This window comes from Psittacula echo (assembly GCF_963264785.1).
Source record: "Psittacula echo genome assembly, chromosome: 8".
Classification (NCBI taxonomy): domain Eukaryota; kingdom Metazoa; phylum Chordata; class Aves; order Psittaciformes; family Psittacidae; genus Psittacula; species Psittacula echo.
The window spans coordinates 9,666,171-9,727,118 of record NC_137744.1 but is presented as its reverse complement, the minus strand read 5'-3'; the positions used below and the strand labels follow the sequence as shown (position 1 = coordinate 9,727,118).

Below are 60,948 nucleotides of genomic sequence, written 5' to 3'. Positions count from 1 at the left end.
TTTTTTCACATGGTCACTGCATACATTGCACACCCTTTGTCTGGTCTAAAAGTCTCCCCTTGAACATACCCCAGACACACAGGGATGTGGGCCATACACTGAGTCGTTGCCCCTCATCCTGCCTTCTCCCTTGGTCCCTTCAGGGGCCTCACTGGCAGTGGGGGACTCATATGCCAGAGGGAACTAGGAACTAGGGCTTTACAGAGCATCTGCAGACTCAAATCCCTGGGATTTCCAGGCAGCTCCAGCTATTTCTGCTGCAGCGAATGGACAAGCCTGGAGCTGGGACTATATACTGTACTGAGCTCCATTCCTCAGGGTGGAAAGGGAGTCAGATAAATGGGATTACAGATACAATGGCCCCATCAGCTCCTGTCCCGTACCAGCAGCTGTGTGGGAATGGAATTATTCTCAGCCTTTTCAAATCCTGCCTCCTTAGATGTTGTATGCTCTCCCTTTCCTTTGCCCTCTCATCCTCCCAGCTTGAGAATCACTGCAAAAGGTTACCCTGGTGCCCAAAGCAAGGCAAGGGTGTTTGTAAAGATTGATTGTGTTTGTGAGAAAAGATGCTTTTTACCTCAAAACACAATCAGACACTAAAATGATCCAAGAGCACCAGCAAAGGCATCTCACTGTGAAACTGCAGACATTAATGTCTGAGCAGAAGAAAACTGTAAGAGCAGGTGAAAGAAGCTTACCTGCTGCTCAAAGAATAACTCATAACCAGACTGCTTAATTTAAATACAGGACAATCCAGGACTACTCTGTGGCGAAGGTACTTCTCCTACGGTAACAACTTGATTTTCTGCCTCCATTTGCCTGTGTGAATTAAACTGGATTTCTTTCAGCCCTCTGACATAAGTACACATTTTAGTATGGAACATCTTTATTGTTGTTTTTTTGGAGTGTGCTCATTTGTTTGCTTGTTTTTTAAATGACATGGTGGCAAGCTGGATGGAATAAGACTTCTGTCTTCTGGCAAAGCTACGTGACGGGCAGTTCAAGTTACCCAGCACTAGTCCCAGAACACTACATGCTGATGAAATGGCCCCTTGCTTAAGTGCTCACGCTACGTAATTCTGGTATTTCAGACCAAATAATGTACGTTCTTTTTCTGTTGAAAAGAAGGTACTACAAAAGGTTTGATGTAAACGAAACCAAGACAATAAATCCCCAGTGAAACACCAGACCTCCTCCCAGGAGAATGTTTAATGTCATCCTGGTCTAATCTAATTCTGAAGTACTTCAATATTATTGGGGCTCTGAGCAGTCTGGAAACAACAGCATTTTTGAGGCCCTGGCTAATGTTACTCATCTCTACAGCCTCCTGCAGGGAGGATCTTTAGTCAGCTGACACTTTTACCCCTTGGAATCTCACCCTGCAGTCGGGGAGGAGAGATAACCCCTGCCTGTGGCTCTCAAGGAATCCACTGATGTGGTTGTTCTCACACATGGCCAGGCAGGGAGGGCTCAGCAAGCCAGCAGCCTGATACCACCATCCCTCCTCAGCAGCTGGCACAGGAGAGGTCTGTGGGGGAGGCGAGATCCTGGTGCAGCACCTCCACAGCAGGAATTCCTCATGACGCTGGAGCACCACACAGTTCAGATGTTTGGGATGTCTTGTCCTCCCCCTCCACAGGGAAGGGAAAGAAGAAAGGAAGAAGCATGGGATGAAGTAAAGCGTAGAGATTTACATGCCTGTCACAGGGAACCCTTGTCTTTCAAAGTGGCATGAACGGTACTTTGTTTGGTTGTTCCTACGAGTAATACAGAAGAAGGATGAGAGAAGTGGCTGTGGTGAGAAAGTGTCTGTCGTGCTGTAGAATTCGCTTTGCTTTGTCTTGTCCCCTCAGACTGTTTGGAGACTGCTTGACATACGGTTTATCACTTTCTGTGCATGCGGCCAATGCCTGGCACACTGTGAGTGGGAACGCCATTGCTTAGGATCTGACTGTTTCACTGACATGAAACATCACTGCTCCGGTCGTTAGCACTGTGAAGAAAACGTTAGGTCCCTGGATGCTAAGCTATGGCTCCTCGAATCTGGCAAGGCAAGAGATAGACTCTTATCTTCTGAGGTTTTATCATCTTCATGAAAAAGAATGATTAAACCCTCCAAACAGTTACCTCAGCCACTCAACAGAAGGAATGTTGCAGTAGAAGTCCCAACAGAAGCAGAATTGGGATCTCCCCATTATATCTGTTTGCATGGTAATGAAGAAATCCCCAGAGCGCCACTTGAATTCAGTGACAAAGCTCCCACCCAACATTCCTAAAATTGTGAGCAAGTGCCTTTATTATTCTGGATCTCTTTGATAATATCAATTTTTGCAGGAAACAAGCGGAACCCTTTCATGGAGCACTCTTGTTTGACCTAGTCGGAGGAAGTCTCCATGTAAAAACAAGTCAGAAAAGGAAGAAAACTTTGTAAACAGGCTCTGAGGGAGCCTGTGACTTTTTGTGTAGAAAAGTTACACCAATTTACGTCAGGTCAATTACACTGACTTTAATTTCTACGTAGACACAGCACAGAGATTCTAGTTTAGGTGAAGCCTGCATATTCAGGTGGAGCAAACAAAGCTTATGGGCCCCATTTCCATCTCCTGCCAGGTGGGCACAGGAATAGTTCTATTACTTTCTGTAGTATTCTAGTTTACCCTGGGGTGAGGCAAGGCCTCGTCTCTTACAACCTTCTGTTTTCTTTTTTATAGGGTGAGAACTAACCTGGATTTTCTCTTTCTCACATGGTGCTGCCTAGTGAGGAAACATCACATTGAAAAGCAAATCAACACATTTTATAAGGCTCTGGTTTTAAAATTATTTATGTTGTATTACATATCCATTTACAACAATATTATTCCTTGGGGAATAAAGAAGGAAATCTTCCTTTCTGCAGACCCTGAGTATTTAATGACGGGTATTTACCAGGCACTTTGAGATCTTCAGAATGAACTGCAGTTTTTAAAGACGTACAAAGTGTTGTTACGAATCTGATGTCAATTCCCAACATACTTCACTTTAATATTAATGCCAGCAGAATGGTGTCATCAAATGAAGGAAAATCGTTCACTCGGCAGGAGCCTGTGCTGAGCTGCTTAGTAGGGCTTGGCATGCTCTCTGCCTATTTTATATCTGAATTTATGTGTTCCCATATTAACACACTTTTCATTTATCCAACATGCTGGGCGAAAAAAGTAGTCTGCTTGGGCTTTCCATCAACCAAGATGGCCTAAAGATTGAAAAAGCTTTAGCAGATTTGACAAGAAGACGCAAATTGAAGAAAAAGAGGAAGATAGGTTTCCACTTGCCTTCAGAAATTAGATGAGATGGCTTCTTTAAATCCCCATGAAAAGGCTGGATCTCGATTCTCTCCATCAGTGGTTCCAAAACACCGGTGATGCAGGAAGCTTTGGTGAACAGTCTGCAGCTGGTCCTCAAACTGGTTTCATCCATGAATTTGACTGCTCCTTTATACTGTGTGATTATGATGGCGGCCTCTGAGAAGTCTCGAAGACTAGAGGTGGTTTGTCTGCCAGGCTTCAGGGAGCCACAGCCCCTTGTGCTTTTGAAGCATCTGCAGCTGGATTTGTGCTTTTTAGTTAAAGACACTCATGCAAACCTTGTAGGTGAGAGCACTGAGGAGATTATTGACTGAAGTGCACCCAAGCAGGTATGACTGAGGCTGAATGAGATACAGGAGGATCCATCATCTCACCACTATAGTCTTATTTTGAACAGTCCAATTGCCCATAAAATAGCTTCTTTTTTAAATAAATAATGCTTTTTGCAAGAACCACAAGTACCACCTGATAAGCAAATAAACTTCAGCCTTCAGGGCACATAGCTCTGGGGCGCTGAGCCCCTCGGCTTCTGCCCGGCGGGGCTTGCTCCTTTCACAGACCCCTCTCAGGGCATCGCTCCGACGGCGGCATCCACGAACGCTTCGAAGCCTCCCGGAATCCCGGCGGCAACGCCCAGCGGAGCCCGGCCTCCCTGTGCCGCATGGCCGAGGAGACCAGGGCGGGAACGCGGCAGCTCCATCCCCGGCCGAAGGCGTGCGGGTGCAGGGCCAAAGGAGGCGGGGCCGGGCGGGGCTTGCGCCGGGGCGGACAGGCGCGGCGCTGAGTCCCGTTAGAAGTAGCGCGGATCCCGCGGAGAGCCCCACCGGCGCAGGAGGAGTGGCGTGCCGTGCTCAGTCCGCCGGGAAGATGCCGAAAACGGTGGGTGCCGCCGGCGCAGAGCCGGGGTGCGGGGAGGGGGCCCTACCGCTGCGGCAGCCTCCGAGCGGGGCTGGGCGGGTGTGGCGGCGCCCGGGCCTCCCGCCCGTGGGGACTCTTCCCGCCCGTGGGGACTCTTCCCGCCCGTGGGGACTCTTCCCGCCCGTGGGGACTCTTCCCGCCCGTGGGGACTCTTCCCGCCCGGCAGCAGTGGCGGGGCCTGGGAGGGAGAGAGGGGACGGGGAAGGCGGGAGTCCCGGGGAGCGCGGGTCGGGCGGGCAGGGTTAGGGTGGGGAGCGGAGCCGCCCGTCCCTCCATCTTGTGCTGCGTGCCCCGCCGCGCACCCCCGCCTCGCTTGTCCGGGGCGGTGGCTGGGCTGGGGCCCCTCCTGGGCCGCGGCCGCTGGTCGGGGCGGGTGGGTAACGGCGCTGCGGGGCAGCGCCCGCGGAGCCGCAGCAGCGGCGGCGCCGGCGTGTGCGCCCCGGGACTCGGGCGCGCCGGGCCTGGGAAGGCGAGCGGGGTGAAACTGACGAGAGCCTGCTGGGGAGTTAATTAATTCTATGGCCGCCTCTGCTGTGCTCTGTGCAGAGGAGAAGTTGGGGTTTTCACAACTTGTAATTAGTCAGCTTGAGTTGCTAGGGAGCCTTGTCCCAGCTTGACTCGAAGTATTTCTTGGCTGGAGAGATCTTAGTACTTCAGAAAGCCTGGTCAAGTCTGTACTTGACTCTCCTCCTCGCAGCAGGAGTTTGGTGACTAACGAGGAGCATGGGTTTTTTCCATTTAATTTCTCCCGGTTGGAGTAAAAGAATTGGTCCTGGCCCTTCATTGATAAAACAGGAAGGAGCAGGCTGGAACGCTCTGGATGTTTCCTCACTGGGAGTGATCTGAAACGGCCTAAGAACATCAAATGTTTAAGCGAAGAGTTTATGGTTTACGTAAAGAAGAGGAAAAAAAGCCCTAAACAAAACCCCATCCCTGTGCAAGTGGAAGTTGGAATGGAATCCACCCTTACTGTTTTTTTAACACAGTTTAATTTTATTACTTTAGAATAGGTCCTGGATGCCTGTTTGACTGATTTCTGCTTTTCCTGCTGTCTTAAATGCCAGCTTCCTGAGACAATAGCTGGCTTATTTGGTTTTTAAACATCAACATCTTAAAGGATATCAAACTCACTTAAAGTTTGTGATAGCATCTTCTGAAGCTTTAGAAAGGCCTTGAAACATCAGCAATGATTAGTGAAGAGTTACTTCCTAAAAAAACCACCCTCAGAAAACTTACAGGCATCAAGTTCAGTAAGATTAACAGAAGTAGCTGGGGTTAGGGGACTTCAGTGGAAAATGTAGTTGAGACCTTTCAGCCAGAGAGTTTACAGCTGTGATGAGTGACTTCTAGTGTGCCTCAGCCAAGAAATCCCCAATATGTTGCGGGGGCACTTAGGAGGCAGGATTCCCTCTAACAGGCTGAATCCAAGTGTTACGACACTGCGCTGGCTGCAAGGTGCTCATTGCAGCCTCTGTGCCTGCAGACACACCCGGGGCTGGATTCACGCTCTCAGTCTGCTGCTTTCTGGTTCTGACAGAGCAGTTCTGCTTTCGGAGCTTCAGCAGATACAGAAATGAGAGTGCTTTGCTGTGACACCGTGGATTGCATGCCGCAGAAAGCGGCTCAGATGGTTGTGCCTGTTGAGGTGCAGAGCTGCAGGCCTCCTGCTCTATCAGCCCTCGGTTTCCTGCCCCATCTGCCCTAGCTGCAGACTCAACTGAAATAGTATTTTAAACATTATTGCTTGAGCTGTGGTTTGCCGGAACAGGATGTGCTGGCATAACTGTGTAATCAGTTCTTCATGTGAAAGAAACGTGACTGCTGGTGTGCTAGCTTAAGATTTGCTAATAGTTACTCAATTAACAAAATAGTAAAATGCAAGTGACTTTCTCCAATGAAGGTCAAACGTGGGTGAAACTTGAGCAGTTAGATGAAGCTCACATATAGCTACATCTCAAAAATAAATCCATTGTGAAGAAGACGGATGGAGGAAATGTTCCAGGGAACAGTTCTGGCTGGGCAGGAAAAGCATTTGTGTCTGAAGTGTTTGGTAGCTCTTATCATTCATCTCACCAAGCTTACAGAACATGCTGCTGTGTGGTTTGAGCAGCAAAACCTGTTGAGTTCTGAGTACCCACTCCTTGTTAAGCTAGGCTAAATGTTAACACATCTAGCGAGAGATTGCCATTTTCTTACATGAGATTTGCTACAAGTGGCACTATGCTTTTGGTGCACTATTAATAGGAATCCAAGATTAACTCCAGTAACCTTTGAACTAGTGGCACATGATTTGCTGTTGTGAAGTGTAATGTGTGCACAACTGGAGGGTTTGGTTGTTGGAGGCCTTGTAGACTATGTAAGAAAGTCCATCGTGGATCAGCCCGCTGATCCTGCCATGCTCTCAACAGAAAAGCTTTACTGCTTTATCTAGAGTGATCTTATAGATAAGCAACTAACTCCCAATTTAAGATTTGCAGACTTTTCAGAACAAAAAAAAAAAAAAAGAGTTGAACAGTTCAAGAGCACACCAAAAAGGGCACGTAATTCCCTCCACGCTTTGTATTGTAGAGGGATGGATGCAGTTGAGTGATAAAATGCCTCTTGGAAGCCGTTGTTGAGCTCTGAAGTCTCTTCCCTAGTTGAGAAGTCTCGTTACTGGCCATGAGTGGGCTCTGATCTCATGCTTACTGACTAGTGATCTAGTCTCTCCCTGAGTCATTCCAGACTGGCAGAGCTGGAAGTCAGCTTCTAAATCCCGATAGAAGTGAATGAGGTGTCACGTTGACAGTTAGTCCAAGCCCTGTAGTTAATCACTTGACCTTTAGTATTACAAAAACCATCTTAGTTGGAGGAGTGGGAGGGAAAGTGGCCTTTTTTGTACCAGTCATACCCATTTAATGGGCTGATACTTTACTGTGGTTTTAGCTATTAGAAAAAGCAATGCTGTACCAGGCTTCATTAACTATTTTGCTTATGAATGAGCTTACTTTTTGACTATATGAATGGATAGGCCACTGAACTTGAATTGTGAGCATCTGTCATGTGTAATGTGTGCATTCAACTATCCTGTCACTAGGGCTTGAGCTCTTCTGGTTTAGGTAACATAGCCTTTACTGGTAGAGAAATGGGTTTAATCAGAGCTAATCTCATGAATGCAGGGATCTTCAAGCTAAGGTGTAATAAAGTTTGGGCTCCTCTTATTGTATTAGCAGAATAAAGTGTTTCTCTTGATGTTCATAAGTCTCCAGGTTTCTAGGTCAAAGTGTTTCTTCATAGAAAATCCATTTGAACAAGCATGAAGTCTTCAGCACAAGAGAGTAATAGGATTCATAGATCTCAGCTCAATGATGCTATTTAAGATCTTTTTAACTCTTTCCTGCTGTTGCCTTTTCCTTTCATATTTTCTAATGCTCAGTGTAGCAACAGCCATAACGGCCTTCAGGGACCCTGTCTGTACCTTAAATTGGTGGTTGTATTGGACTCCAGAGGTCCTTGAAGCATATCCCCCTTTGTTCTTTGGTGCTGCATGAATCTGGTTAGAAGAAAGGTAACTGAGAGACTGGGGTAGGTATCAGGAGAATCCTCTGGGTAATTAGTTTCTTGATGTGTAGCTACTTGCTACCATTTGCTGCAACAGAGTAACAAAGCAGAGTGCTACACTTGTTTGTTTGGGTGATTGATTTATTTACTTTTGTGTGTGTAAGTTGCTAGAGGTCTTAAACTGAGGGCAAAAGGTGGACAGATGGAAGACTTGGAGACTTCTTTTGATGTCCTGGATTTGGATTCTGTTGCATTATGAAGGAACACTTGGAAGCGTTTGAGATGCCTTCTCTCTTTTCCAAGGACAAACCCTTTGATGTTTCATCTCTTCCTCTTCCTCCCTTGCTTGTTATAACTTGGGAAGCTTTGCAGCACTGATCAAAGTTAGGCAGGCTTTGGTGGGACATGGGTGCTAGCTTCTTAGGCAGACTCAGTCCATTGTATCTTCTAATAGTTTTGGATGCATGGAGGTGTTGCAAAGTGATGTATTTGAGAGCTCCCTGTACAGTGTTGCTTCTGTTGGTGAATTTCAGATGTCTTTGTACTTCAGCAGCAACAGTAGTTAGAAAGTGCTGAATATACAGTGGAACCAGGTAAACTACCCGACTGGTATTCAGTCTTATCTGTTGCTTTATACCTGCCATGGGACTTTACAAACCAGGAAAGACCTTTACACCCCAGCTTGTATTGTATTCATCAGTAGATGAAGCAGTTAAGCCTGATAATGAGCAAAAGCTTGGTTTGGTACTTATGGGCCTTCTGTGTTTAAACGGGGAATTTAAAGAATACCATTGATAAACTAGTGTTTGCTTTGTTTTTACATACTGGTGTAATCTTGCTTCCCCTTCTTAACGCAAGCTTTTCACCTAATGTTGTGCAGAAAACATCACTTACAGTGGCTTCGGACTGTGGTGATCAAGAACTACTGTGAGTGCCTGATTTTTGAAACTTTAGTGTGACAGCGTTAGGCTTAGAATGCTTATCATATCAGAGGTTCTAGAAGATGAAATGTGTTAGTTGAGTCCTTTTGGTTTTGACCTCAATTTGCTGCTTGGGACAGATGAGCAAGAAGGAGGTTGGTGAGGTGCACACAATAGAAGGAGCCCAAAGAAAGCTTTAGATCTGCTGCTTCTGCTATAAGAATCCTATGGGGAAAAAGTGCCTAATATCAGGGATTGGTCATCCCTCAATCCTTGCAAGTATCCTGTCCCCTTAACACTTACTGGCAGTACCTTTTCTGGGCCCCCAAGGGGTTGCAGTGCTTTACTTGGGGTAACTCTCCCTTGTGTGATTAATCACCCCTGAAGGTTAATTACAATTCTTGCTTTTCTCGTGAGGATTGCTCATAAGATGTCTTAATATGGACTCCTTTTTTGACAGGAAATGGCATCACTGCCTCTAGAGGAAACTTGTTTCAGTTGTTTTATGTATAATATCTGGTCTGAAGTGAAATCCTCCTGCGCAGAGCTCGCTCAAGTCCCTGGGTGGCTGCACGACAGGCGGTCGATGAACTGAAACCGAGCGGTTTAAAGAGTTTCGGTCTCTGCTTCTAGCGAAGTTGGGCGTGCAGGGGAACAGGCCCCTTCCCCGGTTGCTGGGCTCCGCCTGTCCCTGTGGATCAGTGGCCACTGCTTCCAGAGAAGCTCCCCTGGAAGAGGTGGCTCTGGCCCCCCTCCAGGTTAGGGAGGAGACTGACTAAAAGCTTCCTCTGCTGTGCCTGCGTCATCTCCTGGCCCCTTTCCTGGCTTGGGGCAGCTCAGACAACCTTATTTGGCTGACTTCTTTCTTTCTTTTTTTTTTTTTTCCCTTTTTTTTTTTCCCTTTCCTTTTCCCTTCTGAGCCCGAGAGAGGCCTCCCTGAATTTGCACAATAAAGCTGTTATCTGTGCTTAATCGCTGCTCTGAGCGCTGCAGTGGGGTCTGCTGGGAAAAAGAAAAAGAGCTCCAAAATCTCAACACTGACTCCTCGGGTCCCATCCCACATCTCCCTCCCGGGGTCTTGTTTGTCTGTCTGTCTCCTAAAGGATTATCCTAGAGAGCAGTTCACCCTGTGAGGAGTGTCTTTGCTGTTGCAGGCACACTATTGGAAAAGAGGAAATCCCTCTTTGCCCAGGAATAATCCAGGGCAATTAACTGATGTAAATTAAGAGCACTAGTAAGCATCCAGTTAATTGCTTGCTTTTCCCTAGGGGTGTTTGGGAACAGCAGGAATTTGCATCGTGCAGCCAGTAGTACTGCATCCAAGGAGTTTGTTTTTATCCAATCTGAAACTTCTAAAGCAGCTGAAGTCTCTAGATTCGTGGAAGGCCACTCTTCCGGGCAAGCCTCTTAGCAACAACCACGGAAGTGTTACAACGTGGAGCATTCCAGAATTTTGGAATTTGTGGGCATAAACCCCACCCTTCTGACTCCAGTAGCTAATGCTGGCCCTTACTGGGATGTTTAAAAGATTGTGCAGTAAAAACTTGTCAGGGATGTAGGAAGAGAGAGCTGCTGGCAGGCGTGGTCACTACAAATGATGCAACAGTTTGGAGGCTTAAAACCCGAAATTGCGGAGGTTTGGGCCTTATATTGTGACAAGAGACAATTATAGCTGCAGCAACTGGGGGTACATGGGTAGGTGATCTACTGCTGCTTCCTTCCTGTGCAGTATGAAAGGATATCTTCATTTGTACTAATGTGTGATCCTCCAGTGGAGCACTGGGGCAGCTGGAAATTCCTGGCCTTTTGAACTCTTACTAAATGGGGAGGGATCACTCTTTAAGCGGTTTTTAATGGCATGACCCCTGCAAAATGCTCTTCTAGTTGTTCCAACATCTCTGAAGCTGCAGTTGTCCTGAGGAACCTATTCAAAGATAGAAACTTTGGATGAAGGAATGATGTTTAGTTCTCATCCCATTCCCAGGCTAAGAAATAGGAACATTTGGCCATGCTGGGTGTCTCTCCCTTTGGCCATTGCTGGCTGACAAATGGTTACAGAGAAAGGCACAGGGGTGCTCCTAAAAGAGGAAAGAATGGAAGAGCTCTGAATCTGATCCCCTCTGTAGAGAAACATGTAATTAGGAAGAAAGAGAGGACTGGCAGAGAGAGGGAAGAGACGGGCTCCTCTCTCTGCCAGCAGTGATTTTAGGTAGAGAAAAATGAAATCTCAGAAGAGATCAGGAAGAGGGTAACTGAAGTGGTGAATAAGGATGGCATGGTATGGGTGGTCTAGACTGATCTAGGCTACCTTGCAAGTTTCTAGCTCTACTGGTCAACTTGTTTGTTTCATAGAGGAAGGCTACTCAGTAGAGTACTTTACTACTTTACTGTAGTGAAGTGTGAATGCTGTAAAACCTGTGTATTTTTTCGTTTGTTTTGGGAGGGTAGGGGGTTATATTGATGTGAAAGAATCTTGTATCCACCATATTAGAGAATCAATATTCTACAATTGTGTGCCTTCCTATAATCTCCAGGTATTTTTGAAACAAAAATGATGGCTTCTGCAGCCATCAGCCATTCCTGTCTGTCTGTATGTCACTGATTTATCCTTTTCTCCATAGAAAGCTCTTATGACTCACAACCTTTTATTCTCTGGACTGGGAGACCTGGTTATGGTGGGGAAGTGACTAAGTACAGGAAAAATCTGCCATCGTAGTCTGATCAATCACTTAGTCACACCATTTAATAAATGTATTTGGTTTTAAGTAACACAGGCTAATAAAGCATGGAATTCTGGGCTAAATCTTTCCTTGCCATAGCATTTAAACTGTACTGATCTTGACTCTCCAGTATTAGTTCTGTGCTCGGTTACAGTGCAAAAAATGAGCTGCCAGATGAATTATTAGGGTGAAGAGTCAGGGCTCTCAACCTCCCTCACCCCTTGGAGTCTGGCTTTTTGTTCATGATGTCTCTATGTATAATAAGGTAAAACTTTTTCACCCTCTGAACATGCTTCTCTGGAAAAGTGAATTAAAAAAAAGGTAATCTATTTCCTCAATACATTAAATGTCTTTTCAGGCCAGCTGCTGGATGGACAAGACTGTTCTGGTTGCATTTTTTTCCTCTATTAAAATCCAGAACTTCATATCTTCCTAAAATGATTGTAATCCACAGGGCTTCAGAATGGCAGCAAGTAGTTCTGAAGGCACTCTGTAAGAAGTAAGGCAGTTCTACTCCTGACAAATTCAAGCAATATCAAGTTACCCGGTCAAAAAGTGATGATACGAAACTCGCACAATACTTGTGGTCTCATACATCCTCTTATACATAAACAGTCCTATTAGTCCTATTAATGTAACAATTCACTGTCAACCTTGGAGTTCCAGTTGGAAATTATCGAGAAGGAGGGATTTTACATATGTATTACTGATCCATTAACAAGACACTAATGAATGGTTGACTTGTTCATATGCAAGTTAGCAAGAGGCATATGGCATACAAGTCTTTGCATAGACTTTAGAAATGCTTCCTTCCTGTGTGCAGAAGCTGACCAATGGTGTGACAAGGGGTAATGGGTACAGATTACTCCTGGGGATATTCTGTCTGGACACAAGAGGAAGACTTTTCACAGTGAGAATGATTATTGTGAAATTGCAATAATCTTCCCAAGGAAGTGATGGATTCCCCAGTATTGGACAGGGGCCTGAGCTGTCTTGTCTAGACTGTGTTTTGTGCCAAGAAAGGTTGGACCAAGTGACCCTTGAGGTCCCTTCCAACCTGGTATTCTATGAATATCTATGAATATTCTATTAATTATCTCGTTGCTCTCCATCCACTCTCCCAACTCGTGTCCAAGTCTGAAGTTACTCTTTCCCAGGTGCGGAATCCTGCATTTGTTCTTCTAAATTTCATGCTGTTAATGATTGCCCAGTGGTCCAATCTATCTAGATCCCTCTGCAAGGCCTCATGCTCCTCAAGAGAATCAACAGCATGTCCCAGTTTGGCATAAGCACCAAACCTGATGATGACACATTCCACCTGTGCATCCAGATCACTGATAAAAGTACTGAACAGAACTTATGCTAGGATTGAGCCCTGAGGGAACCCCCCCCAGGTGACCAGTTGCAAGCCAGATGTAGCCTCATTTGCTGCAACCCTTTGGGCCCTGCTGTCCAGCCAGTTCTTCACCCAGTGCACTGTGACCCTGCTTATCTCACAGTTGGACAACTGGTCCAGAAGGATGCTGTGAGGGACACTATCAGAAGCCTTATTAAAATCCAGGAAAGATATATCCACTGCATTCCCTTCATCCATTAGGTGGGTGACCTTGTTGTAAAAGAATACCCAATTAGTTAAGATGTTCTGTTTGTGAACCTATGCTGCCTGTGCCTGATGATTGTATTGTCCTTTAAACACCTTTCAGTTGAGCCCAATTACTTGGTTAATCTAGTTAATATCTGACTACTAAAACAGATCTAGTAACTATATCCTAAGGAACCAAAATTGCCTGGAAAGCTGGAGGGGTTGAAAGAAACTTGCTTGTATTGCAGCTTATAGTGGAGACAATAGAATACTTGGTGTCTAAGCAATAACAATGTGCAAAATCTGGACAGTTTGGTGTGGTGTATGAGTGGCTTTTGGTGTAGGTGGTTTTTTATATTGTTCTTTAGTAATGATACTAAATTACGTTACTCTTCACATTCATATGTTCCATTAAGTTTTGACAGCATTCATTAATGGAGGCACTGCACAGCCTGCATTGGAAAGGTGTTGCTTTTCTAGTATACTATTTGTAACTACTGCATGTTGTGTACCAAGTGTTAAGATAACTCAGTGCTTTGTGAGACAAGATCAAAACCTTAAGCATTGATAACTATTTTTCCAAGATCCCTTTATTTCCTTTGCCCCTACATATATATTTATGTATTAAAGAAACTTGAAATCGCCTTTGAAGAAGCAGACTAATTCGCTTTGTTTGTTTTATTGAGTAGATAACCAGAACTTTAGGTGAGATGTATTGAATCCAGTTGAATTCAGTGCTATGTGGCTGCAGTTATCCTCAGTGAAAAATCAGGGTCTGAGCTTACCTCAAGTGAGAAACCTTTCTTGTGTTTCTGAAACCATCCTGTGTAAGCGGCTGAATTTCTGTTGCAGTGTCTATGTTTTTCACCAAGGAGCAATCAACATGTGAATTTGCTTGCATTAGTGGAATACAGGAAGCAGAAAGCAGTAAAATGATTGTGTTCTAGGTAATATCCACAATCTACAGAACCAGAAGCTGTTATGTGAAGGAACTGTTACACATGGCTGCTCATTTTGTGAGCTCCTTCAGAAACTGTAAGGTTACTATGGTTTGAATAATGGGGTCAAAAAGGCTACTATTACTTATAATACCTGAAAGCTCCAAGCCCATGGTTGGAAAGGTGGTGGGATCTGAAAGCATTCTTATCCAGCAGCTCAAAACATTTTATCACTAAACCAAGACAATACTTGAATAAGCCATGTGTCTTATCCTCCAGCCTGCAGCTCTGTTGTGCTGCCTTTATATGAGCTGAGCTGTAACTTATTCTTTCCCAGAATACTGAGATGATGTGATTTCTTACTGCTGTAGCGTTAGTCCTTTGCTCCAAAAAAAACCAAAGAAGGACCCTCTGTTACCTGAACATGGTGTTCAAAAAAGCCAAAAGTGAAAAATGATATATCTTTTTCTTGCTTAAAACACTGAACTGCACCTGACACTGATGCCGTTCTGACCATCAGTAAACTGGGAAGCTGGAAAAGTTCTAGCTGAAGACTCAGAATTTTCTTACTCTTCTTCTAATAACTTGCTGCTGCAAGTGTTTTAGGCTATGTGAAATCTATAGACACCAATGTCTTCTGCACTGGTGGGCACAATGTTACCTAGGATGTTGTGGTAACAGCCGTGCATGCGGAAGTGAGTTAAAGTTAAAAATACCCCCAAGTTGTGTGTTTTGTTTTCTTTATCTTGCTCTGTGGTTTGTTACTAACATCTTAAATTGAAGGTTGACTGCAAGCTGCAGTGCGATGTGTTATGCTCAATTTGAATGCCCTTTTGCACACCCAAGAGAACAGAGCAGAGATCGTTTTCGAATGAGGATATATGTCAGCACCTTCACTGGACATATTACTGTCTCTTGAATAGCAAAAGATGGAGCAAATGGGACTAAATCCACACTAAACCAGTGAGCTTCCAGATCACTGAAAGATCAGAGCAATCAACTGAAGATGAGATGTCCTGAACAGTACTTGCTTCCGCATCATACACAGGAAATAACTACGCTGTCTTAGCATTTGTGAGAACGAACACTAAGTAATCAGAATCTGTTTAAAAATCTGACAGAAGGCTGTCCTGCTCCTCTGCTGCTTCAGTTCTAATTTAATATAAAGGCTTTGTTGCTTGCTCTGTACTTGGTTCACCTCTGTGCAGTCTTTTCTGCCACTAAGCACCAACTTAGCTGTGGGAGAAGTGGTTGGTCACCTCCTCTAAGCTTTGAAAGTGTCTTTCATTCATATTGCAGGGTAGCTGGTTGGTGTTTCTTCTTTTTACATAGAACCCCTCAAATGCATCTACTGATAGGAAATTTAAGATTCCAAATTTAAGATTCACTGCATAGTAGCTTGCATCTCAGTGAGCTGGTTCCCTCACTTTGGTGGAAGGATGCATGTTCTGAGACTCTTTCCTTGGTATCTTGAGACTGTGTGCTGCATTGCCCTGTCCTTTCAAATGTTTCCTTATCTCTTTGCAAGTGACTATGTGCAAATGTTTTGGTCTCAGAACTGGCATAGAGGACTTCCCAGTGAAATGCTTTTACAGTATTGTAATGACAGCTTTGATTTGGCAGTGTTTAGAAGGATTTGAAAATAATTTGTATCTGAGGGGATTCGGACAGTCTTGTAAATCAAATAATATTGATCTGCCGTTCCCTTAGAGAAGGATGGGTTATTAGATGCATTAATGTGGACCTATCAGTTTTCACAAGCCTGTGCAAGAGTAGCTTGCTGCTCTTCCTGGTCCTAGTGTTCTGGAGATGTGCAGTTGGAGGTGAGTTATCTACAGGCAGGAACATTGAAGGAACCCCAGGCTTTCATCAAAGTTGAAATAATGCCTGCAAATCCTATGCTGCTGTTCCTTAACGTATGGGAAAGAACCTGAAAACATAGCAAAAATCAACCCTACACAGCAGGCCTGAATGAGAGTGAAGCTCTCAAGTTGACTTGTGAATGCCCTTTGCAGAAGGCTGCCTTGGAGGCTCCCTGCCTCTCCTTAGTCTAGTAAGTTTTACTGTTTGCTTTTGTAAGTTACATTTGTATGTATGTTGACTTACATAGGAGATACACTGAGCATCTGGCTATTTCTCTTCTTACTACTCAGTTGTGTTTTTCAGTTTTGACCTCCAGCTTCAGGAAGACCCTTAACAGTTTGGCTTATCTGTATGTTTGGCTGCATAAAGATAGTCCATAGTATCTCTGTTTGTAGAGGAGGTTTAAAGGATCTGAATATTGAAACTGCAAATCAAGGAAGGAAATTTTTCCTGCCCTCTTGATACAAGAAGGCAGTTTCTGCCATGAGCATTATAAATGTTTGAGCTAATGCAGGGCAGCTCCCCAGCAGCCTCTGCAGTCTGGTAGAATTACTGAGCAAGTTAAACTGAGAGAATCCCAGAGGCTCTCTGGTCCAACCATGCTGAGAACAAGGCCAATTTCAAAGTTGGATCATTTTCTAAGAGACTGGATCATTCAGGGTCTTGCTTTTGGTACAGGGAGACAACAGTATTTGACAAAAGTAACTTGGAAAGTAATGGAGCTTAATATCATGTAGATGCTTGGAAGTTTGTAAACTCATCTTCTGGAGTGCAGAGATATGGAGAAAGTAAGAGCTGGTCAGATATAATGATGGAAAAAAAATCCTAATGATAGAAAGCAAACCTTTTCTTAACACTTAATACAACGCCCAGTTACTTTTCAGCTATCTTACCTGTTGTGTTTGCTGGTACAGTTGATCTGTGCAGGGTATCTCTGGGTATGTTCTGAAAACACTTTCCCACATGAAGCTAGTGTAGGCCAGAAAACAATGTCAACTTGGTTGCATGTTGAGAGCTTTGATGGCTTGCTGCAACTGTACAGTTTTGCTCTCATCAATGTGTTTGTCTTGCGCTGCCCTGAATAGTTCAACTTATAGTACATCAGCTCTGTTCTGCGGAATTGTGATAATGGCACATGTGGCTTGACGAAGGGTAAATTGCACCAAGGGGCTCTGTATCAGAGCTACTGCAAAGGATAAAGCAGGAGTGGCTTGGGAGCAAAGGTTGCTCAGTAGCTTGGCCCATCCTGTCCTATTGTACCCCAAAAGCCACCTTACCCTTCTCTCTTCCTGTAATCTGTGCCAGCAGTAATGCCCCCATGTAAATGTAGTGAATGGGACTGATGAAATGGTTCTGTTGGAAAAACGGCAGATGAGTTATTCTCAGCCTGATTCATTCTTTGGTCCTGCTTGTGGTGTAGTCATGGAGCACTAATACAAGGCCAAAAAAGGCAGTGGGAGGATGCAGGGTGTTTGGGATGGGTTGTCCTGGCGATGGGACCGCACCCTGCGGGTGCTGGCTCTGCTCCAGGCAGCTCCGGAGCAGCCCTGTGCCCACTGAGAGCCTTGTGGGATGCTGGGTCCTGTGTCTCCTGGTGGTGTAGGCACTCTCTATTAGGAAAGCTCAAGTGCTTGAACTAGATGGAGCTTAAAATAACAAAAGGTACTTCAGCAGTCACAAGCAGGTCTTTTATAAGCCTTGTGCAGTCCCAAGAGAGCTATTTAGAACCTAAAATAGGTTGGTGGTGAGGAAAGCAAATGTGGGTGGGGAAACTGAATATCAAAAAGAAGTGCTGAAAGGAGCCATTTCGGGGAAATCCTGTGTTTTGGGGAACCATGACCTAAATAGATAGGAGAAGGCAGCCAGCCTAAATGAGACCCTGTTCTGAAAGGAAGTTGCAGGATTTGTCTAGTACACTGGAAATGATAAACCCGAGAATCACAGGATGATGAAACAGCTTTACCTCACCCTTGACTGTGCCTGTAGTTAAATTTGGAGGGATGGCTCATAGTCTGGGCAGTCAGATCCCACAGTAAGGCTGTGTTGGAGCTCCTAGAAGTCTGGCTATTGTTCAGATATTCAGTGAGCGCTGTGAGCTGGCCAAGAACTTGATGTGCCACACCCAGGCAGTGCTGTGGATGTCTGAAACAGGCAGCCCTGTGTTCAGCTGCCCCTCGCTGCAGTGAGCTGAGATGCTGGCTGTCTCCTGGTTGCAGAACAGAGAAGCATGTGAAACAGATAAGCATGCTTCTGACGTGTTCATCCAAACATGAGAACCCTTTGGAAGGAAGAGCTCAGTCACAGCAGTTATCTCCATGCTGTCTTTCCTGTGGAAAGTCTCTTGAATGAGAAGCAGAGCATCTGAGCATAGCTTTTTATTCATTTGCCCTCAACTCCAAGTTACCTTTAAGACAATTCTTAACTGCAGGTGACTTTAGAGACCTTTACATAGGGAATGAGTATTTAGTCTATTAGCTCATGAATGTCAAGTATTTACTGTACATGTGGTGCCTCTATGCAGCTCACATTTGTCTTGTTAGCATCCTGTCTTGATCTTGTTTTGAGCCCCTTCCAGCAAAATAGCTGCTTATAATTTTGGCAGACATCCACTGGATGCTAGGTTTGGGAAGTGTATTGGCTGTCTGGAAATGTGCCTTGGCTACCTATCTTGTCTGCTTAACCCCTTGAACTGGGTCTTTGCAGCCGTTGAACGGTACTGGGAAATCCCTGCTTTTGGAATGGAGCTTGGGAGGGAAAAACTAGACTAAGGCAAGTTTAGGGGTGGGAAGAAGAGTTGCCTTATAAGAGTCTTCTCAGATGCTTCCAGTGGTGGTGGTGAGTGCTGCAACTGTCTTGCTGGTTAAGTTACTGCAGTAGCGGCCAGGATAATAGCATTAGTGTAAGGTGTGCAGCTGGGGGGGGGATGGACACAAAATACTTGTTTGTAACCTGTGAATAGGATTGCTTAGGAAGGGCACACAATAGCTGTGAGGAATGTCACCCATACCACTGCTAGCATTTCAAACATGCCATGCCTCCTGCCCTGCTGACTGCCTTTAATTTGAAGAGCTTTAGCTAGGGATGTGGTTAAGCTCAGACATGTGAAGTACAGCTCCCAACCCTACTATTAGTGTGCAGAGGCCGTAATAGGCATATACTGTTTCACAAGAGAATAGCATCTTCTAACAGGCACATAAAAAAGGGTGTTTGCAAAGTAACACACCCCCCCCCCCCCCCAAACAAAAGCCAAAGCTACTCAGGGTATAGAAGTTGAATGATGGCAACTGCATATGGCTAGATTTTGCTTCAAGTTTTACCACCTGATCCAGATGGTGTGGGAAAGAGGTCAGGGTTTTCCTCCATGATTCTTTTTAATCTCCTTCTGAGTTTTGGCTAGTAAAGGATGTTCTTTAAGTAGCTCAAACAACAGGGACAAAAATAGTTATTCTAAGGGCCTCTTCAAACTAGCAATGTTAATGGCTTGGAACAGCTACAGGAAAGCAAAGGGAGGTGCATGAGGAATCTATTTATGAGAAAGGAAATGGTAAAAATAGAGGAATTGATCCGTTGCACAAGGTTGTGACTAAGTTGTGTAATAAATGGCATACAAGTATCTGGACTTTGCTGTAAAAGTGGGGATCCACCCATGGTTTCTTTTACTGGGTTGGTACTCTCATCTTGCAAATCCTTTTGTCAAACTGAAACTTGTTTGCACTCTGGACAGGGTGGCAAGCTGCTAGCAGCCCTAGTGTTGAAACACTACCAGTAGGATGTGACTACTTGCTATCTGCTTGGTTGAAAAGGAAGGAATTGTATTTAAGTAGCTTAAACTTGGAAACATGTCACTAATGGCTTCGGAAGCCATGCTGTTTAGGGGGTAGGGGAATTCCCTGTCCCTTGTTGGTTTTTTTTTCCTTCTACTTGTTTTGAATTAATAATTTCAGCAATCTTCTCATGAAGTGTGACTTCTATTCCTGAAAACGTTGCCTGCCCAAATCAGATGACTAAATTGGGTAAACAATGCCTCCAGAGATCTAAAATGCCAAGTTCTCCAGCCTATTACAAAGTGCTGGCATGGCTCTGGCTTTCTGTGGCTCTGTGTTCTTGCATTACTAGTGTGTGCTCCCTAGTGCTAACTGAAGAAGGCAGCAGAAGACAATGGCAGCAAGTGTCTTCAAAGAAATAGATTTTATGTATTTATTGGTGGTAACTTTCCTGTTTACCACTGGCTGCATGGAATAATTTTATTTTCCTTATCACTGGCAGATGAGTAGTGCAAATTCATCTCAAAATAACTTCCTGTGTTAACAGCCAAACAAATATGTATTTGGGGCTCTGATACTACAGTATGGCAGGGCTTATATTAGGATAAATCACTTTTTTTCCTCTTTGAAGCTGAATGCTGTAGCATTATTAGTTTGCCGATAACACCAAGCTGTGTGGTTCAGTTGATACGCCGGAGGGAAGGGATGCCATCCAGAGGGACCTCGACACGCTTGTGAGGTGGGCTGATGCCAACCTGATGAAGTTTAACCATGGCAAGTGCAAGGTCCTACACCTGGGTCGGAGCAATCCCAGGCACAGCTACAGGTTGGGCAGAGAAGAGATTCAGAGCAGCCCTGCAGAGAAGGACTTGGGGGTGTTGGTCAATGAGAAAATGAACATGAGCCGGCTGCAGTGTGCGCTCGCAGCCCAGAAAGCAACCGTATCCTGGGCTGCATCAAGAGGAGCGTGACCAGCAGGTCGAAGGAGGTGATCCTGCCCCTCTACTCTGCTCTCGTGAGACCTCACTTGGAGCATTGTGTGCAGTTCTGGTGTCCTCAACATAAAAAGGACATGGAACTGTTGGAACAAGTCTAGAGGAGGCCACAAGGATGATCAGGGACTGGAGCACCTCCTGTATGGAGACAGGCTGAGAAAGTTGGGGCTGTTCAGCCTGGAGAAGAGAAGGCTGCGTGGAGACCTCATAGCAGCCTTCCAGTATCTGAAGGGGGCCTACAAGGATGCTGGGGATGGACTCTTCATTAGGGACTGTAGTGACAGTACAAGGGGTAATGGGTTCAAACTGAAACAGGGGAAGTTTAGATTGGATATAAGGAAGAAATTCTTTACTGTAAGGGTGGTGAGGCACTGGAATGGGTTGCCCAGGGAAGTTGTGAATGCTTCATCCCTGGCAGTGTTCAAGGCCAGGTTGGATGAGGCCTTGGGTGGCATGGTTTAGTGTGAGGTGTCCCTGCCCATGGCAGGGGGTTGGAACTGGATGATCTTAAGGTCCTTTCCAGCCCTAACTATTCTATGATTCTATTTTGTAGCAGATACTTAAAGCTGCCTCAGTCAATCTCTTCTCCTTACCCTTTTCAAGAATTGGGATTGGCTCTTTCAACTACTGGATACAAAGTCTGCTTTAAATCCTGTCAGAAAATATGTATAGCTGTTGGAGTGGACATAGAATCAGCTTATTTTGAACCCCTTTGTTAGATAAAGCAGAAATTCTCTGCTCTTCTAAGCTCCACATGGGGCAGAGGTACTTCTAAAAGCTTCCACATTGGTCACCAAGTGCTAGAAGAGTTGGTAACCTGAAGAGTAGCTTTTTAATGGCCAGCATCTGTAACCAGCTTTCCCCCTGCCCTGTGCCACTAAATCAGTGCTATAAAGGTGAATTTTGCTGGAAGCCATGGGCAGAGAGCTTTCTGTGTTGGCAGCATCCCCTCGATGTCTCTGCTGAAGTGAGATAAGTGTCAGATGCACACTTGTGTCATAGGGCATGTCTTGCTTCCTGCAGTGCCGGCGCTCCCTTCTCCACCCTTTCTCAGTTCACTTTCTGCAGACAGACTCTTCAAAGCTGTGAGCTTTCTCAGGCTTGCCTGCTGTTGCTGTAGCTTGCTTCCTGTGACAGCTTTTCCTCTTGCTGTCCTCAACAGCTTGGCTCCTGAAGCTGTCTGTGTGAAAGCTGCAGCTTGCTGCCCACCTGTCTCCAGTAAAGCAAGGTGGCAACTGGTGGAAGTGGAGGGAGGGAACACAGCTCTGATATGGCTTTAAGATGTGGCCCCACAGCGGTTTCTGAATCAAGCTGTTTGCTTTTCTATTGGTTTTAGTTCAAATACTGACCTAAGTATGAGATTTTATTGATGAGGTGCTGCTTAGCTTTGTCTGGTGCTTGATTTTAAATTAAGGGAATTGGTAAATTTGTTGGGTTGATGTTTTCTCTAAGTGAATTTATTAATCTGTGTGGCATATTTGGGGTTAAGCAGTGTTGCATATGTGGCTGCAGGGCTCTGCACATAAATCCAGTGGTTATGGCCTCTCCCTGAGGACTTGGATCACGTTTGTGGGCTGTATGTCAGGCAGCAATGTGCACTTTACAGGAGAATCTGGAGGATGCTGCCAGTTCCTTGTGTTTTGGAAACTCGCATCACTGGTCTAGACTGTTGCACACGAGATGTGTGATCTCCTCTCTTCTTCTGCAAGGGGGATGGACGGTGGTGGGGATAAGGGAACAGGCCAGAAAAAATTGTTGCTGAAGCTAATGAGAGGAGCTTCTTTCTGGGCTTCCAGACTGCAGTTCTTTATCCCTGCTGAACTCAAACAGTGGTTGAGCCCATTAACTGAGATTGGAGTATGCAGTCTCTTGTTCCTTTTGTCACTGGCTGCTTACAGACAAGCTGGCCTCCCTCTGCAGTTGGCTTTTAATTGAGTTCTATTATAGGTACAGACTGAAGTTTCCTTTGGATGACACTGGGCTGTGGAATTCAGCCTACTAGTGGATGAAACTTTACTGTCAGCTTCATGTAAACCTGCCATTTCTTGCTGAGTCTGACTGTTAATGTTGGCATTTTTTTGTGCTTTAATGAACAGCTGTGTCTTGTTCATGGAAAGTAGCCTGAAGCTTGTAATACTGAGCTAGTTTTAAATGGTGGTTGGGTGCATAAGATAGAATCATAGAATAGTTAGGGCTGGAAAGGACCTTAAGATCATCCAGTTCCAACCGCCCTGCCATGGGCAGGGACACCTCCCACTAAACCATGCCACCCAAGTCTCTGATAGAATAATAGTGCATAAGAAAGGCAGTAAACTTGGGCACCTTCAGAAATTTGATTCACAATCTGTAACTTTCTGTCCTGGTTTATGTCTTAACATACAGCAGGTACAGTTAGGATGTGTTAGTAACCAGTGTGTTGCTGAAAGGTATAGTCAACTCTGGTTGGTTTGTTTGTTTGTTTGAACAACTGGCTTTGTCAGAAATGATATTAAAACCAGCCCCAACTGAATAACAACTACTGCAAAATGAACTTAGGTGCTGTGTTGTCAACTGTGCAAAGAGAACAGGGGGTGGATGGGAAGAGTGCAATTTTTGTTTTCCTTTCACAACAGTCACAGGGGTGTTTTATCTGGTAACATGTCTTCAGATAATCTTTGCTGCGTGCACTTTTAGTCTTGGTATAAGACGACATGTGCAAAGAAGCTCATATTTTCTGTGGCATCAGCTTTTTCTCTTCAGGATCTGCACTAAAATCACTAGGGATTCTTTAAAGGGTGAGTTCCTACTTCGGGCTGTACCAAAACACAGTAAGTGCACATAAGTTGTACTTCTGGCTTACTGGTACTGAGTGCATCAAAGGTGGGCAAGTTTCCAGCTCTGCTATATTGTGGTGACTTTATTCAAATTGTCATGGTGGGGTGGAATGGGATGCCTTCCTTGGCTGTATTGCCCCCATCTGTGGCTTCAGATGGAGGAGTGCTGTGGTCTCAAGTGAGTGAGGGAGGGTAGTAGAGATGGCTGGGAAGCTCCAGGAACCTTTTGGGAGGGTTAAAGCTCTCTTTGGGACTGCAGTGTGGCAGGGCCAGGGCTGGTGCCTGGGGTGTACCTGCTGCTGTTCTGTTCCCTGATGAGCTTAGGGGTATGAAAAGGCGCTTTAAGATTGCTGGAAGGGGCTTGGTTTAATTAAGTGTAATCCCTTTAAAAATTGCAAGCGCTTTCACATGACCTGATTCCAGTCTTACACTGGCACAGAGGAACCAGGGCTGTTTTGGTGGAGTGCTGGCACTCGGGAAGGAGCCAGATGTCTGTGAGTATTGCTGGTGCTGCAGGTGGGGGCTCTTCTGAGGGTGTGCAAAGCATGATGCCCTGGTATGCTCCATGGGTCAGCATGTGACTCCTGTCCTTGCAGCAGGTCCTGTGTTGGCTGGCCAGCTTGGTGGGATGTGAAGTACAACCCTGGGGAGCCAGTGTCCTCCAGAAGACACTTGTGTTCTGAGGGACAGAGGAACAATTCTCATTATATTTACTATATTGTTGATAATCTTGTTGAAAACCGAAACTGGGAAGGTTTTTAGATTATTAGGGTGCCTTATGTGATCTAGAGTTCAGAGTTTATTCAGCTTCTCTGGGATTTGATGTGATTCTCTGGTCAGAACTGTTGGAACCGACACATGGTGTTAGTTTAGTATCTTTATCTGCAGACACTGCTGAGTGAACTGGTGCTCTGTAGCATAGAGGGTCTATAAAGGATGGCCTGGAATTACTTATTAACTGAACACCTGTAATAGCCAAATGAGCAGTTAAATATGGCTTTTCCCTATGCTATTTTCTCCAGAAATAATCCACTTGGTGGCTTGAACTTGAGAAATATGAATATCTGAAGCTTGAAGCCTGCGAACCAGCAGGGTATAACAGCTTCCTCACCCTCAGGAAATTGAGGGAGGAAAGAAGCTTTAGCTTAGGGTCAGGGTTTTGCAGAGGTTGATACCCTGTTGTGCTGACTCTACCTATTATTCTGACATGAATTTCCTAGTACTCTCTTCCTGTCTCAACTTCTGACAAACAGAACTGTCTGTTTTACCTCTTGCGCTGCTCAACACGCTGGGGCATTAGCACAAGTAGTACATCCGTTACTCAGTGTGACGGTATCCGTCTTTCCTGTTTGTCCTGCCATATGCAGCTACAAATTTTCATCTTAGGAAGTAGTTATAGCAAGTTATTAGCAGGGCTTACTGAGAAACGTGGAAGATCACTGATAATCACTGCTGCTAGTAAGACTTGGGGATCTCAGTGGGGCAGACAGTGAGACTTGAAAGGATAGTGGCAATATTAAAACATCTGGAAAGATGCTGCAGATGGGTGCCTGGTACCCGTCTCTAAGCCTGTCTCCTGTAGTCTGCTAAACACTATGGGAGGAGGGTGGTTGTGTCCTGTAGCTTTTGAAAGCTTTTGCTTATCAAAAGGAGCTTTCTTTGGCTGCAGCTGCTCCGAGGGCTGGAACAGTATCTCTTCCATGCAAGAGGTTTTGTCTGTGTAGGAGGTCTTGCCCTCACCACAACACTGTCCTTGGCAGCAGGAAGCTCTTTAATGCGCTCTGGTAGTGGCAATCTTTAGCTGTGCTTAGACTGGTAGAACAATGGTAATTCCTCAAATAGAGAAGAGGAAGAGTTGCTAGGTTTCTAGCTCTTTCCTGTAGCTGTTATGAAATGAATCAGTCAAATATGGGTTTTTTGAGTGTTTTTTAGCTTGGTGAGTGTAAATTTTATTCGCTGGCTGAAATGTGGTACTTGAATTTTCTTGTAACGTGCAAGATGGCCTTCTCTGGAAGCTTTTCATACAGTGTTGGCTGTTTGTATGCAAAATATATGAAACAATGCTGATAAGATAAAAGAAAGCTATTTAGAGGCCACCTACTAAGGTAAAACTTCTGCTAGATGAAGATCTAACCAGAATTTAGAAGGCTGCAGACACAAACAAGGCTTAACAAAGCTGATGTTTATAGCACCCTAACTTCTCAGCCAAGTATTAGGTTAGTGTGAAACTAGAGATTAAAACGGCACTGGTACATCCCAGGACATACTTTCCCCAGCTCAGTCCGCTGATGGTTAACGGCAGTTTGCTGTTGAATGTGTTAAAGCTGTGTTCCGATCAGGGAAGCTAGCATTACCAGGGTGTGGTTCTCGAAAGCAGCAAGCCTGTTTCCTGTGGTGTCTTAGCTCACGCTGTCTTATAGAACAGACTGAAGTTGCCAGGGCAGACCCCATTCAAGACTTTGCTGCTCCTAAACCTTAGGTTGCTACGCATCTTGAGCATAGGGGATTTCTGCTGAGTGGGGGGAAAAGTGTATCTCTTCCTACTGAATGTACTGATTGAAGAATGATAACTGGTCAAACAGCTTAAGTGCTGGGTTCCAGCATGGGACCTTATTTTACTGTGCTGACAAAGATGTAAGTCTTGATTCATGCAGAATACTTACTTATGAGGATACTTACTGAAGCAGCTTTGTTTTAAATTTGAAGCTCTGATTTGCTCTAAATAGCTATTTGGGCTGCTAAAAGCTGCCACAAACGTTTCAGTTCTGTTTTCTGGTGCTTCCTCTGTGCTCAGATACTTAAGAGTTCAGTCGCCTCTGTGCATGGTAAGAGTAGCTACTGTGTTTTATCCTTATACAGTGGAGCACAAAGACTGTTTTTCTGTCACTGTGGCTGGCATGTTTGTGTTATAGGTGAACATGAAAGACTTCAAAACCCTCAGTAAGCTCATTTAATGTACCCCCTCTTATACTTAGATGTGCCCAGTCTTTGCTCTGACTGGCGGGTGTGCTGAGCAAGTCAGGCTTACAAGCCGGCACTCTTTCTGGTAGAAGAGACTGCTTCCAGGTATAAGTAGCAAAGCTGTTTTGGGGAGTGTTCAGCCCTGCTAGCAGCAGCTGGATTCCTGGATGACCAAAGCATTGTGACATGAGCCAATTGTCACCACGTTGGATCTGAGGAGAATAGTTTTTGGACAGTATAGCAAAACTTCAGGCAACTGCATGCTGTTGAAAGCTGCTAATTTTAAATAAAGCTTGATTGTGTGTGAGTTCAGGTCATTTGCTCTGGCCCTGCTGCTTCAGTACACTGTTTAACTTTGTTATATCAGAAGTTTCAGAGGATTTCAAAACCGACTTATGGCAAAGCAGATGAGGAGTGATATCTTTGCTCCAGTAATGTCTATGTAGCATATTTCTTATGCATGCAACAGTTAGAACTGCAACTCTTCTTGACTTCAGTTGTGCTTGTTAAGCCTGCATTTAACCTCTTGTAGAACATGCTGAAATGTTCAGCTAAAAACTTAAAGCCTTTAGGTTCATGATGAGGGAGTATTAAGTACAAGATAGTGCTGTGCCTAGGCTCAGGTAGGCTTTTGGTAAACTTCACAATCTGTTTGGATACAACGGTCTCTTTCAGCACTTGACTTAGTGAGCAGAATACTTCTTGTTTGTGGGGGAAAAATGGTTGTAGCTTTCTTGCAGTGTCCTGCTGCTTAGTGAACAAGATGTGAAATCTGTCCATGTACTTGATAGAAATACAGATCTGGCTGCTATCATGTCAGTCTTGGGTGGTTCTTTGAATATTTCTCTGTTTACTCTAGCATTTTGGTATTGTGTTGGCTTATAGTCCAAGTGTGAATGCGAGTTATTCTTACTAAAGTTCCCTTCACCCTTCCCCCCTTGAAGGTGGGTTGGGTATACTAAGAGGATTGACTGCACTGAAGAGCAAGCAAATTAGGATCTGCTGATGGGGGCATAAATGCCTGTTGCAAAGAAGAGAATTGTGAATACGAGGCCTATAAGCTGGGGCTTGGTGCACTGTGAATCTCTTCACTGTGTACAGCTTCAAGTTTTGAACCTTTGTCTTGATTGAAAAACATTAAAACAGTTTGAGCTAAAGCATCTGCAGTTTGTGTTCCTGAACAGGGACATGTCTTCGTCTTTTTCTGTTGATAGATATGCAAATGGAAATGAATTCTCAGACAGCTTGGTGTACTTACAGGTCTTACTTTGCCTGGTCAAAAGTTACGGCATCTGTGTTTAGGCAGGAGTATTCTTATCTATGCCTAAGAATCTGCACAATGCTTTCCAGCAGTGTTCAGCTGTTGTGAATGCAATTGGCATGTTTTACACTAATCTTTGAGGTGAAGTGCCTCTGCAGTTGTTAATGCTTCCAGGGGTGTCCTTGACACCCATCCTTCAGATGGAAGGGTTGGATGTCCGGCTGTTTGTACCAGGGTTTGGAACATCTCTGCTTTTATGAAAGACATCAGAATGTTCTGCACTAGAAATTCAACTCCATAAACTGTAAATGGTTCTCATCTATGTCAATGTATGGACAGGAATGTTAGTAGGAATGGAGCGGATAAACTCTTACAATGTGAAACAGGAAAGTTATATTCTATAGGGAAACTGGGAACACCATGCTGGCAGGGCAGATGACTTTGTAACTGCTGGCAGTGAAATTCCTGGAAGCTTTGGAGCTGGTCCCTGGCTATAGGCAGATGTTGGTTTTCATGCTTTATGTGACAACACACAATAATGTGTTGTAATGATGCATTTTCTGTCTTCCAGATCAGTGTGCGTGTTACTACTATGGATGCTGAGCTGGAGTTTGCCATCCAGCCCAACACTACAGGGAAGCAACTCTTTGATCAGGTAAGTGATAGAGCTGCAGAAGATTTAAAGTTGATACAGATATTGTGATTCTATTAAGATGACAGCAAACAATTTCTAAAGGACTTCAAAGATTAAGTGACAGTACACAGTAGCTTCAAGAGAATTTAGCATAGTAAGACATTTTCTTCTTTTTTTCCCCCAAAACTACTGCTTTTTTTAATCTCCAGGAATGTGTTATGAGCTGTTCTTACCTCTAATGAATGGAATTGGTGTTATAGCTCATAAGAACTGGAAAGCAGCAGATGTCTACAGTCGTAATTCATAAGTCTTTGAGGTTGGCTCATCTTTGGTTGGCTCACTTGCAAGCATTGTGTAATTGATTTCAAAGAGTAGTTGCTCTCTAAAGAGGCTTAGCTGGGTTGCAGATGTTGCTGCAATCCTTCAGCACAGGTGAAGCGACATTCTATACTCCCATCAGGCCCTAAGGGAAATCTCAATGAAAGTTATGTACTGTATTGTATTGAGCTGTCTTCATTTAGGTTCCTCAGTCATCTTCTACTTTCACTTGGCTAGGCAAATTTCCTCCTACTTTGGTCCAAACAGAAGCAGGGAGGCATGTGCAGCCCAAAGCTGGAGCAGCTGAAGGCAGACGTTATCCATTACAGCAGTTGAAACTTTAACAGGCTCCACTGTGTTTTCTCTGCTGTAATCTTGAAGGCCATGGGTTTACTACTTGGAGGAAAATCTGAACAGTAAGTTCATAGCTTAAAGTAAAATGAATCTTGGATTAATGACAAGATGAAGGAAGTGCCAGACCAGATATGTCAGATATGGGTGTGGTTCAATAGTGCTCAGCATTGTGAAGCCAGCTCTACGTAGTACCTATCTTAACAAAGAATAAGACTTAAGGGGTGACCCACCCATAGAAGTCAGTTTCTTCATTTGGGGCCAGAAAACCTCATCTGAATCTTTTTGTCAGATGTTTAACCACAAACTACTACTTTCTGCCATACTCAGCTGAATGATTCAACTCTAGATGTTATATTGCTCTTTGTAGCCCAGCCCTGAAATGGAGGGAATAGAGTGAGATCCTAGGCTTTACAGAAAGAACATCCTTTCATAATGGGAAAAGGAGAAGGACTTTGAGGAGAGTTCTGAATTGCAGTGTCATTCTCAGCTGTCTATGTGATAACACATAGTAGCTCCTACATATTTTAATCCTGTGGGGTCTCAATTGCAACGGTTTTTGATTGATAGAAGTGAGAGCTGGATTCTGTCCAGAATCCATGTGTGTAGCGTGGAACTCCAGCACAGTTAGTTCACGGGAGCATATGCCAATGGAGCTGAGGTGAAATACCCCAAGTTGATCAAAAGGTGAACTACTTTTTTTGGAAAATAAGTGGAAGCTTCCTATGATTATTTTTTCAAAACCTGGTTTCTGACTTTAATCCAAGCAGAGCACCAGGTGCTAACAAAGTGATGCTACTGAAGTCTCTGGACATGATTTTTTCAGTCGGCTCTAGACCATCTGCGTCTTTTGCTGCAAACTGACATTGTGGTGGCAGACTTAAGCTTCAGCACTTTGTCTCCAGAAGCATCCAATTGTGTTTCCAGTATGGGAACTCTTAATGTCTTAGTAATTGATTTCACTCCTTTGTGTCATGTTCTCCAACAGCTGCATGTTCTCCTCCCTGCAGTGTGCTTCACGCAGCACCTGTCTAAACACAAGTTTTGATTTGCTTTTGCCATCGTAAACGATTTGCAAAGGGAAAAAACTAATGATGCTGCTGCAGAGCTAAGTTTCTATATTGCTAATGTAAATGAGGCAGTGTTTAATTTGGCTGAATTGGATTGTAGGTGAAATTGGAAGAGGAAATAAAGTGTATATGGGGGGGAAGGTGTCTGAACCTAGCTGGTATATGTTTGCTTTATCTAAAAGGTCTGGTGGGCATACCTTTATACTGTCCATATACTTGCTGGAATAAGAGTTAAACTGTTTTCCAGTGCTTAGCACACAAGATTTCCTTGTGGAGTTAGTGATGTTGGTTCCTGATAGGGCTGACAACTGAAGTGAATGTCCTAGAGCCTTAGCAGTGGCTGATGTCCAGGTTTTAACTAAATGATTAGTCAGAGACCTAGCATGATAGTGCTAGGTGGTGTTAGTGTAGTTACTACCAAGGTGATGGTCGTAGAAAGACTAACCCTTTGCTAGGGCTTGAGAACATCGTGAGCAGTAAGGTAGGGAGTTGGCAGTAGATGTGATGGTGTCAGATCTGTCTTCCACCTCTAGCATGAATAAGGAATTCTGAAGGCTACTGCTATATAAGTGTTTGAGGAGCCTAATCCCAGCTTCTTTTGCTGACCTGCACGCTAATTATTGGCCCTTTACAATTAAGGAAACTTGGTTGCAAAGGGAGTAGCTTTCAGCTTCTGACACAATGGGAAACATATCATCTTTGAAGATGTACAACAGACTGTCCATCTTTTTTTGAATGGAAAATTCAAGGCTCTTTCCTGTTGCAGAAAGATTTTACAGTCACGCTGGCACATAAAGGAAACCAAGTACTACTTGTATATGGACATGCTCAAACAGATTATTGATCTTTGCATAAAGAACTAGCTGAATGCCAAACCAAAACATGAGAGCCTCTAGTGAGCTTGCAGTAAATACTGAACTTGCTCCCTCTAGTATGGGGATGGGGCTTTGAATATGTTGGTAGCTGGCATATAGCCAGTATGTTTCAAATGGCTGAGCTGTGTGTGTGGTTTAGATTCTGTAGAGATAGTCCAGAGCTGTTCTGCCTGTTGACACTGCTAACAGGGGCTAAGCAGTCACTGCTGTCTGACTGATATCTGTCCCCCCTGTATCAGTTTCTATCCTGACATGGTCTTGGGTCCCATGATGGGGTGTGGAAGAACAAAGTTATGGCTGTTCATTTCCTAGCTCCCTTAAACAATGTTGTCCTCCTGGAACTGGAAATCGAGTATTTTCTGCATGATGCTGGTTCTGAGAAAGAATCTGCTTTCATCAATGCTTTTTTGAGGAAAGGAAGTGTTCCTCTATGAAGCAGACTTATGGTTTTGCTGTTGCAGCACATTAACCTTCTGGTGTAAAAGCTGACTTTTGACTCTTTCACAGAAAAAAAAGTAAGTTATCCTGCTTATTTTTGCCCCACGGTGCCCTCTCACTTAGAGCTGTTAGTTCAGAGTTAAGCGAAAGGGAAACTTGTAAGCATTACCAAAGTTTCTGGCTGCACAGCTTCCTTGGTGCATGCTGCTGGCTTTGCTCAGTGATATTTAGGCAGATAGTGTTTCCATCTGTTGTGTATAAAGGCAGATGAATACATTTGTTATGCCACACAATTCTGACCTGCTCTGAATAAGATTCAGAAGACTTTTACAAAGCTTATATCTGGGTAATAGCTTCATGAGGAGGAATAGTTTGAGTCTGAAGTCCTGTAGGAATAATAGATGAATGGGTTTGAGGTAGAACTGTTCGTGTCTCCCTCTTTCCTGCTTGGTTAAATTCCAAAGTAATATTTTGTCGCGATAGAACAATGCAGATGCTTCACTGCTTTGTTGGGAATAGTCTTCTATCCCAAAGTAGCTGGCTGTAGAAGTATCATTGAGCTGATATATGCTGCAGTAACATCATGATTTATACTAGAGATCTTTTTATAGCACCTGATCCTCATGGCTTATATCTGCACAGCTTTAGTTTAAATATCTTAAACTTGTATGCATAGACAAAACCTGGATTAATTGATACAGGAGAACTGTACTGTCTGTCTTCTGAAGGTTTGCTTATATACCTCTTGCTATTGTACCTTAACATCAGCCCCTGAACTCAGTGCTTATTGACTCACTAACAAACAGTAACTCCGCTCCCATTCCTCAGCTGCTAGCAATGGATTCAAAGAAGAGCCTGAGGATGGGTTATGCCTGTCAGGGGTGCTGCTTATCCCACAGGCCTGATCACTTCATGGGTACCTTGAAATACTGCTTTCCTGGGATGCAGGGCACAGGCATCAGTGAGAGCAGCTTGTTTTGCTGCTTTGACCCTTTTCCGTATCAGGCTGAAGTGCAGTTGGACTAGGGACTAGTATGTAAAACAAACACAAAGCAAAGCAATGCCATCTCCAACACATGAAAGATTAACTGATTCCCTGGTAAAACTGCTTAGCTACTTATTGTTGTGGGTAGCTTTGAAGTTGTGTCCCTTCAATCTTATCTTTCTTTTCCTTTTAGTCTTCTTTTCTTTCGGTTAAAGTGGTTCTAGCTTGAATCAGTGAGATTTTGGCCTGTTGGGGGAATGAGGGGACAAGCCCATGGCTTGGACAGGGAGAGAGGTAAGTAACTTGCTTGCCTAAGTGCTCCATGGCTGGCTGGCAAGCTTTCATGGAAATGCCCTGGTTTAATGGGCACTGCATCTTACTGGCTCCTCAGGCAGCCTGTGTACAGGCTAGTCACAGAAGCCTCAAGTGCTTTGACTTCTGCACTATGAAAACATACTCCTGTCTTCCATGTCTCCCACACATGCTATATGAAGCAGCTTCTAAAATGCTTTGTTTCTTATCACTTTTGACCTTGGATCCTCCTAGCACCTTGTTCCTTCATTCCCCTTCAGAGCCCCTTATTCCTTCTAGTTTCTGGTAGAGAACTCTGCTGTCTGCTATACTGGGTCTGTTGAGTGGAGATGTCTACCCATTTGATAGGCCTAGTAGTGTTTAAATACATAGGAAATGGGTCTGAAGCACTTGATTCAGTGCAGAAAAACACTGAACCAGAAACTTACTATGGCAGTTTCATGGTAGCAAGCAGCAAGTCCTGGGATAGTGGCTGGCTCCTCCAGCAAACCCAGGAACTCATTTGTGTAATGAAGGCTCGTGGTTGAATGGTATGGAAGTGTGTCTCAGACTTCACAGGAATGTGTGGAAACTTGGCTTTTATAAAAGCAGTAGTCCAAAAATGGACTGCTTGTTGCTAAAGAGGTCAATGGCAAACTGTAACAAACTTAAAAACTTAAGATCCTGTCATTTAGCACTTTGGCATTTTAGTAGTTTGAAAGGGAAAGTTAGAAATATATCCATCAGCCAAATGGAAAGGGAACAGTTGAGTCCTTATGGCTGTAGATGGAGCCCATCTTGGGTATTAAGTTAGGGTACCTGTAAGACCATGTTCTAAGTCGTTTTTAATTATTGCATATGAAACTGCAGTCGTGGCATCAGTTCAGAGCTCCTCCAGTAATAAGATGCTGTGCTAGCAGTTTTCTTTCAGAAGTGCTTGATATGCTTATTGTAGAAAGGGAGGGAGGCCTGCTTCATCTTTAACTAGGGCAGCATGTGAAACTCAGGACAGATTAATGCTGTGGTATAGCCTGGGATGCTTTGGCCTTTAGTACAGGAACTTGGTCCTACTGGAGTGTCTTCTCTGCTTGCGTGCTTTGATCTTGCTATCTGTTGCCAGTTGTAGACTAAGCCTAGTACTGCAGGCTAAACAACACCCAGGGCATGTCTTAGTGTTCTCTTTGGCATGAAGAAAAGATGTCACGCTCCATCTGAGAGTGTAAACTTTAGGTGTGTAAGTATAGTGTTCTGTGTTAAACAGTACTCTGTACCTGTCCTGTGTGCCGGCCCTTCTCCATCCTCAGCCTCTGCTAGTAACTGCTTAATGGAACTTCTCACAGTTCATCAGGGCTCTGACTGCTGTACACCACCAAATATAATTGAGCTGCCAACTTGCAGCCAGACTCCTTGCAGCTGTAGAAAGCTGTTTCTTCTTCATGCTTTTTCCCTTGCTAAATGGAACTGGATAACCTGCTAAATATGAGGTGGGAAGGAGGGAGGAAGACTATCCTTTTCCCACTTGCCCCCCATGATTCAGTAGCAGCTTGGGGGTGTGATGTTGTGTACTGTCCTGTCTCCCCCTCTCCTCTGTCCAGTTTGTTGTTGTCACTGCTATTGCTGTGGAATAAAAGTCCTTTTGTGCAGGGCCACAGTGTGATGCCTTTCAGTTCCTTGCTGGCAGTCCAGCTTGTTGCATTCCCAGGCGTAAGCTGCTGACAAATGGAAGTGAGTCAGGCAGACACATGCAGCAAAGGGGGGAGCTTCAGCTCATTCAGATGTTAATGCTGCTGAGAACAGCTTCCCTTGGACTCTGGACAGCCTTTCTTCTTCTTCTCCTACCATGTGCTTTCAAAACATACAGCCAACTTTCTTCTCCAGAAGTCTCCTTAGCTGTGTGTGTGATATCCACAATAAAGGTTTATTTGGCCCACATTCCCCTATGTTTAGAAGGGCTTTAGGCCAGCTCTCCGGCTTGTATTCAGTCAAGGACAGGCTGAATAATTTCATGGACTGCTGTGGGATGATGTATATAGAGTACCTTGTGGATGATTTTCTGGCAAAGAACGGACACATACCCAGATCAGCAAATGCCTACATGGAGTTCGACATGAACTAAGGAACAACAAAAGGTGAAGGAGGAGGGAGCAAGGCACTGGGAGTAAGAATCCCAGCAAGATAAGAAGGAGCTGGAATTTACTGAGTTGATAAAATGAGGACTGTTGGAAAACTTTGAAGGTCAAGTTCTCACACCTGTGCTTAACCAATTATATGTTAGTTGTTAAGGGCCTCACAGATATGTATCCAATCACAATGGGCCAAGTTAGTGCAAACAACTTTAAGAAACAGTATATAAAGAGTTAGTTTTCTATAATAAATGGCTTTGTCTGATCACATTGATCTCTGACTGAGTCCATTCCGTGACAGTACCTGATTCTATGTGTGCTACTAATGGCATGCCTCTGCTGAAAACTCCATTTGGGTTTTGGGCCTGAAAGGAACTGGAGCCCTAATGATGGTTTTGTAAGGGCAGAAGAAATGTGTGATCCAAGCCCTAAAGAATCTAAATAGTGATGTGTTTGCTGGGAACCTATGTCCTTGCTCTAGTGTATCTTGCCAGAGCTGGAGACCACATCACAAGGGAGCAGAGTGCATCCTTAGGATTTCTTAAAGTAAATTAAGAGGAAGTAGGCATTTAGGGAGAAATCATAAACCATGAGACAAGGCAGTACACAATGACCTCAGCTTACCTGGCAGAGGGGGACTCCATGATCAGGCTGTGGGTTTCCCGGAGCAAGGCTCATACCCTGCTGTCCAGTTTCCAGGAGGGAAGCTGTGAGCAAGCCTGTCGGGTGAGTGGGTGTAAAATCAGCTTGCAGTGTTGTACCTTAGGTGCCATGTCAAAGACAAGGGTATTCTCCCTTCCCATTCCTTTTCTAGTAATGGAGGGGGCAGGTAGGTGCTGGTATGAGGACAACTGTGAGTTCAGGAGAGGTGTGGGGGAACCTAAGTTTCTTGACTTGCTGTGTGCTGTGGCATGTTCCAGACTTGCCAGGGCACAGAGCTCTGGTCTTATGCTAGTGAACAGTCTTCACCAAGAAACCTCCCCCTCCTTTTTACCAGCAGTAGCATTATAGAGCAGTAGTCTTGCCCCCCCATGAGGCTCTTGTCTCTTGTTACAGTATGTCCATAAAGCCTTAACTCTTACTTACACAGCACCCACGGTGTGCTAGGGAAATGACCAAGGAGAGAACTTACCTAATGATGTAGTTCATTTTTGTGGCAGCTTTGTCCTGGCATAGGAATAGCATTCCCCACTGCAGTACATCTTAATGCTGCCACTTATCAAAGAGCTGCATGAAAGGCCTGTCTACAGCTATTGGTAGAGTAGAATACAGATCTTAAACCAGTACAGCCTAGGAGGACACAACCTTGCAGGTGATTCATGGCTTTCCCAGGAGTGGTGCATTTGCATGGTAAGTGGAGCTGTGTTGTTGACTCCTGGCAGCTATTGCACCTTTCAGAGCTGTTGCATTGTATTTTGGCTAAAAATGTTGTCTTTTATAATTAGCTGAAGAAAATAGTGTCCTAGCTGTTGTTTATAAATAGCAGCAAGCCACAGAGAGATGGGGGAGAGGGAATAATACAATATATCTCCCACTTAAACCCCCTCAGATGCTGCGTTATCCGTGTTTGTGCACTGTAGCAGGGGAGGTAGAAGGCTAGAGCACTGGTTGTGTTTGCCTGAACTTGCCTTGCACAGTGAGATCTGCCTGGCTGGGCTGCTGCTAATCATCTTTCTTCCAGGTCGTCAAGACAATTGGTCTAAGAGAGGTCTGGTTTTTTGGACTTCAGTATCAAGACACCAAGGGCTTCTCAACATGGCTGAAATTGAACAAAAAGGTATGTTTGCTCCAAGCTTTCATTTGTCCTGGGTTCCCTTCTTTTGGAGGGCAGGGGCAACTTCAGTCTCTCTACTTCTGTCAGGGATCTGGTCTTGCCTCTCCACACACCTGGAGTACCATAAGAGTAGTGAGTTGGTGTTGCCTTCCTTCAGTCTAGGCATCCCCTCCCCAAGGTACAAGGAGTCATGGGGTCTGACCTGATCCTCCTGCATCTGGTCCTGCTTGTTATCCAGGCAGATCTGTTATCCTTTCTGTTAATGTGCTGTGTGGTGCTCATGTGAGCTTCTTGGAGAGAAACCTGGAAGGTAACTTACCTGGCACTGATCATAACTAGTGGCTTGTCTAAAGTCCTGTGGGAAGAGGTGATGAGGTATTTGGCAAGAAGGGATTGAAAATCCTTGCTTTTCTGCCCATTCATTTCTGCATTGGAAAAGAGAATTTTTCTTTTTTCCTAATGCATGCTTGCCTTGCTGTTATAAACCCACTCCCCTTCACTTTGTATGTAGGCTATAAAATGTGATAACTCTGTTCCAGGTGACAGCACAGGATGTACGTAAAGAAAGCCCCCTGCTTTTCAAATTCCGTGCCAAATTCTACCCAGAGGATGTGGCAGAAGAGCTGATCCAGGACATCACACAGCGCCTCTTCTTCCTTCAAGTGAAGGAGGCAATTCTGAATGATGACATTTATTGCCCTCCAGAAACAGCTGTCCTTCTGGCTTCTTATGCTGTCCAGTCAAAATACGGAGACTTCAACAAAGAGGTGCACAAGTCCGGCTACCTTGCTAGTGACAAACTGCTCCCACAGAGGTGAGTGAACCTGGGTAGCCTCAGACCTTCTTTGCTTTGAAGGGCTTGGGATTCTTTGGGGTAGGAGATGTCTTGATTGGAATGTTCAGAATAAAATATAGCCTTGTGTCTCTCTGAGGACTGGTGTTAGTATTCATGTAATTAAGAGCTTTGATCTTAAACATCCTATTGCTCCTGAAGAAACTCTAATCAGAAGTAGTGAGAGAAGCTCCAAAACAAAATAGTTGCTACCAAGGAGAAGCACAACTGAATACAACTTGTCACTTGTCAGAAGTTTGAATACTGACCGGTGTGTCTCTAGCTAGCCTTATAATAAAACTGTATTTCCTGGAATACTTTTGTGGGGAAAATGTGATGCCAATGGAGTTTTTAATGAAACATAATTCAAGAGTGATGTGACTATGCATAAATGCAGTGGCTGGTTTTAAACATCTTGTGTGTTCTTTCTAGAGTTCTCGAGCAGCACAAGCTTAACAAGGACCAATGGGAGGAGAGGATCCAGGTGTGGCATGAGGAGCATCGAGGAATGATTAGGTAACCGATGCAGTGTGAAACTGGAGTGTTTAGAGTGGTAAATGCTAGTGTGTAATGTATGAATACATAAAAAAACCTGTGGCATTCTTCAGGAGGAGTTAGCATTCTTCAGGTTATTCTGCTCAGTATACCCAGGTTCACATGCCTCTGCCATCTCTAGTCCACATCAGCTGGCTGTTCTTGCTAAAACAAAAGGGAGTTTGCACAGTTTGGTATTATCTACTAGTGTGGTGCTTGGAACCTTTGCAGCTTCTTGCTGCTCTGCCTATGTAGGAAGATAACACTCTCTTCTTCTAGTGGCTTACAGACCTATAAAAGAGTATCTGCTTTCTTTTTGCATGCTGCAGAGAAGATGCTGTCTTGGAGTACCTGAAAATTGCACAGGACCTGGAGATGTATGGTGTGAACTACTTCAGCATTAAGAACAAGAAGGGCTCTGAACTCTGGCTAGGCGTAGATGCTCTTGGACTCAACATTTACGAGCAGAATGACAGGTAATAAACCCCCCTCTCCTCATCATTGCTTCTAGCTCCTTTCCAGTGTAAGGGCATTCAAAATGAAACTTTTCTGGAATTCAGTTCTTTAGCTAAACTTCACAATTTCGATGTTCTTGGCTGTGCTCTCACGCTGCCAGAATGATCCATAAAATGTGCTGCTTTGGACCAAAACATGTAAGAAATTGGCAAATGTTATTAAGCTAGTTTTACTTGTGTCCCCAGTCTTCCTGCCACAGATGCATTCTTCAGTTCTGTTTTCCATTAAAAAAGTGGGATTGAAAAACTGCTTCTTATGTTTATACTTCATTTGCATGACTGATTTTGCTTATTCCAGTCAATGTAAGAACACTGAAATATGAGGGCAGATTTGCTTGAATTTTGAGCTTTATGTTGTAAGTCAAGAATTTGGAATGACTTGGGGCTCTTATTTCCTTTTGCTTTCCATTTCTGCAGGCTGACACCGAAAATTGGATTCCCTTGGAGTGAGATCAGAAATATCTCGTTCAATGACAAGAAATTTGTTATCAAGCCTATTGACAAGAAAGCACCAGTAAGAAGCAACATTCAAACTGAAGTTTTTGGTGGCTCAGCTGAGTGACCAGCCCCCCTTAGTCTCTTCATAATAATGTCAAGGCTGACTTAAGCAGTGCTCTGCTACCTGATCTGTTCAGGGCAGTATGCACCCAATGGGTCTAATGGCAGTAGGGTGATAACTGGGATTTGTTTCTGGCTAGGAGGGTAGAATTTTGAGTATAACCTTAAGCTGTTCAAACTCAGTGCCAGGGAGAAGCTCTTTGCTTAGATCTCTGATTCTCCTAAGACTGTTCACATTCTCTGATAATACAATTAGGATCTGAGACACCTACGTTAACATGAATGCTTCCTTTGCGGCTGGCTTTAGTAGTGCCTGGGATGGTCTCTTGCAGTTTTTCACCTTGCTTGAAGCTGAAGCTTCAGGTTAATTTGTGGGGTTTGCTGGGAGAGCTTTTTCTTGCAAATTTATTATTAATGTAATTGGTTTCATCTGTAAGGTTTATTAATTTCCTGCATCAGCTGATACCTTCTGTTCATTCTTGTTGCTTTGCTGCTTGGAAGCAGTTCCCTGCCACTATTGCTCGTTTTTAATAGAACAGTTATTTATCCATTAGACATAATACTTAACATCCTTTCTGGCCTTGGTGTGCCTGGTCAGACTGTTGCATTAAGTAATAGTGTGGTTAGAAAGGTGGGAAAAGTCATAGTCTCAGTGTGCCTGGTAAGCCAGCTCCTGATAATGTTTGTAATGAAACTGTGAAGCCAAGTTGCTGTGTACTTTGTGCCAAGGATGCTTTACAGTGAAACCCAGCACACTGTAACAACAAGCTGGGCGCTTAGGCCCTGTATGTGTTTCTTGGATTGGAATTCATTCCTGAAAGATAAGTGTTTAACTACCAATGAATTGGATACCATTAAGAAAACCTGGTGAGCAGTTCCAGAGAGCTTAGGGTCTTAGAGCATATAGCCTGCATAGGGGGCTGCTTATGCTAAAAGAACAGGTCTAATGCTGCCTTTTTCTTGTCCCAAGGACTTTGTATTCTATGCCCCTCGGTTACGGATTAACAAACGGATCTTGGCACTTTGTATGGGGAACCATGAGCTCTACATGCGCAGGCGTAAACCAGATACCATTGAGGTGCAGCAGATGAAAGCACAAGCTCGGGAAGAAAAGCATCAGAAACAAATGGAGAGGTTGGTAGGGTTCTGAGTAACCTGGACTTGGTTGATCACTGCACAATAGCATGTGGTATAAATTGCTGGCAGCACCTTAATATACTGGAGCCAAAAATAGAGCAGGTTGCTTTGTGCTTCAGTAGATCTTAATGGAATGATGGAAATGGCATGTATCACAAATGTGACCCACAGTCACGTTCTTGGAATTAAAGATTTGCCTGTCCATTTGACAGGACTGATGTAGATCTTGATATAAGGAGCTTTCCCTTATAGCATTGCTATTATCAACTTGTAATCGAGATAAATGCCAGCAGAGCTTTTTCTTTCTGCACTGCTATAAGGGGCCATGCGTGGAATAAAACTCACAAGCTGTGTGCTGTAGCACACATCTCTTGTGTGCTTATGGCTTTACTAGGAGTGCTTCAGTCTGGGTAGCTGTTAATTTGAAATTGCATTATGACTTCCCTCTTATCAGAGCCCTGCTGGAGAATGAGAAGAAGAAGAGAGAGTTGGCAGAAAAGGAGAAGGAGAAGATTGAACGTGAAAAAGAAGAGCTAATGGAGAGACTCAAGCAAATTGAGGAGCAAACCAAGAAAGCTCAGCAAGGTAATATGAACTGTTCCAGTATTTCCTTATATGCATAATCTGAGTGAGAAAGGTGTAGTGAGAAGAGTGTAGCTATGAGCATCTCGGCTGTTTCGCTCTCCAGTATTGTGTACTAACTGGCGTTAGGGCCCTAATTTAGCTTTCCAAAGCTGAGTGTAAGCCCTCCATATGCAGCTGGTGAAATAGGGCTTGCATTAGAGGTGAACGGCAGCCAAGATGACTCTCTGGCAGCAAGCGTACCTTGCAGTTGTTCATGTGCTGGCTGGAAGCTTTATCCCACCATGTCCATAGGGGGAAGAAATCAAAATGTAGCTGGGGTAACACCAGCCAGTACTGTGCTGGTGGGATTACTATCTGATTGCTTGGCCAGTGTTACAGTGTGATATTGCTCAAGCAAATACTGTATGCTTCTCTGCCTTCTAAGGTTGTCATTTTTGGAACGAGTACTTCCTCACAAATGAATTGAGTAAATAATCTGTTAGTTTTGCCCAGGCCTGTCCCTTAGCCTTCCAGCTCGAGTTACAATATGAAGGAGATGAAAGGAACAGTTGCTTCCATCTCTCCTTTACTTGTACCTCTGAAGGAAAAACCCTCATCGAGGACATAGATGTAAAGGCACATTCCTCTTCTACTGTCATTCTTTACTTGATCTCTCTTCAAACATTCTCCCCTATGCTTTCAGAACTGGAAGAACAAACCCGCAGAGCTATGGAGCTGGAACAGGAGAGGAAACGAGCTCAGGAGGAAGCAGAGAAACTGGCTAAAGAACGTAGAGAAGCAGAAGAGGCAAAGGAGGCCTTATTGAAAGCGTCCCACGATCAACAGAAGACCCAGGAACAGCTGGTAAGTGGGTGAACTGAAAATTGGGTAGGGAGAATAGTGACAGGGTAAGCATCTAAGCTCTTCAAGCAAACCAGGCTATGAATATAGTAAGGAAGCATACTCTGGTTCCTGAATTTATAGCCTCAAGCAGATGAACTTGCACCTGAATACAAGTTTATTTGTGCAGTAGATACGAATTGTGCTCTTTTCCTTTTTTGTATGTGATGCTGAGAAGAGTGTAGAGCTCACTAATTGCTTTTCTTGGGTTTTTGCTTTCCCTTGCATCATGGAGATATCGATTGGACTGAAGTTTACAGAAACATTTTCTTACTGAAAAGATGGTGGAGATGCTGGTTTTATTCAGGACTTTGACTAAATGCTTCATCTAGCAAGTACTTTGTTCTGTCCCCACTGAAAGCCTTTCTTTTTCAGGCTGCTGAGATGGCAGAACTCACAGCTAGGATCACGCAGCTGGAGCTGGCCAGGCAGAAGAAAGAGAGCGAGGCCCAAGAGTGGCAACAGAAGGTAAAGTAGAATCTGGGCAAACAGCAGTACTTTTTATAGAGTTGCTCTTCATTCTGTGTTGTGGCCTAAACTACTGCACTAGAAAACACACAAGTCTGAATGCTGCAAGCTTGAGGCCCTTGTAAATACCCACCTTTACTTTTCTTGGTGGAATGACGGCCATTCTAACTCCCATGTAGCCATATTTGGACTAATCAGGCCTATAGCCCATTTTCAATGAATTAGAAGCATTCTTCAAAACTCAAATGTTAGCAGGAAGCTTTGCAAATGATTGTGGCTGAGTAGCTTTGGAACATAGTGCCTCAGTGGCAAGGTTTCCTGTAATAAGCACTGAGTGCTTCTATGTGCTTCTGCGAGAAGACTCATACACTCAGGATTATATTGGCTAACTCAGTGACATGTCCTGCTGCAGGCACAGATGGTGCAGGAGGACCTAGAAAAGACCAAAGAGGAGTTGAAGACTGCCATGAGCACCCCTCACGTCACTGAGCCCATGCACTCTGAGAACGAGCATGATGATGAGCAGGATGAGAACGCGGCAGAAGCCAGTGCTGAGCTACGGTCAGAGGCCACCATCAAGGACCGCAGCGAGGAACAGCGCACCACTGAAGCAGAGAAGAACGAACGGGTCCAGAAACACTTGAAGGTAAGGAGTCACAGCAGAGAGGGTGTGTGTCTGGGGGCTGCTTCTGGTTGTCTTACCAATAGTTGCAGCTGGTATTTACTGTATTTAAAAGAATAAAGGAAGGGGGGGAAAGAGGGATGGTCATGATCTTGTCAGATAGCTGCTTAACCACTGAGCAAAGAGGCAGCTCTTGTGTCCTTGACTTCCATTTCACTGCGAGTAGTGAAGCATTTTCAGACAATGCCAAAAAGCAGCATCTGTTGGATGTAGTGTGCTTGCATGAGTCTTGCCAGCCATCTGACAGCTGTTCATAACCCTGCATGCAATGAATCTCAGAACTTGGTCCAGTTCCTATTAGGCAGCTGTCTGTAACTGCCTTGTCTGTCTGGGTTGCGTTGCAAAACCCTGAAAGCAGCTCACTAGGGCTCAGGATGGAGAGATCAGTGCTGTGCTACTTTCCCATATGGAACTGCAGTGTTCCGGTGTTGAGTCTTTCCAAGCTTTTTGTTACACTGCCTGCTAGTTGCCTGATTTGCATCAGGCTTTGCTTGTTCTGCATCATGCTGTGATAGTTATTCACAGCAGAGTGACAGAGGTGCACTTTATCTTCTGTGTCAAGCTGCTTTTGTGATAGAAGCCTTGTAACTGCTTGCATCCTGCAAGATGCTCTTGTTGTCTTTAGGGGTCCCTCCATTTCAGTTTTTGAAGTATGTGGGTGACAGACTGCCTGATGTTTTCTACCTTCAAATGTCAGGGAGAAATACTAACAGCTCCATATAATCACAGGGTTGGAAGGGGCCTCTTAAGATCATCTAGTCTCACTTCCTTGCTCAAGCAGGGTCAACTGGAGCAGGTTGCCTGGAACTGTAAACATTCAGGCTTAACTGTTTCCATAGATACTGAATCTTTTGAAGGATCAGTAGGAAACCTTCTTGTCCAGCTTTGTGTCTCTGGCATGTGGTAACCCGTTGCTATCTGCTTCCCTTTCTCTGAAGGCTCTTTCCTCAGAGCTGGCAAATGCTCGGGATGAAACCAAGAAGACAGCCAATGACATGATCCACGCTGAGAACATGCGTCTAGGCCGAGACAAGTACAAGACCCTCCGTCAAATTCGGCAGGGTAACACCAAGCAGCGCATCGATGAATTTGAGTCCATGTAAACTCTCCCTGCACCTGCTGCCCTGCACTCTCTTCTCCTCTCTTTCCCATCCTCTCCCGTCATTCACTCGTAATCGTGCTACGCTGGAACCACTACAGAAGAGTGACCATGGTCTTATTTATCAAGTTTTCGGCAAACGCTGGAGTTAAGCAACAGAAGAAAGAATAGTATTTACATCTTCCTGGGGTGGCTTGTTGAAGCAAACATGTATTGGGGCAAATCTGAAATTGCTTGGCTTTGGGTAAAGTCTCACTGCGTGTAGTTTTGCATTCCTTACTGAAGTGGCTGTGTTGCTGTCCTCTCCCACTGGGTGAGGAGGCCAGCGGATGGTTTCACTGAATTATGTACAGTAAAGTGCTAAGTTTGACACTGTGCCTTCCTACTAACTTGTGCAAGCTTCAGTATTAAGCTTAGTAGCCAGGGTCTGAATTTCTGATGATAACAGGATCTGAATCATGTAGTTGAGAAGGGGAGGCTGGAGCTTAGGAAGAAGGGTTAGAGGTAAAATATGGACTTTCTAAAAGACCAAAGCTTTTGTCCTTCAAACATAAGCAGACCAAACAGATTCTGTGGTGTTCCTGCTGGTGTTACCTTTATTGTTTAATGATGGAACTTTGAATTTCTAATCATACAGAGGCCTTTGGAATATTTCCACTGATGCAGTGTGGTTTGGAGCCTCGAATTCCCTGCTTTCCAGAAGTTTTGTCTCTGGTAAATGGCTGTGTTCACTGAAATTTGTCTGACTTGAATGTAACCAGTGAGGCAGAGATAGCTAAAAACCACTGCCCTTTTTTTTGGGTTTGCCAATGGAAACCTAAAGGGGTAGGTAAAAAAGGACTCAAGACTAATAATTTTTGTAGCTGTATTTTCCCTTTCTGAACCAGGATATTTCTAGTCGTGTGAATAGGATTTCAGGTTTTTCTGTAAGAGGCCTTTTTAATGCATAGTCATTGGTGCCTTATGACTGTGTATACACCTACTGTAGCTCAGATGCCTTTAGTTTAAACTAGATGCAATCATGAAAATTGATCAGCAGCTGGGGACCAAAAAATACTCTTACCTGGGTCACGTACAAGACTATATCTGTCTTCCTGGCTTCAAGCAGCATTTGAGGGGGGAGGATCCTGAGATACTTGTCCAATTGCTGCCTTAATCCTCACTAGCATTCTGCCAGATCCCTGACTCGAGTGCTTTTCCTTCCCCAGAAGGATGCTTTGCCCCTTTGTAGCTTTGAGAACAGAAGGCTTTGTCTCTTAGAAGTGGTTGTGAGACTGGTCCCAAGAGCCATTTGTACCAGTTATTATATTACCCATCACCTCCTGTCTTCCAAGCTATCCATGCTGTAGCTAGCCAGAATCCTTCCTGCCATTTCTGGGGAGGAAACAGCCATGTACGCTCAGGGTTCAATTGGATTTTTGCCTTGATCCTTCATAGAAGGAAATGTAAACCTTCAGAAGAGGCTTCTTAAGAATGGATTCCACCTACAATGGAGTCCTCCTTTGCTTTGCCCTCCTTGGGGTTAGCCTGTCTCCATAGGAAGTCATCAGGCTAGCCTGTGACTTATTTTCTTGCCTAGCATGATCCTAAATCTTGTGGCTTTCTCAGTTTTATGGATTCCCCCTTTGTATGGTATCACTGCTAGTGGTGATAGAAGGAAAACATCTGAATGCTAGAGCATTTTCAGCTCCTTGCTCTGTGGGAAGGGTAAAGGGGGACTGTGCCAAAAAGAAATGTTCCTGATAGTGTTAATAAACTGCAGTATTTCCCCAAGAATTGCTTGGGCTGCTGGAATCAACCTTACCAGTGCTGTATTACTTTATTTTTTGGAAGCAATACAAGTCTGTGTGGAGATCCATACGAATGCCAACCAACCAACCTCTGTTAGGAGCATAGCTCGGCGTGTTCCTAACCCTGGATGCCTTCTAAACATCCAGGTAGGTCATGTAGAAGCCCCCTTCTCCACCCTGGACACAACATGCTTTTGGGGGATCACGACATGGTAAGCTTTCGGTTGGCCAAAGTAGTTTGAAAGTCACAAATGAAAGATTGCAGTTAAGTTTGTCAGAACTGATGGGTGTATTTCTGTACTGAAGGGTTACTGGCACTGGCTCTATGTGAGTCTCATTACTGGGGGAACAGATAACCTTTGCACTTCTGTTTTGGTGCTTTAAAGCTGGTTCTCAGCACTTCTTCTCTGTCCATTGCAACTATTGATGCATTTTGGGGTGAGAAAAGCCTTTATTATGTTTTAGCAACTTCCTAACAACCTGATGTATGGTGCCTGGAATATGTGTTCAAATAATAAACCAGTAAACCTTTCTTTGCTCTGGGTCACACCACACTGCTGAGATCATGTATTATGATGCTGGCATGACTTCTGTTCATAGGGTTTTTTAATCGTTCTAATTCCAAATGGTCCAATATAGGAATAGAACGGCTTGTGCCAGTGAGTCTACTTAACTCTTTGTAGTTGTTTCAGCCCTGCCTTCTTCTTAACCAGTATTATATTCCAGTGGTATCTAATGATATTTGATTTCAATACTTCTAGCTATGCACAATTAGAAAATATTAGTCATGGGATGGAGGCTATGGTTGTGGTCCTCCTTCCCTTGGAAATGTATACTGTATTGTAAAGAAATGATATTTTGCAAGAAAACTAATGTAAGAAGCTTTCAGTATTACGGTGAGATTTGTAGACACGGTTTTTTATTTGTTAGAATACAGTGAATTGTTCTTCTTCCTCTCCATGTTCCAGTTTCATTGGATAACTGCTCCTCTTGGGGATGGGGGAAGTACTTTATCAAATGTTTGCCTGGCTTGGTTTTTGGTGTTTTGGTTTTTTTTTCTTGTTTTATTATTTCTTTTTTGGTTGCTGTAAATTATGTTTTTGACCGGTCTTTTTAGTGGATTATAATAAAACATCAGTTCCTTAAGGTTATGGAGTAATCCGTGGGTCCATGTGCTTATCTGCAGACAGAACCTTGATATTAAGGCATTTTTTTTCCTGTTTGGAGGAGTTGTTAAAATCCATACCCTTTTCTTCCTAAAGTGCCAATAAAGTTCAGAGAAATTCAGCAGATGGTGTCTGACTGGTTACTTTAAGGCATGCGTTGTGCCTACTGCTGTCTCTCCAAGCTAAACAGGTCTTTGATGTGGTTCCTGAGAGGTCAGCCTTATAGCACTCTTGCAAATAAGGAGATCGTACAGCCCAAAAAGCAACAGCTTGAATAACATCCCTTTCCCTGCCTCTCCAGCCCTCCAAGCTGTTGGACTAGAGCAAGTACTGGAATTCACGTTTCTTTGTGGACACAGAGTGTGTGTATATATATATGTGCATACATTTGCATTGTGTTTGCAAATGGACTGGTCAAATGGAGGAGGAACTGCTGCTGGAACTTGCTGCCAGTGAGTGCCTACCATGCCATGTCTATGCCCATTAGCTTACACAGCAAGGTTAGTGTGCAGAGCGTGGCTGGGCCTTGATGATGTTGCTTGCCTCCACCATCCTCCTGGGTCTGCTCACCCTGACCCTGTACCAGGGGTTTAAACCCTGTTTGTTTTGCAGCTACCTTACTGTGACTATCTTATCTCTACCTGTTTTCCTGAGGTCTCAGGATTGGGTCCAATGATGGCAGAGCATGGCTACCTTTCTACTAATGAACTGTGCGATTTTTCTTTGTAGCTGCTTCCTATGTGGTTGTGAAGAGGGGTTTTGCAGAACCTCTGCCTTAAGGGCTGCTGCACTGCAGAGTAAGGTAGAGATTTCATCAGAACATTAGTGTTCAGAGGTCTGGAGCTAGAGGAGAAAGCTGAACTTGTCTATAAATGAACCATGAAGTGTGGAGCAATGGATACTTCTGCAATCTCCACCAGGCATGGCATGGATCTGGCTTCCATAGGTGGGTTTTTGTTCCAGGATTTCAAACTCCTGAACACCAGCAGAGGAATTGCATGTTTGCTTCAAGGCTACTGCAGCCTTCAAGTGAAGACTTCTTTGATCTGGGAAGGTTGCTTTCACAGATGGGGTTCTTTTGGCTTTTGTGGCCCTTGCTTCTCAATGAGCAATACCTTTCAGCTTGTGCTTAAGTTTCTGGAGTCTCTGGGGTTTCTGCTTGCAGCCAGGTTACTTTTCTGCTGGAGTGGCCTGGCTTTCATGGCATTCCTTTGCTTGAATGTGTGGAGACTTAGGAGGCTTGCTGATTCTCCTGTTAGGTATATCTGTATTCAGTTTGTCTTTGAAGAAATGGAAGTGCAAAGCATTAAAGGCTGAACAATGCCTAAGTGAACATCCAGTACCAAGTTATGGGTCTCTGAAAGTTAATAGCGATTTAAGATGGACCTTCTCAGGCAGAATGAAGTGGGTATAGGGAAAAGTAGAGGAAAGAATGAGGAGGAGACGTTAAGGAAAGAGTAGTGCAGAGACTGCAAAAAGGGATATTGGGAGCTCCTGGAAGGAGCTGTACCTCCACCTTCTGTTGCCTGAGTAGTTGTCAATACAGTGTTCTGGTGAGCAGTGCTAGTTGGAAAATTACAAGCACCCATGATTGCTATTGTCTGTTGTTGTGCATCATCTTTTAAAGCCAGGGTCGATCTTTAATCGTCAAGATTGACTGAAGGGTCAAGGGGATGTAGGATATACTGCTCTTGAGCTGGGAGGTTACAGTGAAGGCTGCCTATACCCCACATGGAGCAGTGCTGCCCTCCCATCCATCTTTGAAGCATCCTTGACTGCCTGAAGGAGAAGCATCTGCAAGTGAAGGCCTTGGCTGGGGCAATGTAGCTTCTCAGTGGCCTTCACCCAGCCAAGCAGCAGCTGCATTGCCAGAGGTGGCTGCTGTCAAGAAGCCCTGTTGTGCATTTGTGTTGGTTCCTTGTTGCAGTGAGCCCATCTCTGGCTGCATTACTGCCCTCTTGCTTCCAGTGGTGAAAGTTTGCCCCTTGCTCCTTCACTGTGGTGATTCTCAGAGGCTGCTGAACCTGTAGAGAAAGGTCAGAGTAGGCAAACAGTCCTCTTGTTTGAGAGATGTAGAAACTGAGGCACATTTACAGGTCTTCTCCCCTAAGCCTCCAGCCTCCATGCAGTATCTAAGACCTGGGTCAAACACTTGAGTTTCAGACGGTGATTTGATGAAATGCTCCAGTATTGGAGCAAATGGGTGGTAATCCGCTTGCCTGATGACACCTCTTACCCTTTCTGCATACACTGCAGCTTGCTCATGGATAAGGGCTGGGTGGTTTCTGACTCGTGTGTGACTCCTGTTTCTTTACTCCCCTGCTCTTACGGTTGCTCTGCTGCAGGACAGGCTGCCCCTCCTGATGCTTCCTGCTCCTTCTGATTCTTCTCCTTCATAGAGAAACTTCTTCCTGCCTGTATTTATCAAATGGACCAAATCTTATTTATTATTTTAATCTGCTTTCAAGGAGGCAGCAGGCTAATACTGTAATTTTAAACCTCCCATCCAGGGTCTCTTGGGAGTTGCGAGGTGTCGAGAAGAGCTTTTCTGGTCAGAGCTGTTTGCACAGTGTCTTCAGCCCAGCGGAGCTGAAGCAAGTCTGCCTTGTTCCTATGTGTTTGCTGAACCAGCCCATGGAAAGACGGTGGTCAGAGGGGCTGGGTCTGGTGTCTCAGCAGTGTGCTTCTGGCTGTGGAGGGCTGCAGTGGCACCGAGGAGCTTCTTGTTAGACCTGTGCAGTGCTGACTTCAATCTGTGTACTGCTTGTGCACAGATTAGGTGGAGTTAATGGCACCTTGGAGGTGTTTGTCCAACAAAGCTCCAATTGGGGTGAGACTCCCTTGGCTGGGGGGAGAGCGGAGGGGCAAATCATCCTTTGTGTGGTGCAGAACAGGGACAATGTATTTCAAGCTAGAAAACCACTTCCTTCCCAGCATGTGCTAAGACATCACTAGACACGTAGGCACAGCCACTGCGCTGGCAGCAGGGTATGACCTGCCAGCAAGCAACATGGAGCACAGGGGTTGTGCACCCATGTGCACGCTGGTGGAAAACTGGGTGCTGCCAAACTGTGAAACAGAGCTAAAGGCTCATTTCAGCTGTGTCTGTCCTGCCCATAACGCGTGTGCTGGTCTCCAAACCAACATTTAGAGTGTTTTTTTCAAAGCAAGGGTATTTTTGCGTAGTTGGAGTTTGTTTCTTGTGGGACAGAGGGGTGGTTATTTGAAAAGCTTTCTGGTTTTGTGTCCTGGGCTAAATGAGCACTGGTTTAGTCTGGAAAGGCTGCATTTACCTCTATCCTTGCTGTTAGATGGAGCAGGGGAGAGGAGAGAAAAGGAGATCATACTTCTGTCCTTTCTCCTCTGTTTCAAAGACCATAAGACAGGCTGTTCAAACTCAGCATGACTTTTTCCTACCCCATAGGGTTGTTTCTGCTTCCACCAGAAGACAGTTGTCCCCTTCTCTGCTTCTCACCTCCCTGCAGGACTGGATATGATGCTTTGGGACCTGACTTCCCTCAGCACTGGCCCCTCTCCCATTGGGTGGCATTGACCTGTCACTTGCTGTGCTCTGAGTTCCTGGCAAGGAGAGAGGTCAGTGCCAGGTAAACACACAAATGTCCTTGCTGTGAAAACCGCTGTGCATATATCTCGTGTGTCTCTCAATTCAAGGTTTGCTGGAGAGATAAGATGCTTTGTGGTTTGTTTGGATGTGCTGTGCACATCTCTCATGGCAAGCCTTGCTTTCCTTCTGTGGAACTGACTGGGGGAACTGGGCTGCCTACTGCATCTCTGTAGTGCCTGAAAAGCAAAGGCAGGACTAGGCAGTGTCTCAGCTGCAGAGGCTGCTCAGGGTGCGTTTTAAATTCAGAGGTGAGCTGCAGCCCAAGAATTTGGGTTTGGAGGATGAAGTATTTGAGGCAACTCGCAGGAGAGAGAAACTACCTGAAAAAGCTTAGCTGAGAGTGAGGGCCACAAAGCAGGGACACTGGCCAGAGCTGCGTTCAGCTAAAACAAACTGCTTGCCTTGCTGCCAGCCTTCCTCTGTGATAATGGCAAGGGTAGGAAGGGAAACCTGCACAGGATATTCTATAAATGATTGAAATTAGGAATTTTTCCATTAACTACAGTGAAAGGGTGGAATTAGAGAATTTACGACAGCATGAATGGAGCAGTCTCATATGCACCCATGCCTGCTGTGTAGCATCCCTGACTCAGCATTGCACCCCTGCCCTGCTGCTCCCAGGAGTGTACCATGGGTGCCTCTCAGCAGAGAGCAGCTCTCACTGGCTTAGGACTTGGGGGCAGCACTCATTCTGGATTACAATCCTACTGATACTTGGTGGTTTGTCCTGTGCTTGCAGAGTTTGTGATCTGAACAAAACCTGAGGGGCAAATCCTGCAGCAGAAAAACATGTTTGTGGGATGAGCAGGGGAAGGCATGAGGATGCCGCAAGGCTGCGATTGCTGCCCAGCCTATCATCGCATATTGAGCTGGGAAGTGTCTCCTTGCTCCTTTTGTTGAATATGGGTGTCTTTGGTCAGTGATGCACTGCAGGTATGATTCCAAGTTATCTCGGATCACATCCCTCTGTAACAGAGGGTCTGCATGTTCCTTTTGCAAATGTCCTGTCATGGGAGCAGTAATGCCCAGCCTGCACTTGGAAAATACGAGTGAGTCAATATGAAATATTTGTCTGTGCTGCTTTATCGGGTGCAGAGTGAACAGAGGGAAGCAGACGGGTGGCTTTAGGAACTGGATTTCCCCCTAAGAGTTTTCTTTTCCCTTTTTTAATCCTTTATGCATTGCCTATGAGTTTCTCTCTGTTGAAGCTATCTCAGCTATGTGTTGGAATGCTTGGACACTTGCCTTTCAACTTTATTGGACTGAAGAATAGCATTCTCTTCCCCACTCATGGAAAACACTTGCACTCCTTAATGCCTTTGCTTTTCTCAGAAAGCTTTGGCATCCCTTTCCAATGTGAAAGCTTTGGGTGGAAAACTTTCATTTTGGGGTGAAAAGCCAAAATTTTCCAATTATTTTAAACAATAAATCCCCTCTCTGTGTGTGTGTGTGTGTGTAGGGCAACATTTTCCAGCCAGTTCTCATTCTTTTGCTGTAGTTTCTTCCCCCTTTATGGATTGATTTTGAGAGTCCAGTTTCAAAGCTTTTTACTTATACCGGCTACTAATAGGTTATTGCATTAACTTGGTTAAAGCAAACATCCTAGTAAACGGTGAGCTGTTAAACTGGTATTAGGGTATTCGGGCTGCTGAGATGAGAGCTTGTTTCAAACTCCACAAAGCCCAGGAACTGAAGCTCTCTGCTGTTGTATTTTGGTCCTCGGGGCAACCTGATCTACTGTGGCGAGGAGGGTAGACCAAACTAGTGACAGTGTTTCTGGGAGTAAATTGGCGAGTGCTCTGCAGAAGTCTCACCAGCATGGAGCATGAGTGCGAAATGAGATTCATCTGTGCCTTTACAGCACTTTTCAGCAGAGAATTTAGCAAATGAGCGAAGTGTGGCTGCTTCTCATCACCGTCCTGCAAAGGAAGGGAACATTCATGTTTTAGAGCTGGGAGCCTGCAGCGCTGGGGAAGGCAACAATGTGGATGAACAGCATCTATGTCAAGAGCAGAATCTGTAAGTCTCACTCTCACCCTGTTGCTGTAGTACTGGCATCTCCCTCTATTGCTGAGGCAGCAGCCATCATTGCTCCTGCCTGTCTGCTCTTCCAGCCCTCGGCTTTCAACCCCTTGGGGGTCAGACATTGCACTGACCACTGCTCCTGATGTTGGATTTAGGTCTAGTCCCTAAAAGGGAAGCCTGTAAGGCCAAGCAAGGAGAGCGTTGCATGGGGACTGGTCTGTGGGGATGGTGCTCATGTTACCATGCTTCACCCAATTCCCATGCCCTGATGGGCTGCACTGCTGCAAGATCCAAGCACAATCCTGATGTCCATGCTTCCCTCCTCCTTCCCCTCTCTCCTCCCTCCCTCCACCCCCAAGGAGGCTGTCCTAGTTGGTTCCCCCCCTTTTTCTTTCTCTCTCCTCCCTTGCCAGTGTACTTATAACTCTTACTCTAGCTGGCCTTGTAACAACGACAGCCTAGGAGACGTGGAGCAGGACCCCTAGTACTATGATAGCTCCAGGTGTCTCAGCACTCATGCGACCCTTGCTAAGTGGACTGAATGTGAGCAAGATTCGCTTTATTCCTCTCTGTGGGGTGACTGAGCAGCATCGCACATCACATAAGCAGGGCTCGGGAAGAGGCTTCAGCTCCACGCAGAAGCTCCAGGATGTCCCTGGGGATTCGAGGTGAGTAAAATGCTGAACCCTGGCTTACTGCATCTGGAAGGGCCTTTCCAGGAGGGACATGTGCTTACCTCTGCCTTGCTCCACAAAAGGAGGGAGAAGGCCGTGTGAAAGAAGCCCTGCAGGAGGTGGTGGATGAAGATGCTGATGGGAGGAAGGTGATGCAGGGAATTGGTCTATGAGAGGTGCTTTTCCCTGACTCTGGAGCTGTGGAGGCCACAGCTAGTGACCTGGATCCAGAGCATGAAGATGACAACATGGCACAAGTGTCTATTAAGCAGCCTTTGAGGGACTGAGACGATGTACAAGGTGTGTTGGGCAGCTGGGTCAGAAGCCCGATGTATTCCTGCTGTGGGGAAGCTGGGATGGCCGCTGGGTTGATTGCCTTGGGAATTGCAAATTCTGGGAGATAAACCCTGTGGTGGAAATTGGTCGGAAGCTTTTCAGAAACGCCTCTACATGCTAGGGTGGAGGACTCCCAGCTGGTCATCTGAAAGAACAGGCTGGTTAGGGGCTTGGTTGCCAGAGTCCCTTGGGAAGCAGTCCTGAAGGGAAAGGAGTCTAGGTAGGCTGGGCATTCCTCAACAAGGAAGGCTGAATGATGCAGGAGCAGCCGTCCCCCTGTGCTGGAAGGACAGGGCTGATGAGAGACTGTCTGGCACAGAATGCTTGTCTGTATTCCTACAGCGGGATCTACTGCAGACTCCCTGCCAGTGTTTCCTCTCTGTTCCTTAGGGATGATTTGGAAGGAGATCGCATTTCTCTGAGCAAATAAAAGGAATTTGTACATCTCCTAGATCAGTGCAGTCTGGGTCAGACTGTAATCCGCTCCACATGGAGAAAAAGGCTCCACCAACACCACAAAAAGTAAACCATTCTGCTATCTGACCTTAGAGGAAAGTTACGCTGATAACCCTGCTTGAAGGGATTTATGAACACTCGTTATCAGTGGGTTTTCTTTCTAATTGGTTCGTTCCTTCTGAAGTTATCTCTGGCCGTACTTGTAGGATCTCATTGTTTTATATGGCTTTGGAAATACAAATCCCTTGCTTTTAGGGAAAAACACCAAAAGGGAAAGGAACCACCTTCTTGGAACCCCTTCACCGCTTCCCTGTGTCACAGAAAGTTTGAGATTTAGTTATTTTTAATGGAATAATCAACTGGCAGATGCTGAACTTGTAGCGCTGAACTTGTCACATCTGGTAAGATCTTCCCAAAGCTCTGTCGCGTGTCCTCTGGCAGTAACGTCATTGTAGAACAGGGCAGTCTAAATGGCACAAAATGTCTATGTGGTTCTGGGTTGTTTTCAAAATCCTGGTTCTTCACCTTTTGTTTTCTTAACAAAATGTGAAATGGATTTTTTTTCATAGCTTCAACAACAATGACAAACAAATGCAAAAGTAAACAGAAAGTAAAAGCCACAGCTTTTCTTTCCAGGCCCTCCTGAAGCGTTGGGTACCCAAAGCAGATGGCCTCCAGAGGAGGCTTAAGCCTGGGACTGATTTGTGGGATATGAAGACAACTAGACCAGCACACAAGTGGTGCTGTGGGGGATGACTGAACTGAACAGTGAACACAGGGAGTAATCAGGCTGGGTTTACACCCCCAACAGAGGCATTTATACTAAGGACACAGACAAACAGCTTAGATTTCCTCTACAGCCAGCAAAGAGAGGGAAGCTGCTTACAGGTGCTTTCTGTGCTGTAGTCAGGAGTGGTTGCCATCACCTTCTCGAGATTAGGGATGAATTGCTGTACCCAGGCTTGTCCAGCATCAGGGAGCGGATCTGTGACAAGAGCATCTGTACTTCCTTGCATCTAACTGGGTGACCTGCCTGCTGCCTCTGTCTGCAGCTCAGGTGTCTCAGGGCTCATTTAACTGGCAGCAACAGTTCAAGCAGGGCTGGGTCCAGGAGGAACTGCAGGGATCTAAATTCCTGCATTTGTAGGAGACTGCTATGGGGTTCTCCTGGGACAGATGTGGGCTGAAGCTGCCTCAGATGACAGCACAGATGAAGCCTTTTGTCAATGAACACGTGTGTAGCATTGGGGATTGCTGGATCCAGCACTCTCTGCTTGCAGGCAGCCAGCTTGCATTATCCTCTTGAAGAATGCACTGAGTTACAGCTTTAAGTGAAGTCCTATGACTTTTGTGTAACAAGTTATTTCACCCATAACTGTAAAGCCAACAGTGCCAGGAAACCCGCCTATTTGCCATGAAAATGAACTAAGTGGGTCTAACCCATCAAAATATAGACGGGGTTGGGGTTTCTTTTTGTTTGACATTTGAGAACAAGTCTTTAAACTACTAGCTTACAGTGAAATGTCTGCAGGTGCCTCTGTGAAGGAGGCTGAAATGTCTTAAAGATGTTCTTTCGCTGTTTGCTTCGGGAGAAAAGGGGATCCTATGACTGAAGTGTGATCTTTCCACTCCGCACGTGGGAAACTCTCCCCTCTGCAGCATGGTCCTGGTGCAAACTTCACAGCTGTTTCCATAACCAGGGGGACCCTGTTCTGGACTCATGGCCCAGGCATTGTTTTCTGTTGGAGCTTTCTGAAAAACAGAAAGCCGGGCTCCTCAGATGAGGGTGCAGCGGCCCCTGCGTTCTGCTCCTGCTGCCTGAGTTGAGACCGAAACCAAAGGAGCAGAGAAGGCGCAAAACCTTTTCATCTCTCTTCTCCGCTTCCAAATTTTGACGGAATGTGGGGATTGACTTTCCAAAAAGGAGGGAATCGTTTGGGATTTTCTGCACCTGAAGTCTTGCTGGTGATGTCTGTGTGACAACGTTTTAAGGAACAGCACCCTTAATCGTTTTGAAATGTACAGCAACGATTTGTCGGCAGGTAAATGGGATTAGATCTAGATGGTGATTGTGATTTATGTGAAGCTGAGTGAATAAGACCTGCAAACTGGAAAGAGGAGAATTTCTTCCCCCTTTTCCATTCCAATTTTACAGGAATTCTTTCCTGTCTCCTATCCAGCTGGGTACATCCCCTGTACTCCACCCCTGCCTCCTGTGGGTTAAAGAAAGAGCAAAGGAAATCGTTTAAACTTGATCCTTATGTATTTCTGTACCTAATGTTAAAAGGAAATCAGCAGAGATTTCCAGATGCTTCGTTTTCATCTGCCACAGAGCAGAGAGGGATGAGCAGACACAATAAGTCCTTTCAGCTGCTGCTCTTGCTGTCACAGGGACAATTCCCATTTAACCAGTTCCTCCTCCCAGTCTGTGACTTTCCAAGAGGATGCCTGGCACTGAGGAGTGTAGGTGTTTTCTCAGCTGGTAGGTTTGCTGTAATGTGTGACTCTGGGGCTTTGATAGCTTGTAGTCAGTGTATACTGCAAATACATTGCAAGAAATCAGGAGATATTAGAAATCCTCAGAGCTCTGATACTTGCTGTTTGTTTCACTGGGCCCAGAGCTTCCAGGAGAAGTATTGCCAAGCTTTACACCAAACAGCTCTTTTATTGGAAGAAGCCGGATGCTGCTTCACTCAGTCTTGTGTAAGCGAGTTAAAACTAGGGGATCGTGAGCACGGCCAGATCTCACTGTGAAGTTCACTCTATTTTCAAGGCTGTGGTTCTTTCTTCCTATGCCAGAAACGACAGCAGCAAGGCCACGGGGCAGCACTGATGTTGCTGGTGCTTGGGAGTTTATCGAAGCAGTGGGAGATAGAGGTGGGTCTTTCCACGCATCTGGGAGAGTGCTGCGTAACAGAAGAGGGTGGACCCAGCTTCTACCACTGGAGATTGTCCTGGGCTTTGAGATGATGGGCACTTGGGCAGTGCCGCATTGAGAAGTACTGGGCAAAGCACCTACTGCCTCCAGGGTGCTGCCCTGTTTCAGCACAGCAGATGGGACCTCCAGCTTCTAAGTGACCATTTGGGTATGTGTGCTAAGAAAAAGCACTCTTTGCTGAAGTGCTCCCCCTGGCAAGTATAACACTGTCTCAGAGTATACTGTCTTGGTCACAAATCCCTGACACCACTGGTCAGGGCGGCAGCCTTCTACACACTAGTGGGGAAAGCCTGGTTTGCAGGAGGTGAAGTGGATGCTGTTTCCCTCTTTTTGTAGATCATATTTCTCCAAGTCAGCTCTCAGGAATGCTGGTGACCTTGCTCTGGGCTCTTTACAAGGTGTAATCTTGCAGGCTGTCAGAATAACTAGCAGTTTCTCCTAAGCAAGGATCACAGCAGATCAGAGGAGGTTACTCAGCACAGTCACTCTGTAAGCTGGAGCTGAGCATGTCTCATCACAACAAGGCACCCTGTGATTGAGTTCAGGGAAGGAGCAGGTGCTTCATGAAAGAACAAACAGCAAAAAAGCTACAGTCATCAAGTAATCCTCTTGGGAATAAAATGTGGATCAAAACAGCCCTTGCTGCATAATTAGTATCTGATCTTGAGCACTTTTCTTGTTCTTACTTCACTCCACCCTGTATTACCATCTCAGGCCCAGGATGTTCAAATGCTTTGCCTGCCTACAAACGCTCCCTCCACCAGCCAAACCAAGCACAGGCATTGGATGCAGACCATCTGCACTTGTTAATGTACAGCTCAACATTTATTCTGAGGGATGTTTGGTAAAGTGGGAAATATTTTGGTTCAGCTCAGGTTTGCCTGCCTTTGAGAACTGATCGTCTGAATCTGTTCTGAGATGCACAGTGTAATCCTCCTAGGAAGTGCTTGTACGCACGTTTCCTTCCAAGTATCGTGTCTCTAGTGCTCAGCCAGCAGACCTCAGCAGTGGGCATATAGCCAATGGTGGGCTCCTCTGAATCTTGTGAACTTGTCTTGTAGCTCTTCAGACCAGGTGACGGTGCATTTTATAAACCGGGATGGGGAGCGACTCACAGCCACAGCCAAAGAAGGGCAGAGTTTGCTGGAAGTGGTCGTCAATCAAAACTTGGCCATTGATGGATTTGGTAAGTGTTGCACAAGTGTATGTGCTCCTAGGATTGATGTGTCTGCTCTGACCAGTGGGTACCTGGGAACAGTGCAGCTGTACACGTATCACTGTGTTCTGGTGAGACAATGAAGCAAGGTTCTCTCCCAGCAGCTGCTCACTGAGCTGACAGTGTGATTTCCACACTGTCACCACTGGGATTCCAGCAGTGTCAATGCCTTTGGCTCATTCATAGAATCATAGAATAGTTTGGGTTGGAAAGGACCTGAAGATCACAGTTCCAACCCCCCTGCCATGGGCAGGGAAACCTCACACTAAACCATGTCACCCAAGGCTCTGTCCAACCTGGCCTTGAGCACTGCCAGGGATGGAGCATTCACAACCTCCCTGGGCAACCCATTCCAGTGCCTCACCACCCTCACAGTAAAGAATTTCTTCCTTAAATCCAATCTAAACTTCCTCTGTTTAAGTTTGAACCCGTTACCCCTTGTCCTGTCACTACAGTCCCTAAAGAATAGTCCATACCCAGCATCCCTATAGCCCTCCTTCAGATACTGGAAGGCTGCTATGAGGTCTCCATGCAGCCTTTTCTTCTCCAGGCTGAACAGCCCCAACAAGCAAGGAAAAGCAGGCTGAAATCTGCACCAATCCAAGGATTGCCTTTTCTGGCATCTCATTTGACATGCTCCAGATCTGTTACAGCACCTTTCCCCATGCCGTTTCTGAAGATCATCTCTCATCAGCTGGTTTTCTACTGATTTGCTGTCATTCCCTCGTTTCTCCACCAGGTGCTTGTGAAGGGACGTTAGCCTGCTCCACTTGTCACCTCATCTTCGAGAAGGACACCTACCAAAAGCTGGATGCCATCTCAGATGAAGAGCTGGACATGCTGGACTTGGCCTATGGGCTCACAGAGACGTAAGCCTCCCTGCTGATCGCAGTAGATTCCCAAGCCTCTGAGGCAGATTCTCAGCACCTGGCACCTCTTTCCAAGGGGACAGGACTTATTCTGTATTAGTGTTGTTCCTCTAGAACTGCTTTCTCTGGGGGCATAAGACCTTTAACAGGAACTTGAGTGAAAATCCAGCCTGGTCCAGACATCCCAATGTGGGTGGGGAGTTTCTTCCTTTCCTGTGGGAACAGATGAGCCTCACTTCATGTTTTCTTCTCAGATCTCGGCTTGGCTGCCAGGTGTGTGTTAAGAAATCGATGGACGGTCTGACAGTGCGGGTCCCCATGGATGTATCAGACATGAGGAGGCAGCTGGAGGTTGGAAAGCAAAGCAAGCAGTAACTGGAAACGACTCCTGCACAATGCACATCCTCATTTTAGGGGTGGCAGGGTACTTTGCTTTTGACTAACACTATTGCTTTCTGTGGCTGGCTTGCAGTAGACCATAGAGGTCTGATTCAGTGTAAATGCCCATTTGGCAAATCTCTCCTTTAAACAAAGCTTAATTCTAGGGCCTTTGGTACATGTTTTAAGTGTCCTGCTGAATGCACAGTGGTTCTACATTTCCCTGGGAGGGTGACAGTGAACATCTGTGCTGTATGTGAATCATCCTCTCCTTTGAAATTTAAGGAATTCTGCTATTCTAAGTAACTGCTGGGAAGTTTGCAAGGCTTGGCTCTTTAACTGTAGAGCAGAATTTTCCCAATTTGGGAAGCTTAAGAAGAGGTAGCTGTTCCGAATACAAGACAGGGTGCTGATTGCTTTGATACAGGCAAAAGGAACTTTGTTAGCAAGAGCATATTGATAACTATTTGAATGCTGGCATTCCCTGTAAGAGGGAACCACCTTCAATGAATTCGAGATGTTAAATGAATTATGTGCCATGATCTGCTACTTTCTCCTAATATTACATTTTTCCATTGCTGTACTACCACATACATCAAATAAAAATCTAATAATTGGACTTTTAGACCCATGAGATGCACTTCTCTGGTAACATGAGCCTGGCTGGAATAGTGTGCGTTTGATGGAAATTTAAGTATAATATCCTGTTGCCCCAGTTAAATAGACTGGATTTTTCCCTCATGTTTGTATGAATACGTCAAACTTGCCTTAAAAATGTTGCAAAAGAGGAGAGAGGAGGGTTTCAGACATACAAGTCCTTCTTAGATTTGAAATAAAAGCCAACAACTTCAAGTTTAAGCATCATGGTGCAAAGCAACTGGAAGGGATCTTTTAAAGGTCAGGATTATTACAAGTGCATTAATGGCTTTGTTTGGGGCCACCTTTAAGTCTACCTCGTCCCGGAGTTCGTTGTGTCCCTTTACCCGCTGGGTTACTACGTTGGGTTTACAACCTGGGATCCACATGGAAAAGAACATCATCTCCCAGCTCCGATTTGTTCAGTCGCCGGCATCGAGTGGTGGCTGGAGGCGACACGAGGTGGAGCTCTCGGAGCGCCCGCTTGCGCACAGGATGAGCAGAGCTGGAGGGATGCTGAGCTCCCTCCCTCCCTTCCTTCCTTCCTTCCTCTAGAAGCTCTTGATTGGCACTTGTAAGCCAGCGCAAGGCCAAACCAACAAGGTAGCTTCGGAAAACTCCCCCAGTTTGTGCCTGTTTCTCCCAACCCTTTTCTCCTCCAGCTTGCCCCAGGTTTATTATAATAAAGCAAAGAGAATGAAAATAGATTAAAAGAAAGCAGTAAAGGCACCACCTCCTTCAGTGCCACTTCCCTAATGCTGCCACTCTCCCTTTGCGAAGCAAAGGTGACATGGAGCTTTGCAGTCCTGCTCCTCAGCCCCCTCCTGTGTGTGAGTTTGAAGCTGGAGCACAGGATGCTGCTGAAAGATGTCAGTTCTCTACACATGCAGTGCCACATGGGTGCAATGCCACATGGAATCATCGAATGAGCTAGGTAGGAAGAGACCTTTAAGATCATCAAATCTTGCCTTTATCACAGGACTGCCAAGATAAAATGCATCATTAAACCATATCACTATGGGCCTCATCCATACGTTTTGCACGCAGGTGGGATGGCAAGCTGCCTGCTGGAAAG

The 60,948-nt window shown here is 45.0% G+C and overlaps 2 protein-coding genes across 2 annotated transcripts; both read left to right on the top strand.

Moving 5' to 3' along the window:
• Positions 1 to 4,119: 4,119 nt before the first annotated feature.
• On the top strand, positions 4,120 to 47,226 carry MSN (moesin). Its single transcript, XM_080624917.1, has 13 exons — positions 4,120 to 4,220; positions 28,188 to 28,271; positions 36,383 to 36,478; positions 37,015 to 37,289; positions 37,740 to 37,823; positions 38,171 to 38,317; positions 38,774 to 38,870; positions 39,885 to 40,048; positions 40,506 to 40,636; positions 41,319 to 41,479; positions 41,891 to 41,983; positions 42,396 to 42,629; positions 43,604 to 47,226. Exons 1-13 carry the CDS (start codon positions 4,209 to 4,211, stop codon positions 43,766 to 43,768), a joined length of 1,743 nt encoding a protein of 580 aa, XP_080481043.1. The 5' UTR covers positions 4,120 to 4,208; the 3' UTR covers positions 43,769 to 47,226.
• A 5,633-nt stretch (positions 47,227 to 52,859) lies between these two features.
• Positions 52,860 to 59,234, top strand: LOC308224785 (adrenodoxin-like; the record flags this gene model as incomplete). The annotated part of the gene is made up of 4 exons (XM_080624995.1): positions 52,860 to 53,038; positions 57,836 to 57,960; positions 58,730 to 58,859; positions 59,114 to 59,234. The coding sequence occupies 4 exons, from the start codon at positions 52,860 to 52,862 to the stop codon at positions 59,232 to 59,234; spliced, it is 555 nt and encodes a 184-aa protein (XP_080481121.1).
• Between the last annotated feature and the right edge of the window lie 1,714 nt (positions 59,235 to 60,948).

What these genes read in the sequence shown, in the direction of transcription:
- MSN (XM_080624917.1), top strand. An exon ending in ATTTACGAGCAGAATGACAG is followed by an intron (nt 38,318 to 38,773) that starts GTAATAAACCCC and finishes CCATTTCTGCAG; the next exon opens with GCTGACACCGAAAATTGGAT. An exon ending in AGAAGACCCAGGAACAGCTG is followed by an intron (nt 41,480 to 41,890) that starts GTAAGTGGGTGA and finishes TTTCTTTTTCAG; the next exon opens with GCTGCTGAGATGGCAGAACT.